Genomic DNA, 68,278 nt, shown 5'->3' with positions numbered 1-68,278 from the left:
GTAGCCTGCTACGCCCTGCGTCCTCTCTCCAAACACCATCCTCAGGGATCGTGAGGTCACCACGGGGACATGGGTCAGATAGCACTAAGTGAGGGGCTGAGAAGGCCAGAATCTCAGGCCGAGGTAGAATGAAGTCGGGCAGGGTCTTGAAGACATCACATATTACGAGAAGGAAAATCTTACGAGAAGGAAAGAAATCAGGCTGCAGGTATGAGAAAGGGGACGCTAGGGCTCAAAGCACTCAGCGGCAGAGGGGCCGACAGAAAGCTGATGAAGATGTTAAGAGAAATCAGAGGCGGAGTAAAAGGGTCCAAGCCACAGAGTGTATGAAATCAGAGGCAGGGTAGGGGGAGGATGTGGGGGAGATAGGAGGAGAGGCCAAAGAAATCAGGCGGTGGCGGGTGTGACAGGCAGCCCTCACTGCTGTGAAAGTATGTGCTTGGGGACACCAGGTGGGAGGCTCTGCTGTCCGTCCTGAAGCTGTGGGTGGTGGGGAGTGCTGAGGGGAGGGGGCGCAGAGGAGCCTGTGGGTGCCGGCCTAGCCACACCCCAGGACTGCCGGCCCGGTCGCCTCAGAGAACAGCAGGAAAACCCCAGACCTTGAACCCGGTGACCCCGGCACAGAAGTGGCTCCCTGGGGTTCTCCCAGGTCCCTTCCACCCAGCCCTAGGCCCGCCCTCACCCAAGTTTGGGGGTTATTTGTTCCCGCTTTCCCAAAGCCGCACAATCCTGGTTTGCCCAAACACTGACAGAGCACAGCTGGAATGTGGGGAGTGTGTGAGTGTGTGTACATGAGGCTCCCTGGGGCCGACCGCCCAACATGCCCCCTCTGGTCTCAGCAGCCAGGGCCCAGGGCCCCTCCGACAGGGGAGGGCCTAGAAGGTCAGGGCTGGGACGGGGCCCCTGCCAGCCCCCTCTTCCCCTGCCTAGCTGAGGACGCCTGGGATTCCACAGTTTTCTTCCAATCTGTGTTCCCTTCTCTGGCCTGTAGGTCTGGGTACCTCACCCACCTATCCGGGGAGGTCTTGGTGGGAATGAGCACGCCAGAGCCTTTCTAGAGGATTGGGGGTGGAATGTCGGAAGACTCTGGAACTCCAGAGATGGGAAGACAGTGGTCCTTGGGAAGTCTTAGGTCTTGGCCAACTTTCTGATTTTTTTTTTTTAATTTTTTTTCCCAACGTTTTTATTTATTTTTGGGACAGAGAGAGACAGAGCATGAATGGGGGAGGGGCAGAGAGAGAGGGAGACACAGAATCGGAAACAGGCTCCAGGCTCCGAGCCATCAGCCCAGAGCCCGACGCGGGGCTCGAACTCACGGACCGCGAGATCGTGACCTGGCTGAAGTCGGACGCTCAACCGACTGCGCCACCCAGGCGCCCCCAACTTTCTGATTTTTATACTTTGGTCCAGCTGAATATGATGAGCTCCCCTTTTCCCCCACCAGTCCCATACCCTGGGTCTGGAGGCCTCGATCTTCCCTCCCCTCAGCATCTCTTCTACCTCACCTCATTCGTCTTCTGGTCTTTTCCCCTCCCTTCCTTCCATGGTAAGCCTAGAAGCCACTTAAAGGTGCTCCAGAATGGCAGCCCCAGCTCTGGAGCTAACTGGGAGAGGTAGTGAGCACCTTGCCCCAAGGAGTGTGCAAGCACAGGGAAACCCATTCTAGTCAGGAAGGCTGCCAAAGGGGTTCTTGTGCTGGTAGAGTTTGGAAGCATTGGGGTGTCCCCAAGCCCCAGGGCCCAGCTTGTGACAATATCCAAGAACGTTTTCATGAGAAAAAAGTAAGGCCCATGTTGGTGGCCCATGGCCTTTCCATGAAGCTCAATTTATCCATCTTTAAGGCCTGCTTGTCTTTCTCCCAAGATCTCATGTGGCCTCCTTTTTTTTTTTTTTTTTTTTTTGTCTTGAGAATATCCTTTTGTTTACAAAACAATGCTGACGGTAGCTGGTGGCTGTTGTTTTCATGTCTTTAGTTGGCAAAATAAGACCTTACAAGTCAATTTTTAGGTTTTGAGAAAATCTCACAGAGAAAAATCTGCAATCGACATCTCCCCCAACCCCTGGAAAGAAACCCTTGAATGAGGCCTAGCCTTTCTAGGTCTAAGGCTCATTGTAATCCATCCATCTATCCATCCATTCATTCACTCATTCACTCATCCACCTGTCCTGTCATCATCAGATGCCTGTGCTCCCTCTGTGATGGCTAACAGAGGCCTGGCCCTGCCAGTTGGAACAGAGCAGGGAGTGGAGACTTGGCAGGGGCAGTGCAGATGAGCCCTTAAGACAAACGGGCACTGACGGGGCCGGGGATGGGGGAGGGGGCACACAGGGTTGGGGGGGGGGGGGAAGACGCTTCCATTCCCTTCATTGCAGACTCTGGGACCCTGTGATTCGGAGTGTCCCCAAACCTTTGGATGCCTATACCTGTTCCCACCTGCAGCTGGGAGTGGGAAGCCAGTGGCCACAGCCCCTTGTCTCTAGCTGCAGCACAGGGGCGGGATGGTGGCTGCAGAGACAGGACGGCACATGTTCAATGGTTTCTAACTCGGGGAAGAGAAACAGTGCTCAGGGCTGAGGGACAGATGAGGGGGGAGGCTGAGCACATCCCAGGAGCTTCAGGGGTTCCCTCTGCACGGCCTGATCTGAGTAAAGGGGCCCAGGGCTGGGAGCCCCCAGGAGGGAGATACACCCAGATCCACAGCTGCAGGTTAAGCCAGCTCCGGACTAACTGATAGCTTCTCCGTGTCTCAGGAGCTCAGGCTCTGTGCAGTCCATGCCCCAGAGGGTGCCTTCCTTGTAGTAACGGGGTCCCTGGGGTAGGTCTGAAGAGTAGAGCTGGGGGTGTGGGCAGGCCCTGGGCCCCTAGGCTTGGGTGGAAGGCGCGAACCCTCCAGGGCCACATCACAGAGTGACTCTGACCCTCTGAAGAATCTGAGGATCCGGTCATCAAGCCCCACACGTAGGGTGGACATGCCTGGCTCTCGGGTGAGCAGTGGCGAGATGGTATCAGGGGTGGCCTCCAGGGGCGCCTGGGGGGGCTCAGTCGGTTGAGCGTTCATCTTCGGCTCAGGTCATGATCCCGCGGTTTGTGGGTTTGAGCCCCGCATAGGGCTCTCTGTCATCATTGAGGAGCCTGCTTCAGATCCCCTGTCTCCTTCTCTCCGTGCTCTCTCTCTCTCTCAAAAATAAATAAACATTAAAACAGAAAAAAGAGTGGCTTCCACACTCAGTCCTCAGCTCCCCCGGGGTTGCCTGCCCCGCCTAGGCTCCTGCCTCAGTTTCCCCCGAGGTCACAGTCCCTCTCTTAGGTGGAGGCCTTGAAGCTTGCAGGCTCGGGGACCAGGGCCTGGGTCAGACCCCATTTAACTCATCAGGACACAACCATCACCTGCTTGTGTTCCCAGCTCTCCCCCAGGTGCCAGGACACTGTGGTGAGGTGACAAGGAAAATGCCTTTGCCAGGTCCTGCTCTGGTCTTGGCCCCGCTCCCAAGTGTCCTGTCCTTACAGCTCGGCCTATGCTTCCAGACCCGTCTTGCCATCCCGGAGTGAGTGAGGAGGGACCTCTAATTCCATTCATCTGGAATGGGTGCCTTCCCTGCCGGCCTTGGGTTCCGACCTCAAAGTTGGGCAGGAAGGGGCCTCAGACACCTGGGCCAACCTCTTTTCTTCCAGGGCGAGTCTGATGAGCTGCTGTTTGCTTGAACACCCCCAGCAACAGGAAACTCACCCCCTGTTGAGGCGTTTCTGCTGAGTGGGCAGCTTCCTGATGTGGGGCAACAGTTTGTCCAGGGCCTCCCTAGTTCTCCAAAACTGGGTCCTTAGAACTGTTGCTCACCAGCCTGGCCTCTAGGTGACTCTCTAGGCTGACCCCAGCCCTGCCGTCCTCTGGGCTGATCCCTTGATCCAGGATGGGCCTTGCCCTCTGTAAGGTTGCTGACCCAGCCCGAGCTCGGTTTGTTAATGCCCTGAGCAGGGCAGGGCCCCTGAGGGCTGTTCTAGCACCTGCTCCAGGCAGGAGACGCCGGGGCCGGCTCTGCATTGTAGAGGGGGCCTCTGAGGTCACCAGTGTGGAAGGTAGCCCAGAGAGGGTGAATAGAGACAGGGAAGGCAGGGTTACAAGAGGGTGACAGGGCAGCGGGGATCCAAGCTTGGGGGGAGGTAAGTTCAGGTGCAGACTGTGGGGGGAGGTCCCTGCAGGTTGTCCTGGAGCTCTAGCTCCGAGCCTCAGTCTCTCTCCTGTGCTGGGCTGGAGGTGTGGAAGCCTCTGCCATTCTGAGCCCTGGAGAGGCCCCTTCTGGACTCTGAGCTTCGGGCTGGGGGCGGTGGGGGGGCGGCGGGAGGCGACAGCTGCTTTGAAATGTGGAGAATAATAAAGCGAGGAATGTCTGAGCTCAGGGGAAAAAAATAACCCCCACCCGCTGGGCCTCCCACCCTGCCTGGCGTAATGAATTAAGTACAGGGAGGCACGTTTCATGTGGGGGCGCAGGCTGGGGGAGGCTAGAGGGCCCCTAATGAGAAACAGGGTCCTGGTGGGGCCCCCGGGATCTGGAGCCAGGGGCCACCTGACCCGAGCCTTGGCGGTGGGTGCCCTTATTCCCCAAAACCTTCCTCTCAATCTCCCTTTGTCTGCATGTGAGAGGGGGTGGGGGCACTGTCCCATCCCGGTGCTGACCTCTGACCCTGGGCTGCACTCCAGTACTGGCTCTAAAAGTCAGAAAAGGGAGAAAGTGTAGTTGACTTGGAGGGACCATCTCTTTCTTCATTCTCACTCTTCCTAAACAGAGCACTGATCGGGTGCATCCGGAGTCCAGGATGAGGGGCCCACGCTGCCCCCTGCTGGATCCCACCAAACCTGCAGCAGCCGCCTCTGACCAGCAAGCCCCAGGCCCCTGATTCCAGGCCACCTCCTGACTTCTAGTCTCCACAGTCCCTCCCCTTCCTCCACCAATCCCTCTGCCCAAAGCAGCCTTCCACCCTGGCCCCAGCTCACCTCTCCTTGGGACTTGGACATCAGCGCCTCCCAGTCCAGCACTACCCTTTCAGTCCACCAGTCTGGGGAATCTGGCTTTTTCACAGGTCACCTTCCCCCACCTCTGCTCTCTCCCTCCCCAGTGAACTTAATATTCCCCAAACAAAGCCCACACTCTCACGTCTCCACTCATGCTGTCTCCTCTTTCTTATCTGGTGGACCCCGCTCCATCTACCTGCAAAATGGCCTTCTAAAAGACCACCCCTTCCCAGGGGGCCCAGGGAACAGTAGGTACGTGAGTAACTTAACCATCAGCAATAGGGTGAATTCTCAACAAAGGAGCTGGAGAGGGGTGGAGGCAGGTAGGGGTGTTCTTGGAGCTTCCCAAAGAGCCTGGCCTCCCAGCTTCTGCTGGCTTGGGGCAAAGCTCCCACTTTATTTTTTTATTTTTATTAAAAAAAATTTTTTTTTTCAACATTTATTTATTTTTTGGGACAGAGAGAGACAGAGCATGAACAGGGGAGGGGCAGAGAGAGAGGGAGACACAGAATCGGAAACAGGCTCCGAGCCATCAGCCCAGAGCCCGACGCGGGGCTCGAACTCACGGACCGCGAGATCGTGACCTGGCTGAAGTCGGACGCTTAACCGACTGCGCCACCCAGGCGCCCCATTCCCCCCCCCCCCACTTTATTTTTAAGAAGTCTGGCCCAGGACTTGGAGCTCCTTGAAATATTCTCCCCCACGTCCCTTCCCTCCCCCCACCCACTTTAATTAAAACCATTGTTTGCAAGCACATGTTAATTAAAAAGCAAACATGTTTTGCTAAGTAATTTGGAAGCTCTGGTTATACAAACCAGAGTCATTCCAGTTAAAAACAACAACAACAACAACAACAACAACAACAACAACAACAAACCACCCTCACCCAGCTTGCCCCAGTGTCTTGAGAGCTGAGCCTGTGTCCTGGGAGCTGAGGACCCCTTTGGCTACAGTAGATGCCTGTCCCTTTATTTATTTTTTTTTTTATTTTTATTTAAAAAAAATTTTTTTTTCAACGTTTATTTATTTTTGGGACAGAGAGAGACAGAGCATGAACGGGGGAGGGGCAGAGAGAGAGGGAGACACAGAATCGGAAACAGGCTCCAGGCTCTGAGCCATCAGCCCAGAGCCCGACGCGGGGCTCGAACTCACGGACCGCGAGATCGTGACCTGGCTGAAGTCGGGCGCTTAACCGACTGCACCACCCAGGCGCCCCTGCCTGTCCCTTTAGAGTTTACACTCTGTGTGGAGGCGTAGCCAGGCCACGGCATCCTTTCGTCTCACAGGTGGAGGCCCGGAGGTGACTCAGAGGCCTGGAGCTCTTGGCCAACCCTTTGCAAACGTGTACTTTGGGCCCCAGGGGCAACAGCTGGTGAGGAAGGGGGACAGACTCCTGTGCCCCATCTTGCAGGCAGGGTCCTTGTCTCAGAGCCACTGCCCAGCTGTGGGGTGAAGGGAGGAGGATGGGAGCATAACAATGCTGCAAGCCCCGCGAGGAAGGCTGGTGGGTGCTGGGTGGCCAGGGCTACCCCCTTAAGGTCTCTAGCACAGCTGGGGCTACAGATACCCAAAGCTGGCACAGCTGATCCTTTAGGTGAAGGTCAAAGGCCAGGACCAGCCTGATGGGTCAGGGGAGCCCTGGATGCTCAGAGACATCTCCTCTAGCCCCAGCTCCCCACTCTGTGTCTGGGGACGGCCACAATGCCATGTTCCCCACCCTGGCTCCTGGCCCTGGGGGTGCTGGGGCCTTGGAGGCCCTTCAGACCCTGTGCAGTAACCCCAGGGCCCATTGCAGGGTTCAGTGACCTCCAGCCTCTCCTGCTCCCCCCTCCCCTGTTGGCAGGGATGAGCGCATTTCCCCAAGGGACCTCTCTAGGCTGCTAACTACCTTGCAACCTGCCTGTGGGTTCTCCCACTTGGGAGCCCTGCTAACAGGAAGGAGTTTCTTATACGGAGGTCTCCTCGTGTGGTCTCTGTGTGTCACTGTTAGCCGTGACCGTGACCCCGGTGTGAAGTGGGTGTGAAGTGGTCTCTCCTTCCCTCCTGAAGGAGGAGAGGGCCTGAGGATGCAGGGGTGGGGGCCTGGGGCAGTGACCGGGAAGGGTAAGTTTGTGTGTGGGCAGAGGGGAGGTGGACGCCGGCACTGTGGGGCACGGTGGGCGGGCTCGTTGTTCTGCGTGCGCGCGCGCGCGCACACACACACACACACACACACACACACACACACACACACAAACACACGCACACACACGGAGAAGGGGATCAGTGGCAGGGAGCCAGGAGACCCAGCTTTGTGCGGTCCAGCCGGCCCTCTCCCCTCTCCGCACTTGGTAGAATGAAGACTGTGTGCTGGGATGCGCGTAACTTGTCACACGCGGTGTTTGCCCCACGGGAACACACACACACCCTCACAAGCCACGACACGCGGTGACCTACAGCGACACACGCTGGCGGCCGGCTCCCGGGACTCAGCCCTCCCTCGGCGGCGCGCCAGCGACACACACAACACCGCCTCTCCACTCGCACCCACATTCCGGGCGGAGTCGCGCTCCCGCCGCGCTGCCCCGATCGGCCCGCGGCGCGGCGCTTCTGTTCCGTTCGCTTCCAGCGCCGGGACCGCAGCGGGCGGGCGGGGATGAGCTCACGCCGCCGCCCGCCGGCCTCCCCGGCCTAACTCGCTCCAGATGCCGGCGGCAGGGCCGGGAGCGCGGCCCTCGGGCGCCCCCTGCAGGGAGCGGCGGGCGGCTCGGGGCGCACCGCCCGCCCGGAAGGGGAGGGCCTCAGGCCCCCAGCCCGCGGTCGGAGCCGCTGCGTGTGGGGGTGGGGGGGGCTGTCCCGCCGGCTCCCTCGTGCTTTCCCGGCCACCAGCCCACGCCCCTCCTCCCCGGTCGGCCCCGCTTTCCTGTGCTGTGTGCTTCCCCCGCCCCCCACCGCGGCCCTGGCCCACACCTCGGGGTGCGCCCCCTACCCCTGCCCGGCTCCCCGGGACGCCCAGACCCCCGGCCAGGTAGGTGCTGCGGCTCCCGCCTCCCGCCCGCGGCGCTGGCCAGGCCCTGCCCACTCTCTCGGAACAAACACCCTAGTTTCTACTGGGAAAGCAGCAGGGGCCTGACCACCGCCTGGTTTTAATAAGGAGCTGGTATTTCCCCGAAATCGCGGGCCGGTGGCTGACCTCACGGGGATGACGGCTGGCGCTGGGCCAGGGGGCGGGAGCCGGCTCCCGGGTGAGCCCCTGACGCCTGGTCTTGCGGAGAAGTCGGGCGGGCAGGAGGGCCTCCGGCTTCTAGTCCCAGCTCAGCTGCCGCTCACCCAAAAATCTGTCCATCTTTCTGTCTGCCGTCGCTTTCTGTCCGCTGTACTGCCAGCAGCCCTTTCCAGCCCTGCCCAGGGTCCTGCTTCACCCCTGCCTCCTTGTGTGGCAAAGTGCTCGACCCCTCACCTGGCATTTCCTCTCTTGTAGGACGGGGCTGTTGTGGGATTAGAGAGGGGACCAGCGAGGGAGAGCGGCTGTACCCCAGCAACGAGAAATTTCCCGAGGGCAGGGGGAGGGGCTCTCAGAAGCTGGGGGGCAGGGATCAGGCCTGAGCTTCTTGGAGCAGGGTGGCCGAGGCAGGGGTAAGGGCCTGGGGAATTGACAGCCTGGGGTAGATAGGGACAAGTCAGGTGTCCTGGCAGAGTCACAGTGCTCAGTGAAGGGTCAGCAGAGAGGTGCACCTCGTCACGTGGAGACATGGGGGCCAGAATCTTTAGGCACTGAGGGGGTGGGGTGGGGGACGGAATGGAGGAGAGTGGAGCTAAGGCATCTCCGTAGTGAGTGGGGCCTCTGCCTGAGGGGCGACGAGCCCTGGGAGCTGGTCCCGAAGTCCCCTCTGTAAACGAGGGACAAAGACTGAGAGAGCCAGAGGGGGACGCAGGATCCAGTGGAGGGACAGAGACTAGGAGCCGCAGAGGGAGCAGGGAGACAGAGAGAGGAGATGCCGCAGGCAGGTAGGCAGGACATGGCGGTGGCTGGTGGCCAGAAATTTTGTTTGTCGACTCTGGGGCCTGCACCGTCCAGATGCTTGGGCCCCTCCTGCAAATGACAATAACAGTGACTAATACTTCTTGAGCACAGCACAAGCCGGGCACTTCTCTAAGCACTTGAGAGTTATCTACGTTCTTGCGCTACGATTCTGTGTTTTCATTCAGACGTGTATCAAGTGCCTACCAGGTGCCAGGCGTGTGCCAGGGGCTGGGACTATAGCAGTGGCAAGACGAACCTGCAGGCGGAACGTTTAGACGTGAAAGGGGAGGGCGGTTGATGTATACCTGAGTGAAATACATAGTGCAGCATAGATCATCAAAGGATAAGGGGGGAAGACTGGGTGGAGGGCACAGCTTTTGAGAGGGTGTCCTGGGAGAGCCTCATCGGGGAGGTGACATTTGAGTACAGACCAAATCTGGCCTGCCACCTCTGAGCTGAGAGTGGTTCTTACAGAAGAGCATTTGCAGTCAATTCCACGATCCGGAACACTTAACACTGATGGTATCCCCTTAAAAGAACTCCATTCTTTCTCCTTGGTAAACCTGTATTACCAAAAAATAAAGACAAAAAAATAGTACTCAGTGGTGATTATATATATATTTTTTAATTTTTAAAATTTTTTTATTTTTTAAATTTTATTTATTTTATATATATATATTTTTAATGCTTATTTATTTATTTATTTATTTAAATTTTTTTTTCAACGTTTATTTATTTTTAAGACAGAGAGAGACAGCATGAACGGGGGAGGGGCAGAGAGAGAGGGAGACACAGAATCTGAAGCAGGCTCCAGGCTCTGAGCTGTCAGCACAGAGCCTGACATGGGGCTTGAACCCACGAACTGTGAGGTCATAACCTGAGCCGAAGTTGGACACTTAACCGACTGAGCCACCTAGGCATCCCAGTTGTGATTATGTTTTGAATTTCATCAATAAATATTTTGTGGAAGTTTGTTTTCTCTGTTCTATTTAAGTATGTGTATAATATTCTTGATTTTGTCTCTTGGCCCACAGAGCCTAAGATATTTCGTATCTGGCCCTTTACAGAAAAAGTTTGCCAACCCTTGTATAGACCTAGGAGGTGAGGAAATGAACTCTCTGGATATCTGGGGACAGAGGGAGCAGCCAGTACAAAGGCCAGGAGGCAGGAGGTCATGAGGCCCATCAAGGAGGCCAGTGAGGCTGGAGCCCCTTTAGTGAGGAGGGGAGGGATTGGAAAGGGTTAGAGGGTCCTGGGCTAATGGTGTAATGTCAGTTCCTAGGTTTGTTTGTTTGTTTATTATTTTTTTAGAGAGAGAGGATACAAGTGAGCGAGGGGGAGAGAGAAAGAGAGAGAGAGAGAGAGAGGAAGGGGAGAGAATTCTCGTGAACACCCGATGCAGGGCTTGAACTCATGAGCCGTGAGATCATGACCTGAGCTGAAGTCAGTTGCTTAACGACTGAGCCACTCAGATACCCCATTTCATAGGTATTTTTAAAAATGGGTGTGGCTATCATTAGTGGAATCGCTTATTTTCTATTATATTTTCTAATTTGTGATTGCTGCAGGATAGAAGTTACTGATTTTGTATATTGATCTTTTCTCCCAGCACTCTTAGTCTATTTTCTTATAGTTTTATTAATTTTTCAGTTGGTTCATTTGGATTTGTTTTGGAAGGCGAGTGCCTTCTGTATCTTCCTACCTGCATATGACTCAGTTTCTTCCTTTCTTTCCCTCCTTCCACTTCCCTTCTCCTTGCCTCCCTGTGCTCTCCTCACCTCCTTCCTTTCCCCTTTACCTTCCCTCCTCTCCCCTCCCTTCACCACTCTTCACATTTAATTCCCTCCTTCCCCTGCTTTTTCTTCTTCTCCCACTTTCCTACTTTCCCCTCATAAAAATGAGAATTTAAATTTTCAAAAGAGACTTGATGAGAGGTATCTCCATCATGTACCTTTGATGCCCCCCCCCCCGGGGTAGGGGCAGAAGGCTTTGTCCCCAGATGGAACCTGGATGTGGATGTGGGGACCGGGAGGGTCATACACAGACTCCAGAAGGGGAAGTCAAAAGAATGTCTGTGACAATCAGAAGAGGCTTTGTGATAGGGAACAGATCACTGATGTCATGTGGCTCTGAGTATAAAGGAGACTAATAGATGGCTGTTCCTCAGGAGTCCAGATGTCAGATGGCTTCGGTGCGTACAGCCAGGACCTCTATTTCACTCCTCTGTGCTCTGCCATCCTCAGGATCAGAAAATGTGTCTTCCAACTTGGATTTCTTTTTCAAGATTGTTTTGGCTATTTGGGGTTCTTAAGTTTCCATATGAATTTTAGAATAGGTTTTCCTATTTCTGCAAAAGAAGTCACTGAGATTTTGGTAGGGATTCCATTGAATCTGCAGATTGCGTTGGATAATATTATCATTTTAACAAGACTGCATTAAGTCTTCCAGTCCATGAATAGAGGATGTCATTCTGTTTACTTAAAGTCTTTAATTTCCTCAAGCAGTGTTTTATAGTTGTCATTGTACAGTTGTTTCACCTCCTTGCTTAAATTTATTTATTCCTAACTATTTTTATTCTTTTTGATGCTGTTGTAAATGGGATTGTTTTCTTAATTTCATTTTTTAAAAAAGTTTATTTTGAGAGAGACAGAGAGAGAGTGGGGGAGTGTCAGAGAGAGAGGAGAGAGAGAGAGAGAGAGAGAGAGAGAGAGAGAGAGAGAGAGAATCCCAAGCAGGCTCCACGTTGCTCCAACCCACAAAGCCATGAGATCATGACCTGAGCAGAAACCAAGAGTCAGATGCTTAACCAACCGAGCCACCCAGGAGCCCCTCTTAATTTCCTTTTTGATTGTTCACTGTCAGTGTATGCATTAGAGAATAGATATTTGTGGTTGATTTTGTATCCTACAACTTTTCTGAATTTGTTTATTATTGCTAACAGGTTCCTCTTTTTTGTGAAACCTTTATGGTAAGATCATGCCATCTATGAACAGAGATAATTTTACTTCTTGCCAATTTGGGTGCCTTTATTTCTTTTTCTTGCCTAATTGCTGTGGCTAGACCTTTCAGTACTACTTTGAATAGAAGTGGTGAAAGTTGGCATCCTTGTTTTGTTCTTGATCTTAGGCGAACGCTTTTAATCTTCCACCACTGAGTGTGATGTTCACTGTAGGTTTTCCATATATGGCCTTTATCATATTTAGGACATTTCTCTCTATTCCTAGTTTACTGAATGTTTTTATCACGAAAAGGTGTTACATTTTGTGGAATCCTTTCTTGCATCTCAATTGAGATGTCCCCTTAAGGACAGTTTTTATTATCTGCCTTTTTCCCTGTGCATTTCTTATTTCTTTGCATGTCTTGCAATTTTTTCACTGACAGGCAGACAACAGGTAATATATTGTAGCAAATCTGGACACTGGTTCTGTGCCCCCTGGCCCCACCCCGGACTTATGGTCATGTCGTTTGTTTGGTCATTTGTTTATTTGTTTAGTGACTTGGGTAAGATAATTCTGTGAAGTCTATTTCCCTTCCATTTTGCAGTCTCTGAGATATCCTTGCTCAGATTCCTGCACCCCCCCCCCTTATTTTAGGGTTGATTCCCGAATCAGCATAAGCCACTCATTGGCCAATGGTCGTGTGTAAGCGCCTTTAGTCAGTTTTATTTTCACTATTTACTGTTGAATATGTGTGTTTATCTTGGAGGCTGCTTTCACAGCTTAGGGAATTTACTTTTCCCCTACATGTTCAGCCAGGGACTAGTAGCTTGGGAGTTCCTTGTCCATTCACTCCCTAGAAGACATAGTTTGTGCACAGTGGTGCGTGCATGGTCTTTTTGGCTCTCTCTAGTTTTCTTTCTAGTTTTCTGAACTAGTTTTCTCTGTTAAACTTCCAGCCGGTCTGCCATTTCTCTGGTCGCGGCCAGTGTTATGGAGCGATCAACCCTCTCTTACTTGCTAATCAGGAAGATCTCTATGTTTTAAACAACTCCCTTAGGCACGAATTTCTCTACGTCTGTCCCAAATAAATTCAGTTATTTCAGACAGAGCTGCAGTGCCCTCCTTGCAGCCTGCCTGTCCCCCTGGGCAGAATGTTTGTGCTGCTGCTGCACCAGAGCCGAGGATGGGGGTGGCAGCCTGCTTCTCCTCGAGTGAAACTCCTGTTCCGTGAGTGGGCGCTGGGAAACAGATGGAATCCATGGGGCTTCTCACTGGCCCTTCCCCAGGTGGAACCTCTGTCCTGTGAGTGAGCTGGGATGGGGCACCCGAAGCCCCAGTGCTCTCAGCCCGCTGTGCCTGGGGTTGACCTTCTGCCCTGTGAGTAGGAGCAAAGCGTGGAAAGGGAGCTCCAGTCCTCTTGGGCATGCCTGTTGGAACAGGGCTTCTGCAAATGGACTTGGGGGAAGGAGAGACACGAGCTACCTCCTTCTTCTGAGGTGAAATCTTAGCCGGGGGAGAAGGAGATCCCGTTGTCTTGGCCGCTTATTCATAGCAGAGTTTCCATAAAATGGGGCTAAGGAGGGGGGATGAGAGCTGGTTATGGCTCAGATGCCTTGGGTTCCTGCTGTTCTTAGCAAGTTTTGTGGATTTTCTTGTATAAATATTTCTCAGTGTTTTGTATGCCCATAGGATTTTTCCAGACACCTGACATCATGGTTTTTAAAAAATAACTTTCAGGGGCGCCTGGGTGGCGCAGTCGGTTAAGCGTCCGACTTCAGCCAGGTCATGATCTCGCGGTCCGTGAGTTCGAGCCCCGCGTCGGGCTCTGGGCTGATGGCTCAGAGCCTGGAGCCTGTTTCCGATTCTGTGTCTCCCTCTCTCTCTGCCCCTCCCCCGTTCATGCTCTGTCTCTCTCTGTCCCAAAAATAAATAAACGTTGAAAAAAAAAATAACTTTCACCAGTTAAGTAGCTTTTTCTCTAGAGAGAGAATCAACCAAATTCTTCACGAAGCCATTCTGGAAGTCCAAACTCCAAGTTTAAAAAAACTCGAAACATTTGCCAACTTTCAAGACATGTTTCTGTTATTCTAATTTCTGTTATGATCTGTATCTGCATGATGTAATTTGTACAGTCTCAGTTCTTTAAATTTATGACCACTTCTTTAATGGCCCATAATGCAGTCTCTCTTGGTGTATGTTTCACAAATACTGGGAAAAAAACTGTATCCTGCTGTTGCTAGGATAGAATATCTATAAATGTCCATTAGGTCTAACTCATTGATAGTATTTTGCAGATCTTATATATGCTTACTAGTTCTCTGTGTACTCGTTCTATCAGTATTTTAGAAAGACATGTTGAAGTTCCAGATTCTAATTTTGGTTAGGTTGTCTTTTTCTCCTTGCTCTGTAAATTCTGAGCTCTGTTGTTAGGTGTATTTAGGTACATACACATTTAGAATTTTGTTTATCATCTGTAATTAATGTCTCTGCTTATCCCTGATAATATCCTTTGCTCTGAGGTTGGCTTTGGCTGTTGGTAATAGAGCCACTCCTTTGTTTAGCTAGTGTTTGCACCGTATATCATAGTCCATCCTTTTCCCTATAACCTCCCTGTTTTTATATTTAAGCTGTGTTTTTATTTAAAAAAATTTTTTTTAATGTTTATTTATTTTTGAGACAGAGAGAGACAGAGCATGAACGGGGGAGGGTCAGAGAGAGAGGGAGACACAGAATCCGAAGCAGGCTCCAGGCTCCGAGCTGTCAGCACAGAGCCCGATGTGGGGCTCGAACTCATAGACGGTGAGATCATGACCTGAGCCGAAGTCGGACGCTTAACCGACTGAGCCACCCAGGCGCCCCAAGCTGTGTTTTTATATATTTGAGCTGTGTTTTTTTTAAAAAAAAAAACCCACTTTGACTGTCTTAATTCACATAATAGAAGCTTTCATTCGAGGCGCCTGGGTGGCTCAGATGGTTGAATGTCCCAACTCTCGATCTCAGCTCAGGTCTTGATCTCAGGGTTGTGAGTTCGAGTGCCATGTTGGGCTCCACGCTGGGTGTGGAACCTACTTAAAAAAAAAAAGAAGCATTAATTCATTTAATAGAACATTCACCTTTAGTGTAAGTGTTGATATTGTTGGATTAAAATCTATCATGCCAATTGCCTTCTATTTGTACCATGTCGTTTCTCTTTTTCTCTGTTCCTGCTTTCTTTTAAATTAATGGAGTATTTTTTATGATTCTATTTTATCTTTGCTGTTGTCTTATTGATAGTTATGTAACTGTTTTTCCTGATTTCCCTAGAGTTTACAGTATATATCTTTCATTAATTGCCCTCTTCTTTCAAATAATACTATTTGCTTTTCAGGAAGTGCAAGGACCTTATAACAGTATCCTCTCTATTCTTTCTCATTCCTGTATTAGTTTTCTATTGCTGTCTATGCTATAGGCAAATCATTTGGACGATAGCTAATGTTTTTTGCATCAGAAGTTATGTCAAGCTGCTTTATACAGTTCTTGTGCTGTTCAAAGTTAAACTAAGCAAGATATGCATGCCCACACAAATTTGCAGTGAATATATTTTCTGAGCTTTCTGCTATCACTCCAGAAGCAGTTTCTGGACCTCTGCGTAAGTGCCGCAAAGGAAATTTACATATTTCAAACCCATTTAACTGTAAAGTCGAGGGGCTTGTACCTCAATCCCAGTGAAGTGATTAATTTGCGATGTAATGACATGATGAAAGGCAAGTATCAAGAGAAAAACTTAAAACAGCTCATTAAAGCCTTCCAAGGGAAGAATATGCTTGAAGCTATAGGTTCATGGATTAATATCAGCATTTGGCAACGCTGCATGAAAAGCCATTTTAAAAATTAAATGCATAAAATATTATAGATCACCATTAACGGAAATATGCAATTGATTTTGATGATAGAGAACACTAGTTTTTTTTTATTTTGCTATTTTATGAATATAATTTATTGTTAAATTGGCTTGCATACAATAACCAGTGCTCATCCCAACAAGTGCCCTCCTCAATGCCCATCTCCCTTCCCCCCCACCCCCGCCATCCACCCTCAGTTTGTTCTCTGTATTTAAGAGTCTTTCATGGTTTGCCTCCTTCCCTCTCTGTTTGCAACTATTTTTTCCCCTTCCCTTCCCCCATGGTCTTCTGGTAAGTTCCTCAAGATCCACATATGAGTGAAAACATATGATATCTGTCCTTCTCTGACTGACTTAGTTCACTCAGCATAATACCTTCCAGCTCCATCCACGATCCTGCAAACAGCATGATTTCATTCTTTCTGATTGCCAAGTAGTATCCCATTGTAGATATAAACCACATCTTCTTTATCCATTCATCAGTTAATGGGCATTTAGGCTGTTTCCATAATTTGGCTATTGTTGAAAGCACTGCTGTAAACATTGGGGTACACATGCCCCTAGGTATCACCACTCCGGTGTCCCTTGGGGAAATTCCTAGTAGTGCTGTTGCTGGGTCATAGGATAGTTCTATTTTTAATTTTTCGGGGAACCTCCACACTGTTTTCCAGAGTGGCTGCACCAGTTTGCATTCCCACCAACGGTGCAAGAGGGTTCCCGTTTCTCTACATCCTTGCCAGGCTCTGTAGTTTCCTAATTTGTTCATTTTAGCCACTTTGATCCGTGTGAGGTGGTATCTCAATGTGGCTTTGATTTGTATTCCCCTGATGAAGAGTGACGTTGAACATCTTTTCATGGGTCTATTGGCCATCTGGATGTCTTCTTTGGAAAAGTGTCTATTCATGTCTTCTGCCCATTTCTTCACTGGATTATTTGTTTCTTGGGTGTTGAGTTTGCTAAGTTCTTTGTGGATTTTGGATACTAGCCCTTTATCTGATATGTCATTTGCAAATATCTTTTCCCATTCCATTGGTTGCCTTTTAGTTTTGTTGATTGTTTCCTTTGCAGTGCAGAAGCTTTTTATCTTAATGAGGTCTCAATAGTTCATTTTTGCTTTTAATTCTGTTGCCTTTGGAGATGTGTCAAATAAGAAATTGCTGTGGCTGAACTCAAAGAAGTTGTTGCCTTCTTTCTCCTCTAGGGTTTTGATGGTTTCCTGTCTCACATTTAGGTCTTTCATCCATTTTGAGTTTATTTTTGGAGAACACTAATTTTATACCCAGTTAGGTAAATTGTTATTCTCCCCCCCAAATAATCCCATTCTTCTCACTGGTAGATTTGTATGATAAAATATTATACCCAATTACTATTATTACTACATATTTTTTTAATTAAAAACATTTTTTTAAATCTTTATTTATTTTTGAGAGAGAGACAGAGTGTGAGCAGGGGAGGAAGAGAGAGAGGGAGACACAGAATCCGAAGCAGGATCCAGGCCCTGAGCTGTCAGCACAGAGCCTGACATGAGGCTCGAACTCATGAACTGTCAGATCATGACCTGAGCCCATGAACTGTGAGATCATGACCTGAGCCGAAGTCAGACACTCAACCGACTGAGAGCCACCCAGGTGCCCCGATTATTACTATATTTTTATGGAAAAATTGTCTTCTTTTTATATAAAAGCCTACATAATATCCTCAGTTGTATCTCAAAATCCTAAAAAATTTGCTCTCTGGCTCTTTATAGAAAACATTTATTGACCTCTGAACTAGAGTCTTCAAATATGTTCATCAGAGTATTTAAGATTCCCTGTGTGATAGTTCCAAACCTCATGTCATATCTGCATCTAGTTCTGTTGGTTGCTTTGTCTCTTGACACCATGTTGTTAATTTTCTTTTCATTGAGTGTCTCATCATTTTTTGTTAAAACTAGTCATTTTGTGTAGGCGAACAGAGACTTAAGTAAACACTGTGCTCAGAAATGGTCATGTCTTGGGGCACCTGGGTGGCTCGGTCGGTTAAGTGACCGACTTCATCTCAGGTCATGATCTCAGGGTTCATGAGTTCGAGACCCGCATCGGGCCTGTGCTGACAGCTCAGACCCTGCAGCCTGCTTCGGATTCTGTGTCTCCTTCTCTCTTTGCTCCTCCCCTGCTCATGCTCTGTCTGTCTCTCTCCTTCAAAGATAAATAAAAATATTAAAAAGCAAAAAAAGAAATGGTCACGTCTTTTCTTTAGTAGAGAGTATTGAGACAGTCATGCCCAGTTTTGTTGTATGGTTACCCTCCATGTGTACCAGGCTTGAAATTCTTCTGTTATTTTTTGCTTAGAGTGGTGGTTGATTTGTTGGATTATTTCTCGGTGTCTGTTCCACACTCGGGACAGTCTTCTCTGTGCTTATGTGACAAAGAGGGCGTCTCTCCACACTTTTACCCCTCCTTTAGCAGTAAACTGCGGTTACTTGTTCCTGGACACTTGCTAGCCTAGTAGGGGAGGGAGGAGGTGGGACATTCTTTGTTTTTCTGGCTCAGCGCCTCACCGTCTGGCAGGTGCTATATTCTTGGCTCTCAGAGATGAGGCCTTCTCAGTGATCTTGACTCTCTCCCAGCATAGGCGAGAGAGTCTGATCTGGCTCCTTCTTTAGGGGTAGAAGTTGTTTTATGTTCTCTTCCTCCAGCTACAGTAGGCTTTAACTTGCGCTCTGAAAGGCGGGTCACGGAGTGGAGAGAGGGCCCCGGTGGAACCCAGTGCGCGACGTTTGGCACGCCAGTGGGGCCCCCAATCCGGGAGCCTCTAGGTCCATCGCTCGCGCGCATGCGCAGACCCATCCACCTGCCTCCGCGAGGAGAGTCGCGAGGGGGCGCCGTACCAGCCGGCTCATGGCGTCCCCCACTGGCGGCTCCCCGGGCCTCCTACTCTGGCTCCTGCTCCTCCAGCCGCAGCTCGGTGGGGCGCGGGGCAGGTTGGCGCCATCCCCACTCTCCCCTTCGCCCTTGGGAGGCGGCCACGAGGACCCCGATGCCACCGTGTGGAGGGTTGCGGGACCGTCTACGCCCCCCGAGCCCCAAGAATCTGCCCCAGTCTCCCAGTTGGTGGGATTGATCCCAGGTGACACTTGGCGTTGGGGGCCCTGGGCAGGTGGCTGAGGCACCAGAGTGGGAACCAGTGCTCTCGGGGAGTGTGGGAGAGCCAGGGTCCCTCCACCTCCCCGCCCCGCCCCCCCCGGGGGGGGGGGGAGTGGTCTGAGGAATGCAGCACCGCTTGTGGAGTCTGAGCGGGATGCCACTCGGCCTCGCGGGTACGTGGCCTGGGGACGTCATAACACCGTCCTGGAGTCAAGGAGGCCGTGGCCTTCTCACGTGTCCAAGGGGCACCTGGGCCTTTCCTGGGAAGCCTGGGGAGCAGGGCCTTTTTCTCTGAGGTTCTTCCCCCTGCTCTGTTCTCACCCCAGGGTGTGGCCAGGTAAATGCGAAAATCTTGGGAGGACAGGAGGCTGAAGACGGGAAGTGGCCCTGGCAGGTGAGCGTGAGGATCAGAGGCAAGCATGTGTGCGGAGGTTCCCTCATCACACAGCAGTGGGTACTGACTGCAGGCCACTGTATTTTAAGGTGAGGAGTGACAAGTGGAGACTTGAGAGGTTTTGGGTTTTTTTTAAATTTTATTTTATTTATTATTTTTTTTAATTATTTTTTTTTCAACGTTTATTTATTTTTGGGACAGAGAGAGACAGAGCATGAACGGGGGAGGGGCAGAGAGAGAGGGAGACACAGAATCGGAAACAGGCTCCAGGCTCTGAGCCATCAGCCCAGAGCCCGACGCGGGGCTCGAACTCACGGACCGCGAGATCGTGACCTGGCTGAAGTCGGACGCTTAACCGACTGCGCCACCCAGGCGCCCCTAAATTTTATTTTAGAAAGAGAGTGCACTAGGGGGGAGAGGGGCAGTTGGGGGGAGGTGGAGAGAATCCCAAGCAGACTCAACGCTCAGTGCAGAACCCTGGGCATTGTGGGGGGGGGGGGGAGGGGGGAGGGGGACAATCCACTCCCCTTAGGATCAAGACCTGAGCTGAAATCAAGAATCGGATGCTCAACAGACTGACCCACCCAGGCACCCTGAGACTTGAGAGTTTTGAAGCCAGTCCTGCTCTCCTCAAATACCTAGTAGGTTCTGTTGCCCTGGCGAGTTGGCAGAACCCAAGCCCAACCCAACCCAGCCAAAGCACACCCACTAAAAATGGGTGGGGTCTGCGCTGGGCGTGTGGTTACCAGGAATACTAATTCCGAGAACAAAACCAATCGTTTGGATGAGCAGACCAGTTTTGAGAGTCGGTAAGGAGGGATTCCTGGTGTTGGGCCAGTGGAGAGAGTGGTGAGGGAGGTTGGGACCATATTGGGAAACATCTGCCATGTGTGGAAAAGGCACACGGGATGCTTCCTGGGGTCTCTCTGAGGGGGCACATCTTCTCTCCCACAGCCGTTTCCACTACAATGTCAAGATGGGAGATCGGAGTGTCTATAAAGAAATCACAAGTGTGGTGGTCCCCGTCCGAGACATCATTGTCCACCCTCAGCTGTCAGTAGTTGGAACCATTCAAAAGGACCTTGCCCTTCTCCAGCTCCTCTACCCTGTAAACTTCACCATGACCATCCAGCCTATATGCATCCCTCAGAAGACTTTCCGGGTGGAAGCTGGGACCACGTGCTGGGTGACCGGTTGGGGCAGAAAAGAAGAATATGGTGAGACTGTGAGGCAGGAAGCCGGCCCAGGAAGAGGGAGACAGCTTTAGCCCTGCATTAGGCAAACAGGCTAAAGAGAGGGACAGGGAAGCAGACGGCCTGGCAGAGGGGAGAGGGGACAGCGGTTTAGCAGCAGCCAGGGTGATGGTTCCTGATTGGCTTGAGGACACTGATTGAGGACTTTTGTTGCAACACAGATATTTCATGGTAGCCATTTAGGAAAGGCACCGGTCCCGGGAACTGGAGCTGCTCTCAGGAGAAGAAATACAGGGGTGAAATCTCTTTATGGAGATTCGTGAGGGACCATGCCTGGCTGGCTTGGGTTGTTTTTTTTTTTTTTTTTTTTTAGGTTCCCTGGGGACCGAGCCAGATGCTATGGAATTCTATTCAGGGTGGCTTTCTGCTCAGTAGGTGAGGAGTGGTTTGCCAGCCAGAGCTGTCCCTCTCTGAAAGTATCTTGGTGGTTAGGGAGCTTCCTGTCCTTTTGAGTACAGGCAGAGCCAGAAGGTCGCTGTTGCTGAGGCTATAGGGCCCCCCATCTCTGGGAAGAGTCTGGACTGGTAACCCTGGGGCACATTCGAGAGTCTGTGATCCTGCTCAAAAGTAAAGATACGTTACTGATGGACGGAATACCTGTCACGATTACCACTGATACTCAGGGTAACAGATGCCTGATGATCATTTCTCAGGCTGGTAAGGCCTTGCCTCTTCCTGTCCAGATCGGTTCTTCTTTATCCTGTCTTGGTTTTAGTTCTTACCTCCTTTTAATCCCCGTGTCAACTTTAGGCCTTGGTTTCCTCCAGAGTCTAATGGGGACGATACCCACCGCCCTGCCTTTCTCAAAGGGGGTTCTAGGTGCTTAGGGGCTTACTGTCCACCTGCGCACAACCACCCACTGCTGAGTTTCTTTACTTGTAGGTGGCGACCTTATTACCTCTGTTCTCCATGAGGTCGACCAAGGCATCATCCACCATGAGAAATGTAATGAGATGATTCAGAAAGCCATGAAAACAACTAGGGATGTCGTACTGGAAGGAATGCTCTGTGGCTATAAAGGTGCAGGAAAAGGTTCATGTCAGGTAAGTTCACGGACCCTTTCCTACCTCTGTAGCGAGGTTGTTCCCTCCCAGTTTCCTCATTCGCAAGTGGCACGGCCTCCTCCTCCCTTGTGACTCCCCTGAGCTGGCCTGGCCTGTTTCTTCAGAGGGGAGCAGTCCTTGCTGGCCTGGGGGCGCTGCCACGGTGTGGGGAAGCTGGGGCAGGTAACGCTAATAACAGAAGTCCCTTTAATTCAGTTCGTCCTCTGTGGCACTTACGGTGTGAACCAGTGTGGGTATTGACCCCCAATAGCTCTGTGAACCCACATCATAACCCCGTGGCATAGACATCGTACCAATTATACAGATGAGGTGAGGTCCAAAGATGTCAGCTCCAGGTTCCCCCGTGGGTGCTTGCAGGACTCCTAGAGGATGAGTGTTTGGGTTTCTTGGAAAGAGAACAGCATTGTAGGGAGAGGGATCAGCATGTGGAGCAGCTCAGAGGTCCCAGGGACCGTGTCACGTTTAGGGAATGTTTTCCAGGTCTGGACCAAATGAGGTGGCAAATGTGGCCAGAGAAGAGGGTTGGAGTCAGAGTACGCGTGGCCTGGGGTGCTGGTCCGAGTTTCTAGACGCCGTCTGGGCAGGACTGTGGGCTAGACGTTTGTTTCCATCATCTAGGCGATGGTGCTGAGTCCCGAGCGGGACGTGGGGGGATGAGGGGGTGAAGGAGGTGTGTCTGACGTTGAATCTTGAGCTCTGGGTAACTGAATGCTGTTGAGGGAGGGGGCTCGGGAGAGGTTAGGAGGGCTGTCTGTTTCTGTCTGAGCTGGTTGGTGCGGGGCCATCAGAGCGGGTCTGGGAAGGACGTGCGGTGCTCTGGGTGAGGTGGGGGGTATACGGGATGTCTGGGAGGGGATCTTCAAATATGGAGGCAGCTGGCTATATGGGTTAGGAGTCCTAGAGAAACTGTTAGCTAGATAGATGGATTGAGGGGGCTGCCAAGAAGAGGTGATATTCCAAATGTTTTCACAGCCACTGTGGTTTGGGCAGTGACCAGTTAAAATATCCTCCTGAGGATATTAAAGTTTTCCCATTAACTTTTCTATTTTTTTCAAAACGGTTTTTATTTTTAAGTAATCTCTACACCCAGCATGGGGCTTGAACTTACAACTCCAAGATCAAGAGTTGTATGCTCCACCGATGGAGCCATCCAAGGTGCCCCTGCCCATTAACTTTTCAGTTCTTAGTTCTCATATTTGCAGAAAGCTGGGCCTGATAGGTGCCTGATATGTACCTGAGTCCCTGGTGCCTTGCAGGGCAGTGAGCCTGCTCTGACTTGGATGGCCTTGCATGCCTGTTTGTTTCTTTCTCTTTCTACAGGGAGACTCTGGGGGCCCTTTGGTCTGTAAATTTAAGGACACATGGGTCCAGGTGGGACTCGTGAGCTGGGGCTTAGGCTGTGGTCGTGGAAATGTGCCTGGAGTTTATACAGACATTGCTGCCTACTCCAAGTGGATAGTTGAAGTGATAAACCGGGCTGCCTCTTTGTATCCAGTGGTGTTCCTCATTCCACTTCTGTGCCTGGTGCTGCCCCTGGGCATCCTCGTGGCCCCGTGATCACCCCCGCCCACTCCCCTCCTGTTTCTGACTCTCACACGAGGCCCCTCCTCTTCATTGCCCTTTCCTCCAATGCTGGTTGGGATCCACTGACCCCGTAGAGAGCTACCCAGTAGAGAGTGGCAGTAAGCCCGGAGGCCTGAAAGTGTCCCAGCCTGATGCCCCAGTCACCTGCCTCGGCCACACCCACACCTTGGCTGTGCTCTGCCTGCCGGGAAGGAGGCAGCCGACCTGCCAGCTGGAGCCCGGTGCTTCCCTGACGCCTTGGAGAGCCTCTACCAAAGAAGAGACCTCATGAGCAGTGAGACAGCATTCGACGTGGCTGTGGTCTCAGGCTTTCACCTGACAGTGAGCTTGGTGATCGTGCAGAGAGAGCCAGGCGGTGTCACCACGGCCCTGCTGAGGTCTGAGGCCTGGGGGTTCCGCATCCGACCCAGGTGTCTGGGACTGGGCGAAGTTCCCCCCTACCCAGTGCGGATCCACCTGGATCCTGCTGGGGCAGCCCCGCGATGGGGCCCCCTTTCTTGAGTACCCAGTGGCCACGTCCAGGCTCACCCCAAGTTGTGTGGAGACATTAAGGAGTGTGGAAATCTCAGATGTCAACTGAATAAATGTTTGAAGAGTTGCTTTTGTGTTCTGTACATCTCCTGGTCTGGGCTGTGGGGGACACTGAGAAGTTATCTCACATTTAACTTAGGAGTGTGTTGATGTTGCTTTAAAGCATTTCTTTAGGGGTGCCTGGATGGCTCAGTCAGTTGAATGTCCGACTTCGGCTCAGGTCATGATCTTGCAGTTTTTGAGTTCAAGCCCCACATTGGGCTCTGTGCTGACAGCTCAGAGCCTGGAGCCTGTTTCAGATTCTGTGTTTCCCTTTCTGCTCCTCCCCTGCTTGCCTTCTGTGTCTCTCTCTCAAAAATAAATAAACATTAAAATAAAATTTAAAACAGGAGAGGCAGAGAGAGAGGGGGACACAGAATGCAAAGCGGGCCCCAGGCTATGAGCTGTCAGCACAGAGCCCGACGTGGGGTTCGAACTCATGGACTGCAAAATCAATACCTGAGCTGAAGTCGGATGTTCAACCGACTGAGCCACCCACGCACCTACATGATGCTTTTTAAACCCTAGGTGGGGGGGGGGGGGTGGCCCTCGACTCGAGTTTGACAGATGGTTCTAGCTCTTGGGTCCTGCTGCTGTGCCCCTCATGGCCGCCAGCAGCTCTGCAGGGACCTTTGTAGTTGAATTTGCTGGCCGTTGCTTCTAGGGAGGAGGAAGTGAGAGAGAGTGGAAGCGAGAGAAAGGTCAGGGCACTGCACCCAGTCTGCAACCCTTATTTTCTGCCTGTTTGTGCTGCTTCCCCTGGAGTTATGTAGAGCCTTGAGCACCAGCTTCCCTTGGCCTGTGAAGAGTGCCGGGCTGAGACTCAGCGAGAGGACAGGTTGAATGCTTCCTGGGTCTCTGCTGGCTCACGTCCTGCATTATCTGTGGTCCCAAGAGTAGCTCTTTGTCCGGATGCAGAGATGCAGAGCACTTCCCCGCTCCAGATTTCCTTCCCTGTTCTTGAAACTTTGAAGTTCCTTTCTTTTGGGAGGGGATTAGAGCATTTTGCATGTGAGAAGAAAGTGCCAGGTGACTATTTAGGTGGATAAAGAAGTGGACTGGGGTAAAGACTGATAATTCTCCTCTGACACCTCTCATCCCTTAATAAAGCCTGTGTTTCCAAGCCTTCCACTAAGGGAGACACTAAGTTCTGTGTGCCTAAGCTCGTGTGGCACTAAGTCCTGGCCAATAAAATATAAACAGAAGTGCTGGGTGTGATTTGTGGGAAATGTCCTTACATGGAGGACAAGCCCCTTCTTCAGATCTCTTTGCTCTCTCCTGGCTGGAGTGTGTGCACGGTGACCAGAGCTTGTGCGGGTGATAGGGGACAGAAGGAACAATGCTAAGGGCACAGAACAGGAATTTAGAAGGAACTTGGCTCCTTGGAGTTTGTTGCTCTGCCCTCACAGCTCTTTATGCAACAGAGAAATACACTCTTTTTTTTTTTTTTTTTTAAATTAAGCCATTATTATCTTCAGTCTCAGTTACTCGTATAAAAACCTCATTCTAACTAATTCAGTTGGTATCATCTGGAGTTTTATTTCTGGATTTTTATGAATATAAGCTTTTGAAGTCATTTATTTAGAAGGAATTCTTTCTAATTCCTACTTGACTATATACACCATTGCTTCCTTCTCTATTCAGTTTTTAAAATTGATAAGGTTAAAAGCTTATGTTGATGAATGACTGTTATCTCTTAATGTACTTCGTATTGTTATTTATTGAGGTATAATTTATAGTAAAATGTACACCCTGCACACTCATATATGTACACTCATATAAAATTCTATGAGTTTTTTTAATGTTTATTTTTTATATTTGAGAGACAGAGAGGCGGGGGGGGGGGGGAGGCAGAGCGTGAGTGGGGGAGGGGCAGAGAGAGCTGGAGACAGAATCTGAAGCAGGTTCCAGGCTCGGAGCTGTCAGCACAGAGCTCGACGCGGGGCTGGAACCCACGAACCGTGAGATGGTGACCTGAGCTGAAGTCGGATGCTCAACCGACTGAGCCATCCAGGCGGCCCAATTCTATGAGTTTTAAGAGAGGTATACCCCATGCCAACATCTCCAAATCATGATGGAGAACGTTTGTTTTAATCCAGAATGCTCTCTTATGTGTCCCTTTCTAATCAGCCCCTCCCAGAGATAACCACCATTCTGATTATCATCAGATTATTTGCATGTCATTAGACCTCATATTGATGGAATAATATAGTCAATGCTCTTTTGTGTCTGGTTTCTTACCTTCCACGTGTTGTTTTTGAGATTCATTCATGTTGCTACATGTACCATTAGTTCATTCCTTTTTACTGGTGAATAGTAATATTCTTGCATGAATATTCCACAGTTGGTTTATTCTCCTGTTGGTGGACATTTGGGTTGTTGCCAGTCTGGGGCTACTATGAATAAAGCTGCTAGTAAACATTCTAATATAAGACTTTTTTGTATCTATACACTTTCACTTCATTTGGGAATAAACCTAGGAGCGGAACTGCTGACTCATAAAATCGATGTATGGTTAACGTTATTGGAAATTCCAAAGACTTTTCCAAATTGGTTGTACTGTTTTACGCTAGTCCCAGCAACAAAGGAGAGTTCAGGTTGGTCCACATCTTCATCCGTCCTCGGTGTTTTTATTTGCCCAATTCTAATGGGTATGAAGTGGTATCTCATTGGGGTTTTAATTTGTGTTTCCCTGTAACTAATGATACTGAGCACCTTTTCATGTGCTATTGGTTATCTGCGTATCTTCTTTTGTGAAGTATGTTTTCAATTCTTTTGCCCATTTTTAATTAGGATGCTTATTATTTTTTTTATTGCTCATTGATAAGTAGTCTTCTTATGTTCTGAATAGAATCCTAAGTCTGTCACTTGCTTTTTTTCACTTTTTAGCTGGGGGCTGTGAAGATTTTTCTTCTATTTTTTTCTTCCCTAAGCTTTATACTTTTAGCTTTTACATTTATGTTTGTGCTCTACAAATTCATTTGGGGGCATGGTATGGGATAAGGATCCAAGTATATTTTTCCATATCTTTAATGTTTATCCACTTCCAATACCATTTGTTGAAAATACATTTATTTTCACATTGATTTGCATTGGTACTTCACCAAAAATTAATTGACAGTGTATATGTGCATCTATTTATGGATTCTCTATTCAGTTCCTTATCTGTTTATTCTTTTTTAAATTTATAAAAAACTTTTTATTTAGAGAGAGAGAGAGAGAGAGAGAGAGAGAGTGTGTGTGTGTGTGTGTGTGTGTGTGTGTGTGTGCGCGTGTGCAGGGGAGGGGCAGAGAAGAGGGGAGAGAGAGAGAGTCCCAGTCAGCCTCTGCACTGTCAGCATGGAGCCCTACTCAGGGCTGATCTCCTTGTGATCATGACCTGAGCTGAAATCAAGAGTCGGATGCTTAACCAACTGAGCCATCCAGGTACCCCCTTTTTGTGATTTGTATATTCTTACCCCAACTTTTCAGTGTTCTAATTACTGTAGCTTTTATAGGTAGTCATGAAATTTGGTAGCATTACACCTCCTAATTTGTTCACGTTTTCCAAGGTGGAGCTTTGTGTAGAAATTGACAAGCTGGTTCTAATCTGTGTATGGAAAAGTAAAGGATGTAGAATAACCAAAACAAAGAGCTACTGTACTTTAAGACTTACTATAAAAGTGTAATAATCAAGACAGTGTGGCATTGGCATGAGGGGGCAGACATATAAATCAGTGGAGCAGGATAGAGTCTAGAAATAGATCTCTGCATATATGGCCAATTGATTTCAACAAAACTGCCAAGGCAATTCACTGTAGGAAAGATAGTCTTTTTAGTAAGTGATACGGGAAAAATAGGACATTCCTATTGAAGGGAAAAAAAAGCGCCTCAATCCTAACTTTGCATCATATGTAAAAATTAACTGAAAATGGATTATAGAACTAAATGTAAAACCTACATCTAGAGAAACTTCTAGAGAAAACTTAGAAGAAAAGTCTTTGTGACCTTTGAGTTGGCAAAGATTCTTTATATAGGACACAAAAAGCATGCACTATACAAGAAAATCAATGATTGGATTTCATCAAAATGATTATATTCTGCTCTTTGAAAGGCACTGAAAGACACCATTAAGAAAGTGAAAATAGAAGCCACAGAAAGAAAATAGGAAGAAAATAGAAAGTCCACTCAAAGACTTACATATGAATGTTCCTAGCATCTTTTATTGATAATAGCCAGAATCTGGAAACAATTCAAGTGTCTATCAACAGATGAATGCTAATCAATGAAATACTGCTTGGCAATCAAAAAGAGTAAACTGCTGATTGACCCAAGAACATGGATGGAAATTCAAAAACATTATGTTGAGTGAAAGAAGCCAGACCCAACGAATACAGAGTTTTGATTCCATTTATATGAAGACCAAACAGGCACAACAGGTGATCGGTGGTTGCTTATGATGGGTTTGAAGAGGGCCCAAATGCACCTTCTGGGGTTTTGAAATCGTATATAGCTTGATTGAGGTGGTAGTTATATGGATCTGTATATTTATTAAAACATTAGATTGTGCACTTAAGGTCTACGTATTTCACCATATGCAGATTTTTCCTCAGTTAAAAAATAGGTTAATGTGACACATTCTAGTTTGGCTCCGACGTCCATTCTCTTCCTGTTCCATAATACCGTGTCTTAGGCAATGGCCTGATGTCTTAGGTCATTCTGGTGTTGTGCCTGCAAATATTGAACAAGCAGCTCTGTAGGGGGGAAAACCCTGATGTATAACATTTGCAGATATCCACGGTGTAAATACTTCCACCATGGCTGATTTCGAGACACCAACAGGACATTACTGAATCTGGAGTTGGGAAGAGATGTACACCGTTCTAAAGGAGTTCTGCCATAACAGCTACAGTAGACCTAACCTCAAGAGCACAGGTAATAATAAAACACAGGAAAATAACTAGGAAGTAATGAATTTTGAGTATTTACTACCTCTGTTTTGAGTGTAATTTCTTTAATGACAGCTTTTATAATTAACACTTTAATAATGACCGTGTTTGACAGCCAGCTCATAAAAGTCCCGACGATTTGCAATCGGCTTTCGTGAGCCAGCTCCAGCATTCGCTGGGTCATTTCTCCACGAGCAGATTCCGGGACAGGGATCCATGTTCAAGTAACCTATTAAGAGAGTTATTTTCAGGAAGAACCTGTATGGACGTGAGGGAAGCCAGATAGGAAAGGCAAAGGAGTTTAATAAGAATGTGATTAGAGGTGAAGTCTAGGCTTAGCATGATCCTGGAGTCTGCGTACATTAGAGAATCCATCCAGACCTAAGGCAAGGGAGACTGGGCTTTTGTGCCCTGCAACACCATGTCATTGGCCACAGGCTGACCGGAGGGATGGGAGGTAGGGAGGTAGGGAGGTAAGAATGCAACTCCTCGTCACCTTTTGTAATGTGGCTCCATGTGCTCAAGGGCAAGCCTCCTAAGAAGCTCCTATGAATTTCTAGCAGCAGTGCCCAGAGTAGCTGGGAGATAGGTACACCAAACAGGTAAAATGGATCCCAGGCAATCTGGGTTGATACCCACTTAAAAAGTGCCTTTCTCGGCTTCCCTTGAAGCTTAGGGTGCCCATGTATTTAAGTTATGTTCCATTAGATATAAGTAGTAGTGTGCTGTTGGGGATGCCCTTCAAAGGGACACGGGTATGCATTTTGGCCCTGTCCCTTTCTAAAGGGAAGATAGAAAGGTGGAGGTGCCATCTTGGACTCAGAGATATGAGCCCATGTTAAGGGTGGCAGACCTCAATCAGGGCTCGATTTGGACTATTAAGTAAGAAATAAACTTTTTTTTAAACTGCTATATTTTGAGATAGCTCTGTTAACACACTTTAGCCCGTACCCAAACAAATACGGTGAGTAAAGAAATAAGTAATTGGGGCACCTGGGTGGCTCAGTCGGTTGAGTGTCCGACTTCAGCTCAGGTCATGATCTCGTGGTTTGTGAGTTTGAGCCCCACGTCGGGCTCTGTGCTGACAGCTCAGAGCCTGGAGCCTGCTTCAGATTCTGTGTCTCCTCCTCTCTCTGCCCCTCCCGTGCTCATGCTCCGTCTCTCTGTCTCTCAATAATAAATAAACGTTAAAAAAAAAATTAAAAAAAAGAAACAAGTAATAAGAAATACCTAAAATCATGACTGTGTAAAACAATAATAATTTCTAGTGTGTAGGCTTTTTTTTTCTTTTTTCTTTTTTAAATCAAGACAGGACTAACCCCAACAAAATGAGAGAATGTATCAAGAAGAACAAGGAGGACATATCCACTGCACAAAAAATACAATTATTTGTACACGACCTGGTTGTCAATATAGGAAACCCCAAAAGAATCTACAAATTATTTAAATTGAAAATATAATTTGGTAAGATTGTTGAATAAAAGTATAATGTGGGGCACGTGGGTGGCTCAGTCCGTTAAGCGTCCGACTTCCGCTCAGGTCATGATCTCTCAGTCCGTGAGTTCAGGCCCTGCATCGGGCTCTGTGCTGACAGCTTGGAGCCTGGAGCCTGTTTTGGATTCTGTGTCTCCCTCTCTCTCTGCCCCTCCTACACTCATACTCTGTCTCTCTCTGTCTCTCAAAAATGAATAATGTTAAACAAAATTTAAATGGAAAATAAATGAAATTGAATTCCTACCTCACACTACAGATTTAAAAAAATGTGGATACAAGATGAAACATGAAAAACAAAACTTTAAAATCTTAGGGGAAAGTAAAGGATGATGCCTTTAAGACCTCAGGATAGGGAAGGCTTTTTAAAACCAGACACAAAAAACATACATGATAAAGGAAAAGATTGCTATTTCTGACTACGTTAGAACTAAGAAGTTTTGCTCTTCAAAAGATGTAATAAAAAAAAAAGATGTAATAAAGTGAAAAGACAAATCATGATAGATGATATTTGGAACACACATTACCCACAAAGGAGAACACGTAAAAAAAAAAAGCTAAATGAGAAATACTTCAAAAGCAACCCAAATATAAAATTGGGTAGACGTTACAAACATTTTATAGAAAGAAAGCACAAATGGCCAGAAAAGATAAGAGAATATACTCCAGGGAAATGCAAATGAAAACCATAACAAGGTATAATTTTATGCCCGCCATGTGGGAAAAGACAGAACTGTGGCAGTAAGTGTCGTGTAGAGTGACAGGAAGAGCCATAAACTGATGGTAGGAGTGTCGTTTGGTGAAATGAGTTTGAGAACTCGCATTATGAACCAAGAAATAAAAATGAATACATTTCCACACGAATCATTGACATCCAAGGTCATTACTCATTCTGGTGACACAGCTCATTCAAAAGACACACAATGAAGCAGAGTTACTCGTCATCAAAAGTGAAAATATGCCAATACTATGCGTGGAAAACCGGTTGTTCCGCTTTTTTGGAAAAGTAGAGTTGTTAAGAGTTAGCATTGTAGGACAGCGTAGGACTACGACCCCAGAGAGAAGGGGCACGAGGGTCCTGGCTTCCTAAGCACAGGCAGTTTTCAGAAGGCACGGGGAAAGGAACCCAAACAGAACACGATGGCACCACTAAGTTAAGGAGACAGATTGGAACTCAGGAAATCGAGGCATCTGGAGTTTGCAGGTCACAATACCGTAGAGCAGATGTTATCATACTACGCTTTGTGGGCCAATTCCACAATAGCCAGTTTTTGTACAGGGCTAAGAATGATGTACACATTTTTAAAGAGTTGCTTTTATTATTTATTTATTTATTTTATTCAACGTTTATTTATTTTTGGGACAGAGAGAGACAGAGCATGAACGGGGGAGGGGCAGAGAGAGAGGGAGACACAGAATCGGAAACAGGCTCCAGGCTCTGAGCCATCAGCCCAGAGCCCGACGCGGGGCTCGAACTCACGGACCGCGAGATCGTGACCTGGCTGAAGTCGGACACTTAACCGACTGCGCCACCCAGGCGCCCCAAAGAGTTGCTTTTAAAAAAAAGAACCGCTCTGTCGGTTAAGCATTTGACTCTTGATTTTGGCTCAGGTCATGATCTCACGATGATGAGATCAAGCCCTCCGTTGGGCTCTGCCCTGGGGGTGGAGCCTGCTTGGGATTCTCTTTCTCCCTCTGCCCCTCCCCGCCCCCCTCAAGGGGAAAAAAAACATGTGGCAGAGTCCACATGTGGCCTGCAAGGCCTCAAATATTTACTGTCTTTTACAGAGAAAGGTTGCTGATCCCTGCTGTATAGGATGGAGATATGCCAAGAAACAACTTCCAGAAATCTGCAGAACAATCCCTTTCGGTCTTTGGCTGAATACTAATCTACACATACACAGGTTAAATTTCCAGAAGGCTGGGCAAAGAACAAGTGCCAGGGAGCTAGAAGAGGACCAACTCACAGAGTTCACACAGTGCTGGGAGGGTCAAGCTTCATCCACCCGGAGAAAGGACCTCGCTGACTACTCAGGCAATCAGGAGGTACCCACAAGGCTCACACCTTAGTATTAAGGCTAGGGTAATCCTAGGATAAAAGCTACTCTAAGACTCATCCTACAAAGTTTAAAAACCGGCTTCAAACGGACCAAGGTGGGCTGAAAGTAATTTAGCTGCCTGCCAAATTTCAACATTCCTTAAAGAAGGAAAATACAATTCAAATAGTCAGCAACATAACATTAATAGCCTTCAGTGTTCATTAAAAATTACTAGACCCATGCCTGGGAGGCAGAAGGAAATATTGGTGAAATCAAAGGCACAACAGTATAAACTATTCATGCTGAAGAACAGATAAAAAAAGATTGAAACCAGTTATCAGCCCATGATGAGTTGACCTTTGGGATATCAAATGGTCTTATGTGAGGAAATTGGAGTACAGAAGGTAGAGGAAAACTGGGAGCAGAAATACCTGAAGAAATGCTATTCTTCAAGAAAATTTGAAAAAATAGTTGCCGAAAAATTTTCCAAATTGACTAAAAACTAGAAGTCACAGATTCAGGAAGCACAGTGGCCCCCAAGCCAACGCAAAGAAAACCACACTGCCAAGCATAATAATTGAATTGCTATTCAAAACCTAGGGATAGAGTTTAAAAGCAGGGGCGGGGGGGGGGGGGGAAGACATATTACTTACAGAGGAACAGAGATAAGAATGATTGGGGCACGTGGCTGGCCGAGTCAGTGGAGCATGTGACTCTTGATCTCAGGGTTGGGGGTTTGAGCCCCACACTGGGCGTAGAGATTACTTAAAAATAAAGTAAGAATGATTGCAGACTACACTTCAGAAACAATGAGAGTCAGAAGATAGTAGAGAGAGGATCATCTTCAAATGTTGAAAGTAAGTCAGTCAGTGTAGAATTCTACATCAAATGAAAGTACCTTTCAAAAATAAAATTGAAGTAAAGACTTCTAAAAACCAAAGCTGAGAGGGGCGCCTGGGTGGCGCAGTCGGTTGAGCGTCCGACTTCAGCCAGGTCACGATCTCGCGGTCTGTGAGTTTGAGCCCCGCGTCGGGCTCTGGGCTGATGGCTCAGAGCCTGGAGCCTGTTTCCGGTTCTGTGTCTCCCTCTCTCTCTGCCCCTCCCCCGTTCGTGCTCTGTCTCTCTCTGTCCCAAAAATAAATAAACGTTGAAAAAAAAATTAAAACAAACAAACAAACAAACAAAAAAAAAAAACCAAAGCTGAGAGAATTCCTTCCTGGACTTCAAGAAATTTTAAGTTCTTCAGGTTGAAGGAAAATGATATCAGATGGAAACTGGTCTGTGCAAAGAAATGAGGTGGGCCCGAAAAAGCTTTATTAGGGAACATTAAAGACTTCTTCCCATTTTTAAATTTATGGCAGCGTAGAACATGCAACTTTTTGAACTTTTTGTACTCATTACGTTAAAATCAACTAGTCTTGTGGAGCCCGGGTGGCTGAGTCGGTTGAGCGACTGACTTTGGCTCGGGTCGTGATCTCACGGTTAGTTCAAGGCCCGCGTCGGGCTCTGCACTGGCATTGCGGAGCCTGCTTGTAACTCTCTCTCCTTCTCTCTCTGCCCCTCCCCCCACCTGTGCTTTTCTCTCTCTCTCTCTCTCTCTCTCTCTCTCTCTCAAAATAAATAAGCTTAAAAAAAAACATAAAATTGGGGCATATGGGTGGCTAAGTCGGTTAAGTGTCCAACTTCGGCTCAGGTCATGATCTCACAGTTTATGAGTTCGAGCCCCATGCCAGGCTCTGTGCTGACAGCTCAGAGCCTGGAGCCTGCTTCAGATTCTGTGTCTCTGCCTCTCTCTGCCCCTCTCCCTCTCACGCTCTGTCTCCCTCTCTCTCTCGAAAAATAAACGTGAAAAAAAATTTAAGAAAAGATCAAATGGTCTTTCACTTCGAATGGATCTTTCAACCATAATTTTGTAAAATCGTCGGAAAATATTGGTTCTCTGTTGACACATTTCATGACACAATATCAAAAATCACAATTACTTATATTACCACTACCGTTGTCAGAAAAGTATTTAAGTATCAGAAAGCTGGAAAGCGTTGTCTGCCTAGAATGCCTGTTCAGCACACTGTCAGTGACTCATGGAGCGTCTGAGTTATCATCGTGGGATCCCCCCTCACATACTGCCCCACAGAGTCTTGAAAGGGCAAACCGCTAGCCCTCCAGGGTGCAAATACATGGATATAATAATCGTGCTACCAAATAGCTGCTTGGTCTCCTTTAGGGATGTAGCAACTCTTAAGGCTGAAATTGAATTTCAAGGGTTGGCATTGACCTTTGATGCTGACAGGTTGGACATCCAGCAGCAGTAGTAGCTACATCGGCTTTGGTAAGAGGAACCCCATGTTGTTTTATTGGGTGGACGAATATTCTCCAATCTTGCCAACACAAATACTCTGTTATTGGACACAGTGCAAGCATGGAGGTTGACAAGGGCAAGTGCTAGCCGATCTCCAGCGGAGGCGTCATCTTATCCACTTGGCCGTTGAGTGGCTCCTTGGCAGTGGATACTCACTGGTGGGCTCAGTGGTTTCCACTGCCACAGGTGCATCCAGGTACGTCTTTCCCAAATTGTGGAGTTTTGGCCTTTCTAAGCCCCTGACCAACCAGACAAGCCATTCATTGTTGTTCAGGGGCCCATTTGTATTCTTATTCGGGCCACTTCTCCTTTTGCAGCAAGCTGATGACCAAGTGCACTATTTGAAGCCCTATGCACAGGATTTCTCCTCATCACTGTCATTCTGGGCCACTCCTGAATGAGGTTCTAGTGAAACAGCGGTCTGTTTTCAGCTGGCACCAAAATTTTGAGCCCATCTGTGAGGGAGGCCCAGGTTTTTACTCTTTCATCAGCTGGTGATAGGACACCCCTTATAAAGCTATGGGTATGAACTGAGAGAGAAGCTTTAATTCAATACAAGTAGGTGATATGAAGGTCTAGGCCATTGCTTTTGTGCAATTTGCTTGTTGTCTTCAAGACCTATCATGACCCAACTCCACATATATCATGTTCATTGAATGATGAATTGCTTTGTCTGGCTGAGTTTATGACTTGGTGAGTCTGGCTAAATATCTACATTATGAGAGGAGGCATGGGACTCTCAGTCACTTCATGTCCCATAGTCTGGCCGTTAGTTTCTTTCTAGGGTGCGGTGGCGTGCCGGGGGTTGCTTTTCAAAGAATGTGCAATTTCACAATTTCTTTGCTGCAGACAGTATGGTCTCATTCCAGTACTGTGGGAGTCTATACTGTCTCTCTGTAATTAGGACAGAGCAGAGACTCCTTACCTCCTTACCGCATTTTAATCTTACCAGCAAACTAGCTCGATGGGGTTTGCTGGGTCACACAGCCCAAGTGATAGGCTAGTAACAGCCTGACTTCGTTTCTTCATAGGAGGAGCTACAGAGCATTGCGGCCGCTCTTATGTGTGCACTCTGGGATAATCTCCCCGCTCAAGAGTTTTCATTTAATCACCGTCCTTTTGCCACATAAGGTAACGTATTCACAGGTTCCGGGGATTAGAACCCCGACATCTTTGGGTTGCCCGTATTCTGTCTATTACAGGGTTGTTTCCAGATGTTGGCTATTAAAAATAAAGCTACTAAAAACATTCCTATAGGTGTGTGTGTGTAATACAGCTTCATTTCTCTGGGGTAAGTGCCCAGGAATGCAATTACTGGCTCGTATGGTAATTGCACATTTTGTTTTATAAGAAACTGCCAGTGTCTGTTTTCCAGAGTGGCTGTAATATTTTTACATTCTTACCACAATGTCTGAGTGTACCTCTGCACCCGTGTCAAGATTTGTTGACAAATCGGGGTTGTCAAGATCTGTTATTTTAGCCAGTCTGCTGGTGTGTTGTGATATCTCATCGTGGTTTGCATTTGCCCTGCGCTAACGGCTCCGTTCAGGTGGAGGTTGATTTTAAAATTTTTGTTTTAACGTTTATTTATTATTGAGAGACAGAGCGAGACAGAGCATGAGCATGGGAGGGGCAGAGAGAGAAGGAGACACAGAATTTGAAGCAGGCTCCAGGCTCTGAGCTGTCAGCACAGAGCCCGACGGGCGGGGGGCTCGAACCCACCAACTGTGAGATCATGACCTGAGCCGGAGTCGGACGCCCAGCCGACTGAGCCACCCAGGCGCCCCTAGGTGGAGGTTGATTTTTAAAAGGTGGCACTGCCATCTCTAAGGCGGTGGTGGGTGCCGTTGAGGGCAGCGTGTCCGTATCCGCTGAGCAGTCCTGATCTTGACCGTGAACCCGCGGGGGAGGAGGAGCGGCGAGGCGCGCTGCACGCCGGGCGCGGGGCTGCAGGTGCGTGGCTGCGGGGTCAGCGGTGGCACCCTGTGGCGGGCCCAAGGCCCGGGCCCCAAGTGCCCGGGAGGCTCGCAAAGTCGGGACGAAAAGCCTCCCCGAGTCACGACTCCGCGGCCTGCGCCACCCGTCAGGCCACCCAGCGGGCGCGGCGGGACCCTGATCTCCGCGGAACGCGGTTTCCCGCCAACGCGAGGGCAGGGCCGCCAGCCGCCGCGAGGGGGCGCTGCGAGAGGCGCGGCGCCGGCGGGCCCATGGCGTCCCCGGGTGGTGGCTCCCTCGGCCTCTTGCTCTGGCTCCTGCTCTTCCAGCCGCCGCTCGGTGGGGCGCAGGGCGGGTCGGCGCCGTCCCCACCCTCCCCATCCCCCTCCGGGGGCGGCCGCGAGGACCGCCGCGAGAGCGTGTCGAGGGTTGCAGGATCTTCTGCGACCCCCGTGCCCCAAGAGGCTGCCACTTCCCCACAGATGGCGGCGGTCACCCCAGTTGACCCTGGTTCCTACAGGGCTGCGGCCATTCCTCAGCCAGCGGCAAGGTCGCTGTTTCCTGCAGGTGATGTTTCGGGCCAGGCCCTGCCGCGGAGAACTGGCCTGGGCCCAGGGGGATGGGACTCTGCTCTAGGGGAGGGTCTCACGCGAAGATGGTTTTTCCCAGGGGAGGAGAGGCTCTGAGTGGTCCCAACCCTGCCCTTGAGCTCGGAGGGGACATGGCCATTGTCTTGGGGGGATACAGAGCTGCTCGGGGGTGGGGGGGGGGGGGGGGGGGGGGGTTCTGAGGGGACATGACCTTGCTTTGAGGGTTCTGAGACTTCTGAGGATTATCCGGCTCTGCTGGTGGGGCTGTCATGGCTTTACTTTCAGTCCCCTCCCTTCCTTGACCTGCTCCAGGATGTGGCCACAGGTCTATGAGGATAGTTGGTGGAATACCCGCCCCAGAGAGGAAGTGGCCCTGGCAGGTGAGCCTGCAGATCAAGGATAAACACACGTGCGGAGGCTCCCTCATTGCCAGCCGGTGGGTGCTGACCGCTGCCCACTGCATACTTGGGTGAGTGTCTGGGGTTCTGGGCTTAGGCTCCTGTTCAGCAGGCCCTGTGACCTGTAGCCCGTCTTGTCCCCCTCCCTGAGCTTCCTCTTCCTTATCTGAAGAAGGGGGTCATAGTCCCTGCTCTTCAGACTGCAGGCAGAGGTAAGTGATGGCAGGGCCCTTGGTAGCCTGAAAAGGCAAGACCCCAAATCAGGTTCAAAGCTTGTGCCGATTAGTCTTCAAGCCAAGTGGCAAGAAAGGGGCAAGATGCCAGCTGAGAGGCAGTGTCTGGGCAAAGACCGGCAAGGGGGAATACTTAAGAAGAGTGGAGTGTAGGAAACCAATTTGGCCAGATTAGTGGTCTCACGCTTTAACGAGCATGGAAACACCTGCAGAGCTTGTTAAAACACAGATTGCCTGTCCCCACTCCCCCCCCCCCCCCCCCCCCACCAGTGTCTCTGATGCAGTAGATCAGAAATGCCATCTGAGAATCCGCATCTCTAACAAGTTCCCAGGTGATGCTGATGCATCACCAGCGAACCCGCCTTGGAGCACCACTGGATGGATTGGTCACGGGTCCGGGGATGGGACCCGGTTTGGAGGGAGGGAAGTGGTTTGATGGAGATAGGGCCAGGCTGGGAAGGCCCAGAAGATGCGGAAGGGGGGTGTCGACCCTCTGGGATCTCTCTGCAGCCACGTGGAGTACACCGTGAAGATGGGAGACGTCCACGTGAACCATACCTCCAGGATGGCCATCCAGGTGCCGGTCCGGGACATCGTTATTCACAAATATTACAATCCTGTTGGAAGCATTGAGAATGACATTGCCCTCATCCTGCTGGAGTTCCCTGTGAATTTTTCCTCTCACATCCAGCCCGTGTGCCTCCCTGAAAAGATGTTCATGGTGGAAGCTGGTATGGAGTGCTGGGTGACTGGATGGGGAAAACGAAAAGAAACAGGTGAGACTGGAGCAAGACTCTAAGCTCAGGCCAGGCAAGAGGCTGCCTGGTGCCCCGTGGTTGGCCTACGAGCTAAAGGGGGAGGCGGGGAGGCCATTTTCTAGCAAGAGGGTAAGGGAGGAGGCCGCAGAATGCTGGTAGGGAGCGATTGATGGTGTTACAGATTTCGATTAGAATCTCAGGACCTGGGGTCTTGGGTGACAAGCAAGGTGGACTCTCTCTGGGGTGGACTTTAGCCCAGGGGGTGTTGATCTGTCTGCTAATGGGAGCTGTCCCAAGCCAGCTTGGGTGATGGTGGATGGAGGGCTTCCTGTGAGTGAAAAGAGACGTGAGAACTAACTCCTGGTGAGGCTGGTAGGGCCTCCTGTCCCTGGGGAGAGTTTGGATTCAGTACCTTTGGGGCACTACCTGTCCAAGAGTTTATGGTCCTGCTCCAAAGGAAAGTCACTTCGCTGATGCACGGGACAACTGCCGCTCTTACTAAGCATCCTGAGTGACAGACATTTGGTTTTGATTTCTCATGGCTGGTAAGGCCTCTTTCTCTCCTGATCTGTTCTTCCTCCTCCTATCTCCATTAGAAAAAAAAATTGTTTTTAACGTTTATTTTTGAGAGAGAGACAGAGTGTGAGCAGGGGAGAGGCAGAGAGAGAGGGAGACACAGACTCTGAAGCAGGCTCCAGGCTCTGACCTGTTAGCATAGGGCCCGACGCGGGGCTCGAACTCACGGACCGTGAGATCATGACCTGAGCCGAAGTCGGCCGCTCAACCGACTGAGCCACCCAGGCGCCCCTCCTGTCTTCGTTTTGATTCTCCCCTCCTCCCCTCCCCACGTCCACTTTGGGCCTCCTTTCCTCCAGTGTCAAATGGGGACAGTATTCACTGCCGCGGGGGGTGTCTGTATGTGAACATACCGTATGGAGACCAAGAATGGACACCCGGGGCTCCGGTTTTGGTCTGCTAGGCAGATCCACCAACTCCTAAATCTTCTCTACAGATAAACCCGAAGATGCTCCGGAACAACTTCAGGAGGCCAAGCTAAACGTTGTACGTTACGAGGAGTGCAATAGGGCACTCAAGGAACAGATGGAAAGTGGTAGTGACTTAGTGAAAAAAGGGGCTGTCTGTGGTTACAGTTCCCGAGGAAAGGACACCTGCCAGGTCAGTTCACGGGCCCTCGCTATCTTAGCATCTTGTTCCGCCACAGTTTCCTCTTTCACGGGCAGTGGGGCCCGTGTTATCCACCAGCCCCTCCGGTCACCCTTCGTTCAAGTCAAGGGGGTTCCAGGGGACACACTGCCAAGGCCAGGCTGGCCCGACTGGATCCTTCAGTAGGACCTGCGCTGCCTGCAGGGAGCTGGGAGAGGACGGGCGATTCAGGCAGAAAATACCAGTAATGCCAGTCACGTGTTTTGAACCCCTTCTAATGTGACAGGCAATACTTGGGTGAAGGCTTCACTCGTTATGATTACCTCAGAGTGTGTCCATTTCCTTGGCTTATATTCCGTTCTTTATACACGATTTTTTGAGTGTGTATACGCATTTTGTTTGCTCACGTTTTCAACTCTCTGATCTGATATCCCCAGAAACCTAGGGCTGGTGGAAGCCCAGGGAAACCCCACGCGTGCCTGTCTCCCCAGGCCTGGCAGTGTAATCAGCCAGTTCTGATACTGATTTGTTTCATCCCTGTGTTTTTTTTTTTTTTCTCCTCTTTCTCCAGGGAGATTCTGGGGGCCCCATGGCCTGTGAATTTAATGAAACATGGGTCCAGGTGGGGATTGTGAGCTGGGGCTTTGGCTGTGGTCGCAGAAATTTTCCCGGAGTTTATACAGAAGTTAGTTTCTACAAGGACTGGGTCATTGATCACTTGAGTCAGGCTTGCTGTTGGGACTCAGCAGACTTCTTCATACTTCTGTGCGTGGTGCTGCCCCTGGGCATCCTGGTGGCCCCGTGATCACCCCTGCCCACTCCCCTCCTGTTTCTGACTCTCACACGAGGCCCCTCCTCTTCATTGCCCTTTCCTCCAATGCTGGTTGGGATCCACTGACCCCATAGAGAGCTACCCAGTAGAGAGTGGCAGTAAGCCCGGAGCCCTGAAAGTGTCCCAGCCTGATGCCCCAGTCACCTGCCTCGGCCACACCCACACCTTGGCTGTGCTCTGCCTGCTGGGAAGGAGGCAGCCGACCTGCCAGCTGGAGCCCGGTGCTTCCCTGACGCCTTGGAGAGCCTCTTCCAAAGAAGAGACCTCATGAGCAGTGAGACAGCATTCGACGTGGCTGTGGTCTCAGGCTTTCACCTGACAGTGAGCTTGGTGATCGTGCAGAGAGAGCCAGGCGGTGTCACCAGGGCCCTGCTGAGGTCTGAGGCCTGGGGGTTCCACCTCCAACCCAGGTGTCTGGGACTGGGCAAAGTTCCCCCCTACCCAGTGCGGATCCACCTGGATCCTGCTGGGGCAGCCCCACGATGGGGCCCCCTTTCTTGAGTACCCAGTGGCCACGTCCAGGCTCACCCCAAGTCGTGCGGAGACTGTGGAGATCTTAGATGTCAATGAATAAACATTTGCGGTGCGTTCTTATTTGTTCTGAAGTTCCGGTCTCCTGAATGTTGTGGGGTTGCCTACGACATGCTCTGTAGAGAACTAGTTTCCAGTGTAGCTTGGAAAGCAGTGCATGGGGTCTAGAAGATCCAGAGGTGAGGAATTCGCCTACCTTGATCTAAGTCTCATCAATGCCCTCCTATTACAGCCATCAGCATCTCTGGCCGGAAGTGTTGGGTCAGAAGCAGGGGGAGCAAGAGAACGGAGATTGGAGCTGGACACACTCACACACCCTCGTACCTCTCCGTGCTGCCCCATACCAGGCATGCCTTGAGGAGACACCAGGGGCTGGGTGTCAAGACACTTTGAGCCCAAAGAGCTGAGTTCCCACAAGGGGAGGGTGGGTGGGAGGGCCTGGCTGTGTGTGTGTGTGTGTGTGTGTGTGTGTGTGTGTGTATGTGTGTGTACGGCTTCTTTACCCAATCACCAGACCAAGTGTCCCGTAGTCCTCTGGACTGGCTGCTGATCACCCCCCAGCCTCTGTCTCTTGCCCACCGTTCCTTCCGCGGCCAGTGCTAGAGCTCCCAGTTACCATGGACCTCAGCGGGCAGTCTGTGATAGTCCCCCCTGCTGCTGGAGGGAGGCCAGGGTGGGACACTGCTTTGCAAACCCCAGCTGGTTCCAGCTAAACTCCGTTAATGCTACTACTGTCCTTTCACGGACATGCACACGCGGGCAGACCTGGGGCTCCGAGTCCTGCTACATCCCACTCTGACTTACAGCTTTCCTTCAAGCCAACTTGTCCTTTCCTGTGATGTTCCCTGCGGGGCACATCGCTCGGGCTTCGTTTCCTTCTCTCTTCCTCCTCTGTGGTTAAGACCCAGCTCAAACATTCAGTCCTCCCCAGAACCTCCCCTGTGCACTCCCCCCGGGTTGTGAAATGTGCTTTCTTCTAGGCTCCTGGTGGTCTCGTGTCCGTTCCTTACTCTTGCTTCCACTGGGGGACGTTTAGGTCCCCAAGGTCAGGGGACTCTGCCCACTCATTCTCTACCTTCCACCCTCCAGTTCTAGGCTTGGAACAGAGCAAGACTTCAGGAAATACTTGGTAAATGAGTGACAGGCAGGGGTCACAGCCCTGGCTGTAGGAAGAGTCCCCAAGCTCTGGGAACTTTGTGGTCCAGATGGGGTGTCCTGTAGCATGTGATATTAGAATGTGTTTCCTACTGGGGGCAGGGACAGAGACAAGAATTCAGTCAAGTGGCCTGGTTTCCTGAGGATGAAACTCTGGCTCCCAGGCAGCAGGACATCAACTCCAAGTGATAGCCATTCTGTCCAACCAATATTTGCAGAATACGTTTTGTGGGGCAGGCATGGGGCTGAGGCGACAGATAAGATGGGCACCGCAGGTAGGAGGGAAGAGCTGGACGGTAGGAAGACCCTTAGGTCAGGGGCGTGGTGGCCGGACCGAACCACCCTTTGAAAGGGACCAATGACACAGGCGAAGGAGGAGGTTGACGTGCAGGCAAGTTCTCCCCAAAATATTAAACTTTAAAGAGAAAAGAAACAAAGCAAAAAACGCTGGGGTTTCCAGTCATAAGAAGCAAGTGATATAGAGCAATGAATGTTCCCAGTGCTCAGATTGCAGTGTTGAAATACAGTTTCCCACTGAGACCAGGTGTGAAAAATCTCCAGGTGTGGAGCAGGAAATGTGTAGGGGGAGATAAAAATGTCATATCACACCAGATAGGAAGCTATCCAAACAATCAGAATGCTGTCAAAAGGGCTCAGGAGCCAACCAGAAGAGGTGCCTTGTAGGGACATGTGGGGTTCCCGCTAAATCCCACTTGCAGAGAAAGCACATCATTCCCCGGCTCCTGAAAATACTGACTCACGTCTGCGCCCCTCACTGAAGCTGCACTCAGCTGGAGGGATGGACCCACTCAAGATTACATCCTTTCACGGTGCAGCCCGTGCCGGATGACTGACATGTGGGGACAGAAAGGCCCAGACTTCTTTTCTTTTTTTAATTTTTTAATGTTTATTTTTGAGAGAGAGACAGAGCATGAGCAGGGGAGGGGCAGAGAGAGAGGGAGACACAGAATCTGAAGCAGGCTCCGGGCTCTGAACTGTCAGCACAGAGCCTGATGTGGCGCTCAAACTCCCGGGTCACGAGATCATGACCTAAGCTGAAATCAGATGCTTAACCAACTGAGCCACCCAGGTGCCCCTGGAAAGGCCCAGACTTTTTGCCTCACTTGGGGACAACTTAGAAGGGCTTCTTGTAGGATCAGCTGAAACCTCAGCTGGGTATCATAGCTCAGCTCCTCCCCTTGCCCAGTTCTGCCTCCCTTGCTCCCTTAGAGCTTTATCTCCCAAGAGTGCCCCTCAACAGACCCTCGCTTTCACTTCTGTCTCAGGGGAGCCCCATCCGACACACGTGGCCTGGCTGAGACGGGACAGTCTGAGTTGCAAGAAGTGTTTCAGTCCTCTGTGGCTGTGTGACCAACCACCCCCAAACCCAGTTGCTAAAAATAACCGTTTTGCTTTTGTGTTTGTGTGTGTGTGTGTGTGTGTGTGTGTGCGGTTTTTACGTTCTGTGAAGCAGCCATGAATTAGCAAATACCGAACAACTTCTCAGAGACATACAGGAGCAGATTCCTGGGAACCTCGTTTCACAACATTTTTATCAGGTGGTCAATATATAACTTTATTTTCTGATTGTTTCTGGTTGAAGGCATCTTATTTAATATACTCCATTGATTTGTTATCATCGAACTCATGGCCAACAGAAGTGGAAATCATGCCTCCAAGAAGCTTACCTAACATCTGTTTTCTCTGCCTGCGCCTCACAGCGTGGAGTCCTTAGCAACCGTCGGCAGCCCTAAGCGATATGTCATTTTAAACAGCAAAATCACCAGCGAAATAACACAAAATTGAAAGAAAAAATGTGGCGCTTGACAGATTGGGAACAGGACAGGTATGTACACTAGGAGCTGAAACTAGAAGGCATCCAGCCGTCTCGACCTCATCCTTGCGTTATTTCTGATGATGTGTGTCACCCCTCCCTTTGTTCCTTTTACTTAATATTATCACTGGTTTTGAGCCATTTGATTAAGTCGTACTTCTGTCTAGTTTTGTTCTGGGTTTAAAAAAAATTTTTTTTTTTTAAATTTAGTTCATTTTGAGAGAAAGAATGAGCGGGGGGAGAGGCAGAGAGAGAGGAAGAGTGAATCCCCAAAGCAGGCTCTGTGCTGTCAGTGCAGAGCCTGACTTGGGGCTCGATCTCATGCACCGTGAGAGCATGACCTGAGCCGAAATCAAGAGTCAGATGCTTAACTGACTGAGCCACACAGGCGCCCCTGTCCAGTTTCATTCTTGTTTCTTTGGTGTTCATTGAGCTTCTTGGATCTCTAGGGTAATAGTTTCTATTAAATGTGGAAAATGTTTGCCCAGTGTTTCTTTAAATATTTTTGTCTCTGCTGTCCAGCACCTTCCTTTTGGGAGTGCAATGACACATGTATTAGGGCACAGCCCACATTGTTCTGTTTATTTTTATTTTTGTTTATTTTAAACATTTTTAATTTTTGAGAGAGAGAGAGAGAGAGAGAGTGAGTGAGCAGGGGAGGGGCAGAGCGAGAGCAAGACTCTCAAGCAGGCTCCACTCTGTCAGTACAGAGGAGCCAGACGAGGAGCTCGATCCTATGAACCATGAGATCATGACCTGAGCCGAAAGCAAGAGTCAGATGCCCAATTGACTGAGCCACCCAGGCGTCCCTCCTAGAAATATTCTTGAGCTTTATTTGGGATGCAGTAAAATTACTTGGAAATTGATATTTTCGGGGCTTGCTTTAAAGATTTGTTAGACAGACAGTGCCTGGGTGGCTCAGTTGGTTAAGCATATGACTTAAGCTCAGGTCATGATCTCATAGTTCGTGAGTTCGAGTCCCACTTCGGGTGAGCTTGAGCCCTGCATCTCTCTCTCTCTCTCTCTGCCCCTTATGGGATTCTTTCCTTCTGTCTCTGCCCCTTGCTCACTTGTGCCCTCTCTCTCTCTCAAAAAAAAAAAAAAAAATTGTTAGGACTGTAACATCAGTCTAGGAACTAGTATTTCCTGTTGTTGAGGCAAGACCTTCTTGAATATGCTATCCAGTGGTCTGTGAGTCCTGGGTTTTTCCAGTGTGGCTGATGGAAACAGGCACTATTTCTGTCCCCATGCGAACACCAGCCATTGTTACTTCTGATCCTTTCAAGTGGTTATTTCTCCGGCCACAGGTAGCCCCTCCCTTCCCCCCCCCCCCCCCACAAGCCCTGCTCAGTACACCAGGGAATACTCAAGCGAGGAACTCTGCAGATCTCCAGAGTTCTCTCCCCTCCCCTGCCTCAGTGCGTAGCTGCCTGGGGGTCCCCTGGCCCCCAGCTTCACTTGCTCCCCTGAGGGGTTCCCCTTTTCTGAGCTACAGCCTGGAAACTCTCTCAAGGCTGCAAGCATTGGTCATCATAGGACTCACCCCATTTACTTTCCATCCATCAGTCCTACCCTTTGTGGCCTGCTGTCCAGTGTCTTAAAAACTGCTGTTCCATACTTTTTGCCCATATTTGGTTGTTGTTTACATGGGAAGGGCAATCCCTATTAGTCTGTCTCGGCCAGAAGGACAAGTGAGCACATGTGTTTACTAATATTCTTCTATAATTAAAATAAATATCTGTCATATCTTTTTTAAAGTTTCTTTATTTTGAGAGAGAGAGAGACAGAGCGAGCAGGAGAGGGATGCAGGGCTCGAACTCGTGAACCACGAGATCATGACCTGAGCCAAAACCATGAGTCAGATGCTTAACCGGCTGAGCCATCCAGGTGCCCCTGTCTGTCATATCTTTAAGTTACTTTCCTTTATTCCGTATTTTTCATTCTTTTATCTTATTCGGTCTTACTAGAATGTCTCTTCTTAAGCTTTTCAGAGAACACAATTCTGATTGTGTTCATCTTCATAATTTTGTCTCTATTGACTTCTGCTGTTATTTCCCGGTTTTTCCTTTCTTTCTCCCAAATCCTGTCTTTGATTTTTACTCCATTGATCATTTTCAGTTTCTGAGTTGCATATTTAGCTCCTTGGTTATCAGTCCTCTTTGTTTTATAATATGGTCAAAGCGATACATTACTTTCTAGAACTATAGCTGGCTCATACGTGATTTCGTATGTAGTGCTTTCATCGGCAGTGATCTTTAAATTGTCATTACTTCTGTCATGATTTCCTTTTTTTTAAGTTTCAAGTTTTTATTTAAATTTGAGTTAGCTAACATATATGGTAAAATTGGTTTCAGGAGTAGAATTTAGTGATTCATCACTTACGTATAACACCTAGTGCTCATTACAAGTGCCCCCCTTAATGCCCGTCACCCATCTCGCCCATCCCCCACCCACCCCCCTCCATCAACCCTCAGTTTGTTCTCTATAGTTAAGAGTCTCTTATGGTTTGCTTCTCTCTCTCTCTTTTTTCCCCTTCCCCTATGTTCATCTGCTTTGTTTCTTAAGTTCCATATATGAGTGAAATCATATGGTATCTGTCTTTCTCTGACTGACTTATTTTGCTTAGCATAATACACTCTAGCTCCATCTACGTCGTTGCAAATGGCAAGATTTCTTTCTTTTTAATCACTGAGTAATACTCCATTGTGCATTGTGTGTGTATATATACATATATATGTATATTATATACATATTATACACACACACACACACACACACACACACCCCATATTTTCTTTATCCTTTCACCAGTTGATGGACATTTGGGCTCTTTCCATAGTTTGGCTATTGTTGGTAATACTGACATAAACATTGGGTGCATATACCCCTTCAAATCTGCATTTTTGTATCCTTTGGGTAAATACCTAATAGTGCAATTGCTGGGTCCTAGGCTAATTCTGTTTTTAACTTTTTGAGGAACCTCCATACTGTTTCCAGAGGGGCTGCACCAGTTTGCATTCCCACCAACAGTGCAAGAGGGTTCCCTTTTCACCACATCATCACCAACATCATGATTTCCTTTTAAATAGGAGGATCATTTTCTAGAGGGGGGGACCCGGGTCCGGCCAACGCGAGGGCAGGGCCGCGGGCCGCCGCGAGGGGGCGCGCGACAGGGCTGCGGGCACCAGCGAGCTCATGGCGTCCCGCGGGGGCTTCCTGGGCCTCCAGCTCTGCCTCCTGCTCCTCCAGCCTCTGCTCGGTGGGGCCGATCGGCGGCAGGCAGCGAGCGGGCGGGGAGGGGGCTGGGCTGCTGGCGGGGAGGGGTCGTGGTGAGGGTGCGGGGGTGGGGGGTTGGGAAAGAGTAGACAAAGGGGGCAAGGGTAGGCTAGGGGTGCGCTCAGCCCAGCTCCTGTGTCACTGGTCTTCCCCAGGTAAGGATTACCGCCCTAGCCAGGGTCCTGCGTTGACCTCAGGAAGCCCAGAGACGCCGTCGCCTCCAGGGCTCCTGGAATCCTCGATGACAGTATCCACTGCAACCCCTGGGCCTCCAACACTCACAGTGGGAGAGGCCTCAGAGTCCACCTAGACCACTGGATCCCAAACGTTCTCTCCTCAAGGTACTGCTTCTGTACGGGTCGGCACAGGCCTGCCTGGGAGGCCAGAAGGGAATGCTGCTTGGGTGGGTAGACCGCGGGGTCTCAGTCTATCTTGGAGGGTTTGAGAGGAAACCTGGCTCTGCCCCCGGGGGCATCCGGAGGGGGTGGTAGGGGACAACGGCTGCACCTCCGGTACTTTCTCTCTCTCTCTCTCTTTTTAATGTTTATTTATTTTGGGGGGAGAGAGAGAGAGAGAGAGAGAGCGCGCGCGCGCGCGCGTGTGCACACACACACACACACACACGCACGCGCGCGCATGAGTGGGGGAGGGGCAGAGAGAGGAGGAGACACAGAATCCCAAGCAGGCTCCAGGCTCTGAGCTGTCAGCACAGAGCCCGATGTGGAGCTCGAACCCACAAACTGTGAGATCATGACCTGAGCTGAAGTTGGACACCTTAACCAACTGAGCCACCCGGGTGCCCCATCCAGTCCCTTCTCTTTAGTGAGCCAACCAGGATGCGGCCACAGGTCTATGAGGGGGAATGCCGGCCCCCAGAAGGAAGTGGCCCTGGCAGGCGAGCCTGCAGATCAGTAACAAACACGTATGCGGAGGCTCCCTCATTGCCAGCCGGTGGGTGCTGACCGCTGCCTACTGCGTCACTGGGTGAGTGTCCGGGCCCCGCGCTTGGGGCCCCTGGTCAGGCTCTGTGACCTGGAGCCAGTCTTGTCCCCCTCCCTGAGCTTCCTCTTCCTCGGCTGGAAAGGAAGTCCCAGCCCCCTACTTTTTATTCAGCCTGGAATGAGGCCCTGGGAATTAACCTTTCCACCAAGTTCCCACGCGCTGCTCTGGTAGTGTTGGGACCTCCTTTGGAGAACCACTGGAGACAGCGGTTAGGGTCTGGGGCCCGGGTGTGGTTTGCAGGCAGGCCGGTGCCTGACGGCTGGCTTAGGAGACAAGGGCCAGGCTGGGAAGAACCTGGAAGGCGTGGGAGGGGATCGACGCGAAGGGCATCTTCCCACAGCCATGAGGAGTATACAGTACGGCTGGGAGACAAATCGTTATGTCCTAATTCCAAAACTACACTCGTGGTTCCAGTTGAAGACATCGTTTGCCACCGCTTTTGTGATGATACAACTTTGAGACACGACATTGCCCTCGCTCTGCTGGCCTTTGCTGTGAATTACTCCTCCTACATCCAGCCTGTGTGCCTCCCTGAGAAGTCTTTCCAAGCAGAAACTGGGACGGAGTGCTGGGTGACTGGCTGGGGCCGACTGGAAGAAGGAGGTGAGACTGATGGGGTGGGGGGGAGCTGAGGGGGCACCCTGGTGCCCTGGGGGTGGCCCACAAGCTAGAGGGAGGGACAGGGAGGCTGGTTCTTTCCCAGGAGGACATACTGCCGGGGTAGTATCCGAACTGCGTTAAGAATGGGTTGGAATGTTAGCACCTGGAGGCTCCGGGGCCCGGGTACCAGAGATGATGGGTTCTCTCCAGCACGGATTTCAACTCTAGGGGGACGAGCTGTTCCTCCGGGAAAGTACCTGCTGTGGCCATGGGACAGTACCTACTGCCCCAACGTCCTCTGAGGAGGCACTGAGTGTGAGCGCCCTGAGCCAGAGCCAGAGCGGGTTTGGGGGGCTCTCTCCTCTCATGCAGACCCTGACTTGTCTCCTCATAGTTTTAGCACCGATGCCAGTTCTTCTTCAGGAGACAGAGCGACACATTCTTCACCACAAGAAATGCAACTGGATATTGCAGACACAGTTAGGAACGTTTCGCAGCATGGTGAGAAAAGGGATGATCTGTGCCTATCGAGCAGAGAAGAAGCGTATCTGTAAGGTCAGTTCATGGCTCCACTGTGGCCCCTGCAGTGAGCACGTCCCCTCCCAGTTTCCTCATTCGCAAGCGGCACAGCCTCCTCCTCCCTCGTGGCTCCCCTGAGCTGGCCTGGCCTGTTCCATCAAAGGGGAGCAGTCCTTGCTGGCCTGGGGGCACTGCCACGGTGTGGGGAAGCTGGGGCAGGTAACGCTAATAACAGAAGTCCCTTTAATTGAGTTCCTCCTCTGTGGCACTTACGGTGTGAGCCACTGTGGGCACTGACCCCCACTAGCTCTGTGAACCCACATCATAACCCCGCGGCATAGACATCGTACCAATTATACAGATGAGGTGAGGTCCAAAGATGTCAGCTCCAGGTTCCCCCGTGGGTGCTTGCAGGACTCCTAGAGGATGAGTGTTTGGGTTTCTTGGAAAGAGAACAGCATTGTAGGGAGAGGGATCAGCATGTGGAGCAGCTCAGAGGTCCCAGGGAACGTGTCACGTTTAGGGAATGTTTTCCAGGTCTGGACCAAATGAGGTGGCAAATGTGGCCAGAGAAGAGGGTTGGAGTCAGAGTACGTGTGGCCTGGGGTGCTGGTCCGAGCTTCTAGACGCCGTCTGGGCAGGACTGTGGGCTAGACGTTTGTTTCCATCATCTAGGCGATGGTGCTGAGTCCCGAGCGGGACGTGGGAGGATGAGGGGGTGAAGAAGGTGTGTCTGACGTTGAATCATGAGCTCTGGGTGACTGAGTGCCGTTGAGGGAGGGGACGAGGGAGAGGTTAGGAGGGCTGTCTGTTTCTGTCTGAGTTGGTTGGTGCGGGGCCACCAGAGCAGATCTGGGAAGGACGTGCGGTGCTCTGGGTGAGGTGGGGGGTATACGGGATGTCTGAGACTGTCTGGACACAGGGAAGTGATGCATGCATGGTGTTGGATATATGGGTTTAAGGTCAGGGAATTTCAGGTTAGACCCTCACGCAGGGTCGATACTCAAAATATTTCACATCCTTTGAGGCCCAGGACCGAGCAATTAGAATAGACACCAACCTTAGAGCTGGAGGAGGACTCCGGAGGCTGGGCCAGGAGATGCCCCTTTGGTGGCTGGGTCATGGGAGGCTTGGAGAGGATCATGGGGGTGCTCAGGGTCAGTTGAGGAACAGGGGTATTCAAAGAGAATTCAATATATTACCAGCACTGTTGCTGTACTGGGGCCTACTGGCTGTACATCCCTGAGCACCTGGGAAGGAGGAGGATTTCTAGAGGATGTTAAACGTTTCACTTAGCTTTCGACTCTCAAATGTTCCCAGAAGCCATGGGCTGGTGCAGGCTCAGGGGAGGTCGTGGGGAAGCCCCATGCGTGCCCATCTCCCCGGGCCCTGCAGTGTAATCTTAAGCCAGTTCTGATGTTGATTCTCTTCCATCCCTGTGTTTTGTTTTGTTTTGTTTTGTTTTTTTCTCTTTCTCCAGGGAGATTCTGGAGGCCCCCTGGTCTGTGAATTTAATGAAATATGGGTCCAGGTGGGAATTGTGAGCTGGGGCATTGGCTGTGGTCGCAGAAATTTTCCTGCGGTTTATACAGAAGTTAGTTTCTATAGGGACTGGGTCATTGATCACTTGAGTCAGGCTTGCTCTTGGGACTCAGCAGGCTCTTTCATACTTCTGTGCCTGGTGCTGCCCCTGGGCATCCTGGTGGCCCCATGATCACCCCTGCCCACTCCCCTCCTGTTTCTGACTCTTCACACTGGGCCTGTCCTCCAACCTCCCCCTCCTCCTCATTGCCCTTTCCTCCAATGCTGGTTGGGATCCACTGACCCGGTAGAGAGCTACCCAGTAGAGAGTGGCAGTAAGCCCGGAGCCCTGAAAGTGTCCCAGCCTGATGCCCCAGTCACCTGCCTCGGCCACACCCACACCTTGGCTGTGCTCTGCCTGCCGGGAAGGAGGGAGTACAGGCATCCCAGCCTGAGAGCCAGCCGACCTGCCAGCTGGAGCCCGGTGCTTCCCTGACGCCTTGGAGAGCCTCTTCCAAAGAAGAGACCTCATGAGCAGTGAGACAGCATTCGACGTGGCTGTGGTCTCAGGCTTTCACCTGACAGTGAGCTTGGTGATCGTGCAGAGAGAGCCAGGCGGTGTCACCAGGGCCCTGCTGAGGTCTGAGGCCTGGGGGTTCCACCTCCGACCCAGGTGTCTGGGACTGGGCCAAGTTCCCCCCTACCCAGTGCGGATCCACCTGGATCCTGCTGGGGCAGCCCCGCGATGGGGCCCCCTTTCTTGAGTACCCAGTGGCCACGTCCAGGCTCACCCCAAGTCGTGCGGAGACTGTGGAGATCTTAGATGTCAATGAATAAACATTTGCAGTGCATTCTTATTTGTTCTGAAGTTCCAGTCTCCTGAACGTTGTGGGGTTGCCTATGACATACTCTGTAGAGAAACTAGTTTCCCATGTGTCAAAGAAACTATTCGTGGTTTTCATGGAGCCCTTGAGGGAGCCGTAAGTCCCCACCTGCTCGGGTGGGAGTCCTCTGCATGGTTTTAGCTCGCTGGGTCCTGCTCCCCGGACTCAGTATGTTTGCCTGGAGCTTTGTAGCTTAATTTAACAGCCCCTGGAGCTCAGAAGAGAGGATCACAAGAGACCAAAACTGGAAGCAAGAATGAAGTTAGGGCATGAGAAATATTCCTTCTCTTCTGCTTCTTCCACTTGCTGCTATCACTGCCCATTTTATTAACAAGCATTTGTACTCTCAGAGGGAGGAAGGCAAGGGAGATTCGGTGTGGGAGGCACTGGTTCATTACCCTTATTCTCTGGTCCGGTGTCCCAGCATCTCTCTGTCTGTGTCTGGCTTCTGATCAACTCCTCCCAGTCTCCTGTCCCCTGTCGTTCCAGGGGTCAATGTTTTAGATCCCATACATCAGTGGGCTCAGAGGGCAGTCCGTGTCAATCCTATATGTTGTGGGAGGAAGGTTGGGGTTGGGACCGAGCTTATTAATAAGTATTGAACCATCAGCTTTAAGAAGCCACTGAATATAAATGGGCTAACCCAATAAATTTAACTTCTTCCTTTTTTTTTTAATTTTTTTTTCAACATTTATTTATTTTTGGGACAGAGAGAGACAGAGCATGAATGGGGGAGGGGCAGAGAGAGAGGGGGAGACACAGAATCAGAAACCGGCTCCAGGCTCTGAGCCATCAGCCCAGAGCCCGACGCGGGGCTCGAACTCACGGACCGCGAGATCGTGACCTGGCTGAAGTCGGACGCTTAACCGACTGCGCCACCCAGGCGCCCCAACTTCTTCTTCCTAAAACATCTTAATCAAGTGTTCTTGGTCAGCAGGCATCTTTTCCCCCATCGTAAGGCTCCACTCAGCCCTGTGGTTCATGCTTTAACTGCATCAGATTTCCCCGGAGAGCTTGTTAAAATGCAGATCGCTGGTTCCACTCCTAGAGTTTGTAGTCCTGTAGGTGTGGGGTGGGGCCTGAGAACCACATCTCTAACAAGTTCCAAGCACTGCCTCTGCTGCTCTGGAGAACGCTGCTGTCATTAACAGGAGGAGAGAAGGCAGCCTCCTCTTGACTGCCTTGACATGTAAGTGACACACATCACTTCTACTCACCTGCTAGTCATGGGAACTCATTATATGGACCCCCTTAGATACCAGGCAGGGGAATGTGGTCCCCGGAGCTGGACCCCTCCCCCCATCCCCCAACTAGACAAGAGAAGGTGGAATCTTGGTGGTCAGGTCCCAATCTCTGTCACACCCAGCGGATGCAGAGACCAGATCCTTCTGGAAAAATGCTCTGTGAAGGCCCAAGGCCTGGTATACGCCATCATCTCTTTCAAGACCATCCCCTTGGTGGTCTGTGGAAGAGGAGGCATGTATTTCCTTCTCACGACTTCCCCAAGAGTCCTTGTTCCAGTCATAGGTCCGGCTCAAATGCCACCTTCCCGGGTTGCCTAGCCTTAATGTTCTTTTCTTGTGCTTTCTGTATCTTTTCAGACTCTCAAATCAATATAAATTGTCAGCCTTTCGAATGCACCGAGCCCGGGGAGGGGACCAAGGGTGCGGTCAGAGGCTGGGCGACCAGGTGGCCTCACAGGTCCTGGGAATTCGGGCGGGCCTTCACTACCCAGACTGGGGGGGCACGCTGTCACCAGCTTAAAGCAATTGGGAGTGTTTTCATGGGCTTGGCCACCCGGGGGGCAATCACAGATCAGGGGCTCCGAGGTCATTTTCCAGGAAGAGGCACGAGGTGTACCAGCGCAGATGCCGGAAACGCGCCCGTGGGCGTTGGGGAAGGCGTGGCGCGTTGTCACGTGCTGGGGGCCCCATCACATGACCGGACCCCCGTCACGTGCTGGGGGCGCCCTCACGTGTCGGGACTCGCGGCGCCGCGTGCCTGGGCCTGCAGGTGGCACCTCCCGGGCCTCATGGCCGCCTCGCCGCCGCTCAGCTGCGCTGGAGCCTCGGGGCCCCAGGGCTTGAGCTGCCGCCTCCTCCTGCTGCTGCTGCTGCTGCTGCCGCTGCTGAACTCGGGTGAGGCCGCGCCTCCTCCGCGGCTGTGTTCCGTGTGTCCTCTGCCACCTCCCCCTCCCCAGTCCCCGCTCTGCCCCTCCCAGCACCCCCCCCCCCTTGAGGGCGGCCTCTCGGCCTGGCCCCCTCTTTGGCTACCTGGGACTCTGTGGACCCCGCCTCCCCATGGTCACCCGCCCTCCACCGCCACCCCTCAGGGTGGCGCCAGACTCCTGCCGCCCTGGCCTCCCTCAGGTGCCACCCGCCCTGCCGCCTCCTGGGGACCTGCAGGGCAGAGGACCCCCTGCATTTCCTCTCTCCCGATGCGCAGCCACTTCCTCCCCAGTCCGCGCGGGCCTGGTGGCCGAGACCGAGCCGCCCTCCCGGGCGTGGTCTGGCCTCCCCGACCCCAGGCCGCTGCGCAGGCGCTGCAGGCCAGAGGCGCGTGGTCTCCGTGCGCTGAAACTGGGATGCAACGTCCCCCTCTTCTGCCCCCGGCCCACTCCTCCCGTTGGCGCCCCTCTTGTCCTCCGAAGACGCAGGCCCCCAGGTGCTGTCCTCCTTGAGTGCCTCCAGCCCGCAGAGGCCCCTCCGAACCCCACTATTCAGCCCCCCCCAACTTTCTTTATCAATCAGAGATAAACCTCCTGTTCAAGGTCAGGATGCTGACCCTGCTCTGGACCCGCGCTGCGCTGCTCGGTCATTTTCTTGGAGGTCTCCAACCTCTCCCTCCCTGTCTGCCGAGCTGCCTCTCCCCGCGCCTTCCCCTCACTGCCAGGTTTCTCCAAGTAACAGTTTCCACTTGGTGCTGCCTTCACTGCTTCCTCGCTTCTCCCGTAATCCGTAGCCATTCCGGCCATGCCTCTGTCCTTGTCCCTGACTTTTCTACCACTTCCTCCGTTTTCACTTTTTCCAGTCCCTTGGTTTCTCCAGCCATAACTCCTGATTCTTCTCTGCCTCAGGGTAACTCCCTTGCTCCCAACTCCTTGGGGTCCAAAGCTGAGGCTCTCATCTGACTACAAACTGGGTTCTCTTATTCTCTTCTCCTCAGCTCGGCGGCTAGGAGGCATTGTTCCCTAAAATCCGAAAGTGAGGGTTACCCAAGACCTAGCCATCTGCCAGCACCCCACATCCAGCTCTCCATGCGTGTTCTCACTGCCACTTCCTCATTTAGACCACCTCTTTTCTTGCCTGTGTCCTGCGGAGCCTCTGGTGGGATCTCACTGCCTGGTCGGTCATCTTCCTACTTCCTCTTCACACTAGAAGCCTGACCATGTCACCCTTCCTCCCTCCTCCCAGAGGGTCTCTTTGCTTCTCGGCCTGGCTTCTGAGCCTCCCCGCCTCCGTGACTGACCCCGACTTTCCTCCATGGCATCATTTCTTGTCATCCTAGAGCCTTGTCCTTTATCCTCTGGAGGCTCTGGCACACACCGTGGTGTTTCTTTCGCACGGAATGTCATTGTCACTTTTCTGTTTTACCTTCTTTTCATCTTTAAGGCCTGGCACAGTCACCCTTCTTCTCAGAAGCGTCCTTGTCCACCACTTCTTCTGGGCTCCCCTGACACCTGTGACCTGGTCCCTGCATTGATCGCACACAGGCGACTGTGTGTGTTTACTCCTGTCTCCCCTGCTGGACAGGGTGTTCCTAGAGGGCACATACAGCCTGTATCTGTTGGATACGCTCTGTCCCCTCCCTGGCCTCGGGCTCCAGGCTGGGAATGGAATGAGAGGGGAGGGAATATTTGGCGAATGAACAAATTAACCGATTCATGACCTCTTCCTTTGTTTCTGTTCCCCCTTTTCTCCTCCAGGTTATAAAGAAAACAATTCCATACCAGGTGGGGAGGGTGAGCCCCTGCGCCAGGAAAACCTCAGCTCCTGGGAGGGTGTGTTCTGAAGAGGGTCACACAGATAGTGTTTCTGGGTGCGTGGGAACCTGGAATTTAGTCTGACCTGTCTGCTTTCCGAAGGGCCTTTTTCCTTAGACGGCAGGGATGGCGGGGATGGTGGGTTGCTCCTGCTGTTCAAGGCCTTCTGTGGTCACGGGTCCTCCCTGATTTGTTACGAATTGTTCAGTTAAGTTACCTCTTCCTGCTTCTGTCCATGCCCCACTGCCATCCTCCCCTCCCCGTCCTTCCAGCCTTTCCTGTATGTCCAGTGCATATCCCTGCTTGTGCGTAGTCTCGTCAAAATACACGTTGTGGTTTTGTGTGCATGTATTTTTAACTTACGTTAAATGGTGTTTCTCTAGATCCCTTTCTGTTTCCTCCAACTTATGGAACACTGTGCGAATACAGATAGGTCAAGGAACACACGCGTCATTTTTTCAGAATCAGTTGAGGGTAACATACACCATGACTCCTTGTCTCTAAATACGTAGGTGTGTATTTTCTAAGAATATTCCTTTACGTAGCCGTAGTATCAACTTATCAACTTATTACTTATCAACCACTTATCAACTTCACACATTTACATGGATACCATACTTTTATCTATCGTCCGTAATCTCATTTGGTCAGCCCTCTGCATTCCTATCGGCCATTTGTGAACAGACCTACTAGATGCAGCTTTTAATCTGTTTTCGCCCATCTAACAGATGAAAAATGGCTTCTTGATTTAATTGACATTTTTCTCATTATTAAGGAGTTTCAGCATGCCTCAATGTGCTTTTGGCCTCTCGAGTTTCTTCTTCTAATAAATCGCCCTTATCCTTGGCCTGTTGTCTGTTGTTCTTTTTTTCTTATTGATTTCCTAGAGTTCCCTGTATGTTCCTAATGAAAGTCTGGTGCCGATTTTAGATAATTGCAAATATTGCCTCCCAGCCTGTCATTAACTTGATTAATCAAAGTAATCAGTTTGATGCTTTATGGATTTTAAAAAAATGTTGATTTATTTTTGAGAGAGAGAGAGAGAGAGAGAGTGCGAGCCAGGGAGAGGCAGAGAGAGAAGGGAGACAGAGAATCTGAAGCCGGCTCTGCACTGACAGCAGAGAGCCCGACGTGGGGCTCAAACCTACGAACCATGAGATCATGACCTGAGCCAAAGTCGGATGCTTAACTGACTGAGCCCCCCAGGCGCCCCTGTGGACTGTGTTTTGAAGTTTTTGTTTAAGGAGCCCTTTCCTGCCCCATGTCACACAGTTCATCATTAACTTTACATTTTCACTTTCTAGGTCTTCGAGTGCTGGTAGGAAAGAATCCAGTTTTGTTTTTCTTATTTTCTTTATAGTGAGTCAGTTTTCCCAGCACCGTCTACTCAACATGCATCTTCCACCCACCGATGGTGGTGGCTCCTTTATTTACATTAAATTCCTATGTTCCCAGAACAACCTCAGGCTCTCTGTTCTTTTCCATTGCTTCCATCTGTCAGTCCTTGTCAATACCACACTGTTTTTGTTATTATGGTTTTGGTGTGTGTCTAGATATCTGCTAGGACAAGTGTCCCTTTATGTTCCACTCTCTCAGAGACCGAGCTATTCATGGACCTTTGTTTTTCTATGTCAGTTGTAGAGTGTAAAGTTTCCTAAAATTCTAACTTGGAAAATGACTTTCTAGATTAACTTTGGGAAGAATGACATCTGAAATGTCCAGTTGTTTATGTAAAAACAAGGGCTGGCTCCCTGTTTATGCTGATCATTTTCAGTGTCCTTTATTAGAGTCTAAAGTGTATCACCACAGAAATCTTACGTAGTGCTGGATAGGTTAATTCCTCAGTGCCTGTGATTTTTTTGTTATTGAGAATGTATCTTGTTTCGAATATAATTTCTAGTGGATTGTGCTGGAGTAGAGAAGTGTCGTTGATTTCGAAAGTCAGTTGTTGAAGTATTACCTGCGTACACAAAAATACACAAATTCTAAGTGTCCAGCATAAGAAATTATCCCGTAGAGAATACATCTGTGTAATCACTGCCTTGGTCAGAAAGTAGAACAATGCCAGGAGCCAAAAGCTCCCTTCTACTCTCTCGGTGATTCTCCTGCCCTCTGCCCACAAAGTACCATCATTCCTGGCTTCTGACAGTATAGTGTCATTTTGTGTGTTCCTTAACGTTATATGGTGTTTGCTATAGGTTTGTGGCATGTAACTTTTGTTAAGGATTTCCTTTCCGTTCCTACCTTGCTAAGTAACAGGTGGTTTTTGGGTTTTTTTTTTTTTTTTTTAGTCATTAGTATGTGTTGAGTTTTTCAAATGTCTTTTTCTGTGTCTACTGAGAAAAGCATGGGATCTTTCTCTTGAGAGAAGAAGAACTGTTTATGTGGAGAATACACTAAGGGCTCTTCCATTGTGGGACCACCCTTGCACTCCCGAGACAATCACTACATGATTGTGGGGCATTTTTTCAAAATACAGCGTTGAGTAATATTTTATTTATAATTTTTGCGTCTGTGTTCACTCATACAGTCGTACAACTTGATTGTTGGAAGGACGTGTAAACTGAGGCCGTGTAAGCTGTGGGTGGGGGCTCCGTGGGCTCCATGTGGAGGCTCTTTCTTGAATGGCCTGTGTACAGATTTCTGACACAGAAGGCAGGAGCTTTTCTTAGCTGTGAGTAGTGTGGGGGCAGAGGCCTTTGGCATCTGAGAGATACAGCAAGCTTATGGCCTTTTAGGAACATGGCCTCGGGACTTCTCCCAGATCCAAGAGAATGTATTTCTTGTCCTGGGGCATTTTCTGTGCTTCTCTCTTGTTTTGAGGTTCCCAGCTAATCTCTCCCTGTTGTCTCAGTATCTCTCTCTCTCCTGTGATGTCTTTATGTCTCTGGCTTGAAGCCTTTTATCTCTATCATTGTCATTTTTTTGTCTAGCGCAGTGCCTTTCTCTCACCCTGTCTCCCCATCTTTGAAATGAGAACAAGACCCTGAATTTACAGCTTGGTGCAAATTGTCCTGGGGTGGGGGGGGCATCTCGGTCTCGGGTATCCTCATTCTCCAATATGTGGTCACCGTGTCTCCCCGGCACACTTGTTCCTGAAGTTTGTGGCAGACCCTGGTGGTCGGAAGATTTGGACATGACCCGACATTGGCCCTGGGAGGTGAGCCTCCGGCTGGAAAATGAACACATATGTGGAGGGGCCCTCATTGATCTCAGCTGGGTGGTGACTGCTGCCCACTGCATCCAAGGGTGAGTGTGGCCCCTGTGTCCACGGCCTGGGGACCCAGGGCTGCCATGGGCCCAGCCCATCCTCCTCATTTCCTCTGTGAAACAATGTGGGAGTTGGGAGGTGAAGGGGGAGTAGGAAGGGATATCCGGAATGGGGAAGAGCCCTGCTCAAGGTCTCACAGGGCGCCAGGGGCTGAGTTGAGGCAGGAGCCCAAAGCAGCCGTGACTGCATCCTGAGCAAGGTGACAGGAAAACCCAGCATACACTCCCCTGCCCACCCCCCCCCCCCCCAGTCCTCAGACACCTCCCCCCCCCCATGCACACAAGAACATACACGTATAGCAACACTTGCACGCTTGCATACACCATACATAGATGAGGCCAGCTTGAATCAACTTGAACAGGGGATGAGGAGGCAGCAGCATCCCTGGCCCTGACGGCCTCCAGGCTGGATTAGCGAGATGGAAAGAGCAGAGCACACCGGGCAGGGCTTCTGCTGAGGGAGAGGGTCTTCGGCGGAGGTAGGAGTACTGCGTTGTTTGGAAACCTGACGTCGACTGGCCGAGGCCGTGTGTCTCCCGTAGCACCAAAGAGTACTCCGTGATTCTCGGCACCCCCAAGCTGAAGCCCGTGGACTTCCCGAAGGGCGTCTCGATCCCCGTGAAGGACATCATCATGCACCCCAAGTACTGGGGCCGGACCTTCATCATGGGCGATATTGCCCTTCTCCAGCTTCGGACCCCGGCTATCTTCGGCAAGTACGTGCAGCCCATCTGCCTCCCAGAGGCCGGCTACAACCTGAAGGTTGGGACGCAGTGCTGGGAGACTGGCTGGGGCCAGGTGAAACAGCGCTTCTCAGGTGAGCACGATGGGCTGAGGGTGGGGTGTGGAACCACAGAGGGCGTGCTGCCTTCCTTCTGGGGCCTCGGCTGCTAGACCCTTTCCCGGTGCCTCTCAGGAAGCTTGTGGCTGCCACCTCTGGGCAGTTGTTTGGATGTGTTAGGACGGTCCTCACGGTTTACACCACTGGGCTTGCTGCTGTGGGCACTAACGCAGGTCTAGCGACGCCTGCGCTGGGCACGATCTTTTGTGTCTTACAGAAGCTCGGAGTCAGGGAATCATAAATGTACTCACTCACTCATTCATTCACCTGACGAGCCTCGAGCGTCTGGCGCACCCCAGCCCCCTTGCGTTGGGAACACGAGCCCTACCTGCGGGGCATCCTGAGTGTGGGGGTGGGGGCGCAGGCTGGCAAGGAAGGAGGCCGAGACTTGGTCAGGTGATCTCGAGATCCAGCCGGGAGGGATCTGGGAGGAGCGTCTGAGAAGCCTGAAGGAGGAGCGACTGTTAATCAGGTGACAGAGGGCACAGCCGGTGCCAAGCTCAGAGGCCGGAGAGAAGCAGTATGGGGCTGGGGTCTCCAGCTGTAAGTGGTTGCATTGAAACTTGGATTGTGGCCTGCTCGGTTCAGAAGCAGCTGCTGCCCACAGAGAGGGATCCTGAAAGCCTCAGAGGGTGAGGGGCTTGCCAGACATGGTCCGCGCTGGAGGGAGACAGGCAGGTGAAGGCGGGCACGGGGGTGTGAAGGGATGTGGCTTGGCCGAGTGTCAGAAATGGAGGTGATAGGACACTGGGGAGAGGCCAGGGCTGAGTGGAGTGAGAAGTTCTTTCTCACCCCACTGGGCTCCTCCACAGCCAACTCCACGCTGACCCCAGAGCTGCGGGAAGCTGAGGTGTTTATCATGGACAACAAGAGGTGCAACCGGATTTACCGCAAGAAGTCCCTCATCCCCCACCTTGTCCCCCTTGTCCTGGGGAACGTGATCTGTGCCACCAATTATGGAGAAAACTTGTGCTCTGTGAGTTTCTGGGCGGTTCTGGCAGCGCTTCTCTCGGCAGTGACTCCCAGGGTGGGGGCAGGGGAAGTTCCTGGGGAGGGGCTTGCTGGGCTTTTCCCTGTCTGTCAGCATCACCAGGCGATGCTCTGCTCCCATCCCCTGTGACTTTGCCTTTGCCTGATAACCCTGGGATCGGTCCACAACTGAGGAGCTGAAGGAGGAGGGCCCCATGTAGTGAGGACCTCAAGGAGCGAAAGAATCTTCCAGACAGAACTCAGGGTGGGCATTCTGGGTCCTCTGGGGTCCTGGGTCCCCACGGGGCCCAGGGCTTCCATTGTTCCTCTCTCTTTGCCTTAGGGGGATTCTGGGGGTCCGTTGGCTTGTGAAGTCGAGGGCAAGTGGATTCTGGCTGGGGTGTTGTCCTGGGAGAAGGCTTGTGCCAAAGCGCAGAATCCTGGCGTGTACACCCGTGTCACCAAATACAGCAAATGGATCAAGCAGCAAATAAGTAATGGGGCTCTCTCAGGCCCCCAGACCTCTGCCTGGCTTCTACTCCTGTTCTGGCTGCTGCAGCCCCAGATGGGCCCCTGATCTCTCTTCTCTCTTCTCCCTGCTTTGCCTGTGCTTTATGGGTCCAGGTTCCAGGTCAAGGTCAGACCCAGTTCCTGTGTCGGTATTCAACAAGAGTCAAGGTGGGGAGAGTGGCCCCCGGGAGGATGGGGCCCTGCTTTGGCCTCCCCATGGGGAGGGATGCGGTGGATGACTAGGCCTTGGGTGACCAGGAAAAGGGACGTGTGGCCTAGAAGAGCTCTGGAATTGGGGACCAGGATAGCCGGGATTAAATTTGTGCAAATGTGAGCTGGCTCTGTTCTTTTTTTCTGGGCGACCCTGGGAGGTTAGGGTGGGTGGGAGGGCAGGGCCTCCTAGAATTCATTCTGCCAGCAGACTCCCCAGAGTGGAGGCTGATGGTTTTTGCTATATCACTAGTCCAGGGCCATAGGGAAAGGGCCTGGGCCTCAGGCCTCATCTGTTTCCTCATCTGTAAAGTGGGCCGGCTGGAAGGGGGCAGCCGAAGCATGCCCTGTAGGCTGACAGTAGGAAGGACCCACATAAAGTGCTCCAAATATAGCTTGCTTTCTTTTTTTAAAAATGGCACTAAAAACTGATTATAAAAATTTAGGATTAAGGTTAGGGTTAGGGTTTCATGTTTTTTTGCTTTTAAAATTTTCTTTAAAGATTACAAGTAATATCTGAATACATTCTTGTGATTTACTGAAAGTGTTCAGAAATACATATAAAGAATCCCCCCCTCTCAGCCACCCATGCCGCTGCCTTTCCCAGGAGTAATTTCTGCTGGCATCCTTCAATAAAATGTCTTTATTATTTTTAAAAAATAAATGAGATCTTATATATGTGTTATTAATAGCCTACACTAAAAAATTACACACCTTAAAACACTTTCTATGTCAATACCTAGGGCTATTCATAATTTTACATTCCTGCCTGGGTTCTGCGCGGGTGTGACATACGTTATTTAACCAGCACCAAATTTTAGGCTGTCCTGACTTGTCAGCATGATGGTGGTGCTGCCATTAAAACCCTCCTGCGTGTGCGTGTGCGTGTGCGTGTGCGTGGTGGGGGTGGGGGATGGTACGCTCTGAAACATTTCTGCAGCTGTCTTCCCGAGGGGCTGAGGGGGGGATGGTCATCAAAGGAAACACAAATTTAATAATTTTGGATGAGTACTACCAGATGTATTCCTCCCCAAAGCTGAGCCTGTTTACATTCATATCTACAGTACAGGAGGGTGAATATTTCCCCTCTTGCCAAAAATGGATATTATTAACCTTCTAAAAAGGTGCCCATCCAATGATAGAAAGTTGTATCATTGCTGCCTTTTTTATTTAAAAAAATTCTTAAAAAGTTTATTTACTTTTGAGTGACAGAGAGAGACATGGCATGAGTGGGGCAGGGGTAGAGAGAGAGAGAGGGAGACACAGAATCCGAAGCAGGCTCCAGGCTCTGCACTGTCAGCACAGAGCCCGGCGTGGGGCTTGAACTCACAAGCTGTGAGATCATGAACCGAAGTTGGACACTCAGCCAACTGAGCCACCCAGGTGCCTGTATCATTGCTGTTTTAATTTGGATTTTCTTGATTGGAAAAATATCTTTGCATGTGTTTGCTCATAAAAGATATACTTTTTCTCTAGTAAATCCTCTACTCATATACTTGGCCTATTTTTAAGATTGGGTTGCTTTTCTTTTATGAAAGGGTTTGTCTTTTTTGAATACTGAGCCCTGCTCAGTTATTTTACAAATATTGTCTTGTCTCCTGGAAATATGTGGAGTAGATGGAATTATGGAATTTTTCCATAAAGACCTTTAAAATTATTATGGAGTCAAATCCGTCAGTCTTTACTTCTTTATGGATTTTGCACCTAGCTGAAGGTGGCCGTCTCCATCTCTAGATTATAAGAGCTGTCTTCCCATATTTCTCCTATTATTTTGATAAATTTATTTTTTTGTGTGTATAACTCTGTAATCCATTTGAAATTTCTGTTTATGTGTGGTGTGAGGTGGGGATCTGACTCTGTTTCCAACTGGAGAGCCAGTTCCATTGATACTATTTCTTGTAGAGTCTGTCTTTTCCCTGCTGATTTGAAAATCTGCATTCACAATAAGGAAGTCTTAATCTATTCATGGTATGTTTTTGAAACCTCTGTTATTTTCCCAGTGATCTGTTTGTCCCTAGGGTAGTGCTGTACTGTTTCAAATAGCTTTATGTTATGTTTTGTGAAATGGTAGCAAAAGCTCCCCCTTTTTTAAAAAAAATACTGCCTAATCTACAGTTTATCTTCCATGTGAACTTTACGATCAGTTTGTCAATTTCCATTAGAGGTGCTGTTGGTATTTGAATTGAAATTAAACACACAGGCTAATACGGGGAGAACTATCATTTTCACAATGTTGAATTCCTAGCCAGGGGTGTGGTATATGTCTCCATTCATTCAGCTCTTCTACTCCAGGATGTCTGGAAACATACTGAGTTTGGTTTTCACAAATTTTGGTTATGTTTATTGTGGGTGATATCTTTTCCCATTATATATTTAAAAAAAAGAGAGAGAGAGAGAGAGTGAGCACGCGCATGAGCAGAGGAAGGACAGAGAGAAGAGAGAGACTCCCAAGCAGGCTTCTCACTGTCAGTACAGAGCCTGATGCAAGGCTCAAACTCATGGACTGTGAAATTGTGACCTGAGCCAAAATCAGGAGTTGGAGGCTTAACTGACTGAGCCACCCAGGCACCCTTATTGTTTTCTAACTTTATATGTTAGGTATTTTAAAGCCATTTATTTATTTATTTATTTACTTATTTAAAGTTTGTTTTTTTTTTTTTTTTGAGAGAGAGAGAGAGAGAGAGAGAGAGAAAGTGGGGGAGGGGCAGAGAGAGAGGGAGATAGAATCCCAAGCAGGTTCTGCACTGTCAGCGCAGAGCCCGATGTGGGGCTCAAACTTGTGAACTGCAAAATCATGGCCTGAGCTGAAATCAAGAGTCAGACGCTTAATGGACTGAACCACCCACGTGCCCCTAAAGCTGTTGATTAAAAAAAAAAAAAAAATAGTGATCTTGATTCCCGGTCATCTTGCCAAACTGACTTAATTCAACAGTTTCTCAGTTGATTTCTTTTGCCTTATTTTTGGCTAATCAAATTACCTAAAATGGTGACAGCTACGTCTTGTCCTTTTTGAAAATTGTACCATTTATTTCATCATCTCTGCCTGTGACCCTCAACACAGTGTGAAATAGCCACGATGTGGGGGGTGGGGGATATGTGTGTATCTCAGTATTCGTCTGTTTCACAGATAGTTCCTAGTTAGTCTGTTTCACAGAGACTTCTCTGTGTCCGGCACTGTTTGGGGCCCTGCGGATGCAGTAATGAACAATTAAGATGATTATATGGTTTCTCTTATTTAATTTGTTCTCATAATGAAATTCATTACCAGTTCTTAGTAGATTTCTTAGGTAAATTCCATAACACATTGTGAATTCAATTTGCTGGAATCTTGTTTAGAAGTTCTTCCCCAATGTTGGATTGGTCTACACCTTTCCTTTCTGTTGTACTGTTTCTTCAAGTTTGGTGTCATTGCTGTGCTAGCCTCTTAAAACATGTTGAGAAGCTTTCTGGTATTTTCCTATGTCCCAGAGAAGTGTCTGTAACAGCAGCATTATCTATTCCTTACGTCTGATAAATTGTGCACATAAAACTCACTGGGCCTAATAGCTTTTTAAAGGACAAACGAATCTCTGACTCTTTAAAAACTATCTTGTATAGTTATTGGCTGAGTTGGGTTTCTCATTTCCTTTTGCATAAATTTTAGTATAATCACTTACTTTAGCTTAGATTCTTTTTTTTTTTTTTAAACTTAGATTCTTACATTTCAAACTGATGTATAAAATTTGAACCTATGGCTTCTTTCCCATTTCTAACATTTATATATGTACTCTTGACCTTTTCTTAATACTTAAAGATTACAATTGCCAGCTTATTGTGTTTCGTAGGTGTTTTTATTTTACTTTATTTATTTATTTTTTCAACGTTTATTTATTTTTGGGATAGAGAGAGACAGAGCATGAACGGGGGAGGGGCAGAGAGAGAGGGAGACACAGAATCGGAAACAGGCTCCAGGCTCTGAGCCATCAGCCCAGAGCCTGACGCAGGGCTCGAACTCACGGACCGTGAGATCGTGACCTGGCTGAAGTCGGACGCTTAACCGACTGCGCCACCCAGGCGCCCCGTAGGTGTTTTTAGAAATCCATCTGGCATACCTTATTACTTAGCTTCATGGTATCCATCCGACCCTCATATTACCCCACGTCCTGGTCAGCGGCCCACCCCCTCTGCTGTGCTGCTCATGTTCTTTAGGGGAAAGCTATCACACTCCCAGCTCCCAGAAGGAGTGGCTCATTGGTCTGATCGAGTTAGCATAGTGCAGTGCCCCCGCCACCTGACCCCAGTTGGGTCACCCAGCCAGCGTAAGGCATGGTTAGAAGAGGGGCATGCACACTCTTTCTGTGAATGTGGATGAGGAAGCAGAAGGATGTGGGCTGTTGACAACCATTTTTTTTAAAGTTTTAATTTAAATTGCAGTGAGTTAGCATACAGTGTAATACTAGTTTTAGGTGTGCGATATAGTGGTTCGGCACTTCTGTACATCACCTGGCAAACTGTTTTTCAACAAAGGAACCAACTCAGGATGAAGCCACCACCAATGAGGAGAGGAGACAAATTTTAAGCCTCTTATTTGGGGACTCCTGAATGGTACACACTAACTTTGGGTTTTAGTGCTCAAATCTGCTGCCGCTTTTTATTTCATTAAAGCTCTTTTAGCTTTAGTAATTCTAACCGTCTACTCTTGGGGGACTTATTTTACTGTCCTTTTTCTAACCTCTTGAATATAGTGTGCTTAGTCAGTTATTACAGACTTCTTTGATTTCTGATATTTTCACTTAACTGTGTGAAATCTCCTCTGACTCTCACTTTGACCATATTTCACAGGATTTGGTAGGTAGTGACCTCATTGATTCATTTCTATATTGTTTCTAATTTCACGCGACATACATTTTTAAGGAAGATTTTATCCAAACTTTATTATGTAATGTTTGTTTCATGCAGTTGTAGTCATATTTCTTCTTTTATGTGGAAGTAATTCTTGGGGCGCCTGGGGGGCTCATTCGGTTGAGCATCCGACTCTTGGTTTTGGCTCAGGTCATGGTCTTACAGTTTGTGAGATCGAGCTCCATGGCAGGCTCCGTGCTAAGCGTGGAACCCGCTTGGGAAACTCGCTCTCCCTCTCTCTCTGCACCTCCCTGCTCAAAATAAATAGATAAATAAACTTTAAAAAGAATGATTATTTTTTGTATAGAATTTATTTCAAAATATTTTGCAACCCAGACTTTCCACCATATCCTATTAATCTGAAAAAGTGATGGTTTGTTATAACTGGGGATTACACAGGGAACAATTAGGCAAAACTTATCAGTAAATATCGTTGCTAAACCTCATGCTATACTTCTTATTTAATGCAAGGTGTACATAGAAGGGTGCTCTTTAATTTCCTGATGGATTGTTTGGGGGAGGATGGGGACTTCCTTTCTTCTCCGCTATTAAAACTCATATCACAATGTGGATTTAATTACTGTTGTGTTTTGGAACTTATTGGGGTTTTATTTGTGCCTAGTATTTGGTCAGTTTTTAGTGAGTGTTTCATGTGTGTTTGAAATGAAAGCATTGTGTCTTTTGAAACAAAGTTCTAGCCATAACTGCTTGAATCAGGTTTGTTGATCGTATTATTCAGATCCTCTCGACACTTCAGATATCTTATGTCTATATAATCAGTTGATTTCTGAGAGGTTTACCACAAGAGTTAAGATTTCTTTAGGGGCGCCTGGGTGGCTCAGTCGGTTGAGCCTCTGACTTCGGCTCAGGTCACTATCTCGCAGTCTGTGAGTTCGAGCCCTGCGTCGGGCTGTGGGCTGACGGCTCAGAGCCTGGAGCCTGCTTCCGATTCTGTGTCTCCCTCTCTCTCTGCCCCTCCCCCGCTCATGCTCTGTCTCTCTCTCTGTCAAAAATAAATAAACATTAAAAAAAAAAAAGACTTCTTTTTTCAGTTCTAGCAATTCTTGCTCTCTCTTTCAAAGCTATGTTGCTAAGAGAGCAAAGTACATGTTCACTGTACCATTGTGGTGGCTTATACCCTATCCATATAAAATTTGCCTTTGATGGTATTTGCTTTTTCAAAGATCTGGATCATAGAATCCATTCCTAACTCTGCTGTTCTAACTGATGAAGGGATATATAATTTTATGTTTTGTATATGTTTCCTAAAGGTTTTCCTTGGATTCATTTTAGACCTTTTGTAGTTTCTTGGTTTGAGCATTTAATTCACTTTCATTCTTTGTTATTCAATAATAAATACCTTTAAGATTGTGGATTTGCCTTGAACACACCTAGTAAGTTTTTAACGCATTGCTCTAATTACTAACATTTTTCTAAAGAGTTTATAGAATGTTATTTCTTCAAAATAAGTTAACGAAGTTTATTTTTAAAAACTTCAGATAAGTTGCTCACTCTTGTTATTAAATCTTTGTTTCATTGATTGCATCATGGTATAAAAGTGTGGCCCAAACTGTTCAGCTTTTAGGGAAGTTATTGTGATGTTCTTAGTAGTCTAGTGTGCGGTTGATTTTTATAGAAATTCCATCCCCCAAAGACGGAACTGGAGAAGGCTGTCCCCTACAGGTAGGTTTTTCAGTTTGTCACACAATGCTGATTGACTTTGCTTTCTAGGTTTGATGCAATGT

At 49.6% G+C, this 68,278-nt stretch overlaps 4 protein-coding genes across 11 annotated transcripts; all 4 read left to right on the top strand.

Annotated features, from left to right (window-relative positions):
* The first annotated feature begins 8,118 nt into the window (after window positions 1-8,118).
* On the top strand, window positions 8,119-35,892 carry LOC121011119 (putative serine protease 42). Of its 5 annotated transcripts, none has more exons than XM_040445152.1 (5): window positions 8,119-8,233; window positions 19,283-19,439; window positions 20,305-20,567; window positions 21,486-21,646; window positions 32,029-33,046. In XM_040445152.1, exons 1-5 carry the CDS (start codon window positions 8,191-8,193, stop codon window positions 32,308-32,310), a joined length of 906 nt encoding a protein of 301 aa, XP_040301086.1. In that variant the 5' UTR covers window positions 8,119-8,190; the 3' UTR covers window positions 32,311-33,046. The 5 variants fall into 5 exon arrangements, with proteins under 5 accessions (XP_040301086.1, XP_040301081.1, XP_040301084.1 ...); XM_040445147.1 differs by lacking the exon at window positions 8,119-8,233 and adding an exon at window positions 18,022-18,939; XM_040445150.1 differs by lacking the exon at window positions 8,119-8,233 and adding an exon at window positions 18,023-18,793.
* Window positions 35,893-36,386: 494 nt separating this feature from the next.
* LOC121011118 (serine protease 44-like) lies at window positions 36,387-48,274 on the top strand. 3 transcript variants are annotated; one of them, XR_005781500.1, is made up of 7 exons: window positions 36,387-37,140; window positions 37,476-37,632; window positions 38,305-38,570; window positions 39,565-39,728; window positions 43,956-44,080; window positions 47,500-47,685; window positions 48,168-48,274. XR_005781500.1 is itself a non-coding variant. In XM_040445146.1 (5 exons), exons 1-5 carry the CDS (start codon window positions 36,846-36,848, stop codon window positions 43,986-43,988), a joined length of 915 nt encoding a protein of 304 aa, XP_040301080.1. In that variant the 5' UTR covers window positions 36,387-36,845; the 3' UTR covers window positions 43,989-44,318. The 3 variants fall into 3 exon arrangements, 2 of the variants coding, with proteins under 2 accessions (XP_040301080.1, XP_040301079.1); XM_040445146.1 differs by lacking the exons at window positions 47,500-47,685; window positions 48,168-48,274 and having other exon boundaries at window positions 43,956-44,318; XM_040445145.1 differs by lacking the exons at window positions 43,956-44,080; window positions 47,500-47,685; window positions 48,168-48,274 and adding an exon at window positions 40,288-40,948 and having other exon boundaries at window positions 36,388-37,140.
* On the top strand, window positions 47,264-51,417 carry LOC121011285 (serine protease 44-like). Its single transcript, XM_040445558.1, has 5 exons — window positions 47,264-47,327; window positions 48,202-48,328; window positions 48,687-48,949; window positions 49,341-49,501; window positions 50,946-51,417. The coding sequence occupies exons 1-5, from the start codon at window positions 47,264-47,266 to the stop codon at window positions 51,177-51,179; spliced, it is 849 nt and encodes a 282-aa protein (XP_040301492.1). The 3' UTR covers window positions 51,180-51,417.
* Window positions 51,418-53,854: 2,437 nt separating this feature from the next.
* Window positions 53,855-61,776, top strand: LOC121011117 (putative serine protease 45). Of its 2 annotated transcripts, none has more exons than XM_040445142.1 (6): window positions 53,855-54,008; window positions 55,796-55,870; window positions 58,954-59,101; window positions 59,665-59,939; window positions 60,776-60,939; window positions 61,276-61,776. In XM_040445142.1, exons 1-6 carry the CDS (start codon window positions 53,903-53,905, stop codon window positions 61,507-61,509), a joined length of 1,002 nt encoding a protein of 333 aa, XP_040301076.1. In that variant the 5' UTR covers window positions 53,855-53,902; the 3' UTR covers window positions 61,510-61,776. The 2 variants fall into 2 exon arrangements, with proteins under 2 accessions (XP_040301076.1, XP_040301077.1); XM_040445143.1 differs by having other exon boundaries at window positions 53,857-54,008; window positions 55,796-55,822.
* Window positions 61,777-68,278: the final 6,502 nt, after the last annotated feature.

The sequence above is a fragment of the Herpailurus yagouaroundi genome, unplaced genomic scaffold (assembly GCF_014898765.1).
Source record: "Herpailurus yagouaroundi ecotype Mexico unplaced genomic scaffold, PumYag 193, whole genome shotgun sequence".
Taxonomy (NCBI): Eukaryota; Metazoa; Chordata; class Mammalia; order Carnivora; family Felidae; genus Herpailurus; species Herpailurus yagouaroundi.
Note: the sequence above shows the minus strand (reverse complement) of the source record. Positions and strands in the feature narration are given on the sequence as shown.

Bases quoted from the DNA above. Each gene is read 5' to 3' on its own strand.
- LOC121011119 (XM_040445147.1), top strand. From the start codon at position 18,711: ATGGCGTCCCCCACTGGCGGCTCCCCGGGCCTCCTACTCTGGCTCCTG. The intron at 19,440-20,304 runs GTGAGGAGTGAC...TCTCTCCCACAG, and splicing joins GCAGGCCACTGTATTTTAAG to CCGTTTCCACTACAATGTCA. The intron at 21,647-32,028 runs GTAAGTTCACGG...TGTCTTTTACAG, and splicing joins CAGGAAAAGGTTCATGTCAG to AGAAAGGTTGCTGATCCCTG.
- LOC121011118 (XM_040445145.1), top strand. From the start codon at position 36,846: ATGGCGTCCCCGGGTGGTGGCTCCCTCGGCCTCTTGCTCTGGCTCCTG. The intron at 38,571-39,564 runs GTGAGACTGGAG...TCTTCTCTACAG, and splicing joins GGGAAAACGAAAAGAAACAG to ATAAACCCGAAGATGCTCCG. The intron at 39,729-40,287 runs GTCAGTTCACGG...CTCTTTCTCCAG, and splicing joins GAGGAAAGGACACCTGCCAG to GGAGATTCTGGGGGCCCCAT.
- LOC121011285 (XM_040445558.1), top strand. From the start codon at position 47,264: ATGGCGTCCCGCGGGGGCTTCCTGGGCCTCCAGCTCTGCCTCCTGCTC. The intron at 48,950-49,340 runs GTGAGACTGATG...GTCTCCTCATAG, and splicing joins GGGCCGACTGGAAGAAGGAG to TTTTAGCACCGATGCCAGTT. The intron at 49,502-50,945 runs GTCAGTTCATGG...CTCTTTCTCCAG, and splicing joins AGAAGAAGCGTATCTGTAAG to GGAGATTCTGGAGGCCCCCT.
- LOC121011117 (XM_040445142.1), top strand. From the start codon at position 53,903: ATGGCCGCCTCGCCGCCGCTCAGCTGCGCTGGAGCCTCGGGGCCCCAG. The intron at 55,871-58,953 runs GTGTGTTCTGAA...TTGTTCCTGAAG, and splicing joins AAACCTCAGCTCCTGGGAGG to TTTGTGGCAGACCCTGGTGG. The intron at 59,940-60,775 runs GTGAGCACGATG...GCTCCTCCACAG, and splicing joins GGTGAAACAGCGCTTCTCAG to CCAACTCCACGCTGACCCCA.